Below are 72,089 nucleotides of genomic sequence, written 5' to 3' on the forward strand. Positions count from 1 at the left end.
CAATTCCGTAAACGTCTCCTCAGGTGTGCCCCAGGGGTCTGTCCTTGGACCCCTTCTTTTTCTCATTTAATGATATTTATCTTGACCTCATCTGCCAAGTTCAGCTATATGCTGATGACTGTGTGCTTTACCGTGTTGTGGAAAGTTCTTTTGATGCATTAAAACTTCAGCGAGACCTAAATTTTATCCAGTACTGGTGCTCAAAATGGCAAATGTCTTTGAACATTTAAAAATACAAACTTGCCTCATTCACTCGTAAGCGTTCCCCTCTACAGACCTGTTAATAAATAATGTTCCCCTGCAAAGCTGCAAAAAGTTTCTGAATATAAGTACCTCGGCGTATATTTCACATCTAACCTTACGTGGATGAGACAAGTTGAGCACATTACATCGAAAGCCTGCAGAATGTTTAATTTCTTAAAGCGTAATTTCAACAAAGCGCAGTCAAGCAGCTCCTGTATTTCACTTACATAAGGCCAATCCTTGAATATGCATGCCCTGTATGTGATCCCCAGTTTATTTACTTAACTGACATGCGCGAACGCGTCCAAAATAATGCTGCCAGATTTGTGTCTAACAATTACAATTTTTCATCTAGTGTCACGTCTATAAACACCATCTTGGTTGGGAATCTTTAGCTCACCGCAGAAAACATTTCAGACTGCAGATCACGTATCGCATTTATTTTGGAAAGTTCAGCATTGACACAGACCGGTACCTGCTTCAACCTCACTTTTTATCTAGACGACTTGATCATCAGTGGAAGATCCGCGAAATAAAATGCCGGACAGATGTGTATAAAACCTCGTTTTTTCCACTGACGATCAATGAGTGGAACCGGCTGCCAGCTGGCATCACTGAGTGTTGCGCTGAAAATTTATTTCGGGCTTTTTTATCGGATGTGTGACGTGGCGCCCAGTTCTCTTGCGTGTGTTTCCTTCATTACTTTGTTTTTGAGTGTTTTCATCACTTTGTACGTCGCGCAGTTGCCCCCTTTAGATGCATGTTTCTCATTCAGCATTGTCACTTGTGTCTTGTTATTTTGTTCATTTTTATGTATTTTATTGTACCACTGGCGTTCCCAGCAAGTTTGTTTGTCATCTCCCCCCCTGCAATAATGCCTTCGGGCGCTGCGGGAACCTGTAATAAATAAATAAACACATGTCTACATGGATGGTGCGTACACATCTGTCTCTGCCGGGGCGGCCTACGTCGTTGTCGCCAGCAGGCCGTATAACATCTGTCGGTCGCTTCAGAGTAGAGGGAGCATCTGGCGCATACGGCGTAGAACAAATAGCGTTTGAAGAATCTCTCCGCTGTGTACAGGGTTTGCAGCTGTCGACGCCTGTGCACATATACACAGACTCCCTTTCGACTCTTGCAGCCCTAGCCGCACCAAAAACTACAAACTGTAAAATTCATGCAAATAAGCAGTTATTAAAACAGATAATCATACGAAGGCCGACTAGACTATTTCATGTCCCTGCACATGCAGGAGTGTTAGGTAATGGGCTCGTTGACATAGTTGCGTCGCGAGCTCATACGTCGAGCCGGACCAGATTGGCTTTAGCTTCAAAAGCTGTGGTCCGCGCCGAATTCCGTCGGGTAGTTGCAATGAGATGGGCTGTTTGGTGGCGTGAAAACAACGAGGGCACGGGAATATTTGATTTTGTTCCCGATGCCAATAACATACCCATCTCATTTCCACCCGTGAAGCCAATTATTCATCTCAGAACTGGTCACGGCCGATTCCCCCACTACTTGTACCGTTTCGGCCTTTCACCATCGCCGCAATGCCCCTGTGGAGCATCACAGGGTGACGTCACTCATTACATCACCGCATGTCCATTAACCATTACCCATCGTCGCCATTTAAATCCTCCCCCACCTCCACTACATGACCCAACAATTTGGAGACATTGGCTAGACAATAAATTCAACTGTGCGTGGTTAATTCGACTAGTAAATTTTTTAAGTTCTTTGCTCCCAGATTATAAAAGGCAAAATTACACACGATAAAATTTCATAAACAACTTACATTATCATTTTACATTATTCTGTCATCGGCTGGGGGCTAATCAAGCCAAATGAGGTGGGCACTGCCAGTGCTCGCCCTCATGCCGCTTCCAGATAATGTAAATTCTTTATTTTTATTTTTCTTCTGTTTTAATCATTATTATCAATTTATATTTATCATTTTTAATTGTACAAAGTGTAAATAGTGTACATACTGTAGATAGTGTACATATTGATTCTTGTACAGATATGTACAGATATGTACAATGTACAGATATGAAATGTACAGATATGTACAAAGAAACAAAAAAAAAAAAAATGCGCTGCATATTTCAATACTTGAGAGGGCTGACATAGTGAATGCCCACCTCATTTGGTCAGAATGGCCCTCCCAAGGAAAGAAAAGAATGCAGGATGGTGCATTTTAAATGTGTGTTTGTCTGTAGTCTGGTAGGTGAGAGCTGATTGATGATACCACGCGCAAGAGCAGTGCGCAATGACTTTTATTATCGAGCCAACTGCGCCAGTGTGCAGTTGGCTGGTCAGTATTTCGGGTAGACGGTAATTGTGAGATAATTGAGGATGTGATAGGACAATTTGTTAGGTAATGGGAGACGTCTCCATCTGGTTGTCCGCAAGGATACTATGATGAAGGCGCCAGCCCAAATCGGTGAAAGTAGGCCGGAAAACGGCCATGACCTGTCAGTAAAGTTGTCAATGGTTTTGCCAGAGGAAAATTTTGAGGAATGTTGCAAATATTTGGTATCCAATTACATATTGTAGTTCCCTCATTGTGCTCCCGCCACTAGGATTGCCACTTTGCTTTTACCGTTGCTTTGAATCTGGTGCGCACAGAAAATTTTGATCTTGCTGAATACCGAATTCGTGGCGAATTATACGCACCACATGCAACGGTATCTGCAATTTCATTACCTAATATGCCGGAATGGGCCGGTACGTGAAATAATTTAAATAATCGGTGAGAGGCGATATCCCGCAATAGTTGCTTGATTTCGTGAATTTTGGAATCTGATGTGAAGTAGTTCGAGAGGGCGTTAAGTATTGATAAAGAGTCAGTGTATATGTGGACTGGGATGTGTCCTCTGTTGTGTTTAATGTAAAGTAGTGCCTCCTCAAATGCAACTTTTTCGGCGCAATATGCGTTGTTTGCCAAATCGACCCTAAACCGGCCTACTGATAAAATTCGGTCGGTTTGGTTCAAAGCTACAAATGCGGCACCTGCAGCTGTGGAAGTATACGAAGTGTCCGTGTAGACATGCAGCGCCGGCAAGGACGCCACAATTGCCGCTGCCTGCATGTCTAAACGAACATGCTCGAAAGAACAGACATCCGCCGGATGCTAGAGCGTTTCGTCAAAAGGTTGCACCATTTCTGTAGCAAGAAAAGAATTTAGTCCGAATGTTGTGTCTAATCTCAGAACGAATAAATTGAACTCCGCATTCAGCCTGCCGAGGTCAAACTGAAGCGGAGGTGCATGCATTAAAATTTAAAGCGCCCTCGTGCTCGTCATGGAGTTGGCGCCCGCCATTAGCGGGGCCGCTGCATGGATAACGATCTTACACAAAGTCCTGAGTGGGGACACTCAGTCCACCACACAGGGGACGCATACGTAAGAGTGGGCAGAACGACTTGGTGGTATAGAGCTCTGAGCTGATCCGAAGCCGACGTGCCACCCATGTGGACAAGCGCTCCGAGACGCGCAGCAAGCACTTCAGCGCGTTCAAAGCTTTAGGTAGTCGCCATGGGCTATGAAGGACAAGGTGCGGTCTATGAAGACTCCGAGCACCCGGGTGGCTGGTCTGAATTTAAGACCCACACCATCCAGGCGAACGGTTGGAGGTGTGCGCCCCATGCCCGCCCTGGGAGGGGAGACGAACGCACACAGTCTTCTCCGCACTGATGGTGACCCTTGCCGATCTCACCCACGTCGCTGCTCGGTAAAGTGCTTCCTCTGCCAAAGTCTGCAGAGCCTTCCTGCCACTGCCAGGCACAAGGACGACAACGTCGTCCGCATAGGCCTGCAGCGACACGCCCTCTGGCATGGGCTGCTCGAGCAATCCACGCACCACTACGTTCCAGAGGAGAGACGACAGTGGAGAACCCTGCGGGCTGCCTAAGGTGGGCCGCGCAATCGCGTCTCCCGCTCAAGAGCGGAACACCACCTCTCGGTCTGATAGAAACGACCTGAGCAGCGCGCAGAGATTTCTCGGGCATCCCCATTGTCCGAGCGAAGCAAGAACTAGGGGATTTCAACCGCTGTCGAACGCTCCACTTAAGTCGATAGATATTAGTAGTGCGTGTAGTCCTTCTGCCCTTAATTCTCTAATTTTAGTAATTAATGCATGGAGAGCGTGAACTGCTCCACGCTGTTTGGTAAATCCGAATTGGTTTGTATGCAAAAAACCCTTACTCGCCATGAAATGGTACAACCGGCCATACAAGAGACGCTCCAACACTCTGCCCAGTGTCGAATTCATAACAATGGGTCGATACGAAGATGTCGCCTCTGGTGGTCTACCTGGCTTAGGGAGAAAAATGATTCTACCTTTCCTCCAATGGAGGGGGAAATATCCCAAGCACAAGGCGGAAGAAAATATAAATAAGAGGAAGTCTGGTATTAGCTTCCACAACTCCCGGACAATTCTCGGAGTAATTCCGTCGAGTCCCGATGCTGTTCCCTCCTTCACCTTGGAAACGGCCAAATCAACCTCGCCATAGGTGAAAGAATCCGTTGCAAAAGCTCGTTGCTCTTTATACAATTGCGTATCAATGCTATAGTCGTCCGATGCAACTTGTGTGTCCAATAGTAATTGAGCTGTTTCTAGTGTTGATCCGTCCTAATGGGAGGGAGGACTACGGGAGCCTGTAATTCAGAAAATGCAACTTTAAACGCATGTCTGAAAATATTGGACTTAAGAGAATCTTAAACGATAATTTTCATTTCGGAGTTTCGAGCTCGTGCAACGCTATTTCGGTAAACTCGTAATGAATCGTAATATTCTTTACCGAATTGTTGACGTAAGATGTAATCCTTCATCCTTTGATATCTCCTTCTCATCGCTCTGGTTTTTGATTTCTCTGTTGCCAATTCTTCTGTCCACCAATCGCACGGGGACTTAGGTTTTGAATTTTGAGTAATTGTCCGGGAGGAGTTCTTTCGCCTTAATTGGTCGAATATGCCGTAAAATTTGATTATAATCAATTCCAGTGACTCCGACGAACCCAAATGTGCACCAACCACTGCTTTGAAAAAGTTTAATTTTGGTATTGCTGTGAGAATTCTTTTGATGCCTAGGTTCGTTAGTCGTTTTTGTTTACTGATATGCTCACTTCCATTTTTAAGAACAATGTATTTGTGTTCTGAGAATGTGTGTGTGTCTGTGACGTGCCATGTTGTGTCCATTGATGTGATTGAATGTGATGCTAGTGTAACGTCAATTCAGCTGTCTGTGTACGGTGTTGTGTATGTAAGAGGGGATGCAGGATCGTTCAGTACGATAAGCCCGGAAGCCATTGCGAATTGGAGTTCTCCGCCACGCGCATCGCTTTGTTCCGGGCCCCATACTACATGTTTTGCGATAAAATCACCGGCGAGTACGACCTGCATTCCCTCTGTGAGTGTAAGTACCGCCCCAATCCAAAGCCTCACTCCTAACAATGTTGGAAATTAAATTAAAAAATAAAGCAGAATGAGAAATAGCCTGCACCAGCTGAGCTATATCAGGCTTAAACCAATCAAAAATAAATAAACAGGGCCCATTCGGCCAAAGATTTAATTTGGTGGGAAAAGCCAATTGGAAAAATAAAAAGTGGGCACGGTAACGCATCTTTGTCCGAAGGGCTCAACGAGCACAGAGGGTGGGCTAGCCTCGAAGAGCTGTTTTATTGTTCATTAAGGTGAAAAGCAGTAGAAGTGCCCAAATGGTGGCCTTTATATACACATTCTAAAGGATGTGATAGGAATAAATCACACAGACACAAGCAGAAAAATAAATGAATGAATAATAAATAGTGGAAAATATAAAAATAAATAAATAAAAATTAAAATTATAAAACAAATAATACAGAAATAATAAATGAAATAAAAAATAAAAGAAGTACACAAAATTGAGAAAGAGAAAAAATAAGTATTATACATGAAAGAAAATTGAATAGAATAAAGGATAAAAAAAAACCGACACAAGGTGTTTCTTTATTTGTCATGAAATGGTCATTAATACAGATGTAGAAGAGAAAACTGTACAAAGAGATATGTGTCATGAGACAATAACTAAGAGAAGTAGAGCATGCAATGGCAGTTACAAATATACAATCAAGAAGTTTTAGTGTGTATATACAAATTATATACGTTATATACATTCTAGTTATGTGCAGAGAATTAAAGATCTGATATGTACCGAAAAGGAAAGAAAAGAGAAGAAAGTAGAAAAGATAAATGAATCATAAACTGTTTATAAGAAAGGGACGTTTGCATTTATTGTAATTTAAACTACATTTTCCGTTCTGGAAAGGGCTAACATGATTGTCCGCCTCAATTGGCCTGTGTGGCCCATCCCAGAAAAGGGAAAATGCAGATTAGTCAGGTCCTGTGTGTCCGTCTGTATTCTGGCAAATTTTCACTGATGAGTGCAACCACTTTTAACAAAAGGGCACAGCATTTTTTGTTATCTAGCCAATCTCTCCAATGTAATGTCGTTTGGTCGTCAGCAAGGTTGCGAGGTAGACGTGATGTTACGTCAGGTGTAATGGGACAGTTATTGGTGTAATGATGGACGTTACCATCAGGGTGACCGCACGGACATTGAGGCGATGTTGTTATACCAAAACGATTGAAATAAGCCGGAAAGCGGCTGTGTCCTGTCAAAAGTGTAACGAGTGGTTTCCCCCCAGGAAATGTTTTTGGAATGTTAAAAACTTTCGGAATTCAATCATAAATTACAGTGCCCTGATTGTTCTTCCGCCACCAGGTCTGCCATTGCGCTTTGACGGAATGTTTGAAGGCGTTGCGTACAGAAATTTTGGATGTTGAAGAATGTCTAATTCTTGTGTATTTATACGCCTGAGAAGCAATGGTATCTGCTATTTCATTTCCTAAAATGCCCCTGTGGGCAGGAACATGAAATAGCTTTACGGGACGGTCAGAGGCGACAGTTCTTAAGAGTTTTGATAGTATAGATTTCTGGGTCCGATATGAGATAGTTCGAAAGGGCATTCAGTACCGGGAGAGAATCTGTATAAATATATACAGGTGATATTCCTCTCTGATCTTTTAAATACCGTAATGCCTCCTCGAGCGCTATTTTTTTTTGCGCAATACGCGCTATTAGCCAATTCGACCCGAAACCGGCCTACTGCTAATATTCGGCCGGTTTGTGTAAGAGCAACGAATGCAGCACCTGCAGCCGTGGAGGTATATGCCATCCGTGAAACATGAAGCGCCGCCGCAGCCATGTCCAAACGAACGTGCTCAAATGAAGTGACCTCCGACGGATGCTGAAGAGCCTCATCAAAAGGCGATGCCATTTCAGAAGCGAGGAACGTTTTTTGTCCAAATGGGGTATCTGATCTTAATACGAATAGTCTAAACTTTGCGTTTAACCTGTCTAGGTCGAACTGCAGAGGAGGAGCATGCATTAAAATTTGGAGCGCCCTCGTGCTCGTTACGGAGTAGGCTCCTGTCAACGCCATTAACGGGGCCCGCTGCACAGTTATTAACCTAGCACGAAGTCCTAAGTGGGGACACTCAGTCCACCACACAGGGGACGCATAAGTGAGAGTGGGCAGAATGACTTGTTTATATAATGCTCTGAGCTGCTCCGGTGGCAGAGTGCCGCTCATGTGCAAGAGAGTTGCAAGCATCTTGGAATGCTCTTTGAGGTATTCGCCATGGGCTATGAACGACAAGGTGCAATCAATGAAGACGCCGAGCACCCGGATAGCTGGTCTGAACTTAAGACAGACGCCATCCAGTCGAACGGTTGGTGGAGTACGCCCCATGCCTCCCCTAGGAGGTGTGATTAGGATGCACTCCGTCTTCTGTGCACAGATAGTGACTCTTGCCGTCTTCGCCCATGTCGTCACTCGTCCGAGTGCATCCTCCGCCAAAGTCTGTAAAACTCTCCTGCTATCGCTTCGAGCAGCTCGAAGCGATAGGACTTGAGCTCGAAGTGAGTGTAAGTACCGCCCCAATCCAAAGTCTCACTCCTGACACTGTTGGAGAATAAATGCAAAAATAAAGCGGAGTGAGAAAATGCCTGCACCTGCGGGCTTAAGCCACTCAAAATAAAATGAATTGGGCCCAGTCGGCCAAGAATTTTAATTTGGTGGAAAAAAGCCAGTTGAAAAAATAAACAGCGGGCACGGTAACACATCTGTGTTCGAAGGGTTCAGCTGGCACAGAGGGTGGCCAATCCTCGCAGAGCTGGTTTATTAATTTTCGTTGGGATGATAATTCAAATGTGCCCAGGGACACATACATGCACATGTCAAAATTATACTTAGAAGGCAACACACACAGGCAACACAGCAATTTAGTTTGATATTCCCTTTGAAGTGACCTGATCTTTTTGTAGAATTCGCTTACTACATTTTTCTATATCTTCAACAGAATTTAGTTCATGATGTTGTTCAAACCATTTATCTTCCTTTAATTCCTTGAGTACTCTTTCTTCTCCCTTCATAGTTAAATGAAATGTTACTGGTTGTTCTACTTTTTCTATTACTATTTGAATGTATCTATGGTCACTATCATTGGCATGTTTTAGAACTTCCGAACTTTTAATTGAACTGCTTAATGGTTGATTCACTAGGGTTAAATCTATCCATCCTTTGGCTCTACTTGTTTTAAATGTGGGTGGTGAATGCCTTTTGTTTAAAATTATAAGGTCATTACGTATTACAAATTCACAAGTTTCATTTCCTCTCTGATCATTTACTTTGCTTCCCCATATGACATTTTTTGCGTTGAATTCTCCCATTTCTAAGATCTCCTGTTTTTGAATGGCGCTATATCTAATTCAATTTTGAGTAAAATTGGTATGATATATTCATTTGGGGGACAGTATACACTGGCTACAATAATTTTCTTTCTCCCCTTAATTATTCGAGCTATTACTACTTTTTCTTCTATCTTAATTGGGAAAACTTGTATATTATCTTGGTGTACAATTGTTGCCTTTGGCTTTTTACTGTTTGCTACTATTTTATGTTTTATCGGAAATGGAATTATTTTGTCGTTCAAAATGTACGGTTCCTGAATTACTGAGATATCGTGAGAATGTTCATTGTTAAAATCTTTCAATGATTGATTCGCTTTAAATCATCGTGCCAAGTTGATTTGTATTATTGTTATTGTTTCTTTGCTTCCTTTTTGCGTTAATTGCAATTGCCCTCTTTGATTTTCAAGATCTTGTTCCAGAGTGTTGTCTGCCATGGTGGTTGCAGTGGTTTGTCTTCCTAGTTCAGCCTTGCCAAAATCCTTTCTTTTTCTTCTTCTACCTTCTTCTGGTAGCATGGGCATGAATAAGCCAACAACGGGTGATTGCAATCCTCTGCATCATATCCCGCTTGCCGGCAGGCTAAGCAAAAAGACTCACGTTCGCACTCGTTTGCAATGTGTCCTGGTTTTGAACAGTTTATGCACCTAGCTGGTGCCTTGCAGAACCTGTCTGCGTGTTCCAGACATGGGCATTTTGAACATTTTGTGACAAATATGCTGTCACCTTTCCCATCCGATGTTTACATGCGTGCGACCTTCTAGTGCTTCGTATGCACGTTTGTTGACAGCGATTATGGCTGTTCTTCCTCTTCGTCCATCCCTAATTCCTTTCACTTGCATATCTTCTTTTTTGCACTTGATGTTGTTTTGCGTGATGATAGTTTCCACAAGGTCTTCATCGTCAATGTCACCTTCTATTCCCACGATCTTGATTTCCAGTCGTCGTCCCTTGGGTTCTTTCACTTGCAGATCTTTCGCTGCTTCATTTTCTTTCACCATCTTGGCGATTGTCTCAAGAGACTCCTGATGTGATGAAACCACCAGTACTCCTTCCCTGCTTGTCCTCAGGGAGGTTTCCTTGATGGCCAGCTCCACAGGGTTGATGTTGCGTTTTATGTCTTCGAGAATTCTTTCCTTCCTTTTTGTCGTTGAAGTTATGATTAATGCTCTTGTCTGGCTTTGTTTTTGGTTCCCTTTTTGTTCCTTTTCTTCATTTTCCTTCACGATGTCCGCATAGGATGGCCCTCCTTGGGTTCCTGCTCTACACTCTGCCAAATTCGGGTTAAGCCCAAACGAGTTGTTTGCAGTCCGGCTGAGCCTACACTCCTGATGTTGTTAATTAATCTTCCTCACTTCTTCGGGCATAGCCCAAACTATCTTCTTGTCCTTCAACTTTTTAATTTAAGTGCCCACTGCAGCAATTACCTTATTGTGCGCGCATCCCAAACCCTGTGGCGTCTGCTTGGGTGACGAAGGGTTAACTTCAAATGTTGTGAAATCTTCACTTGCGTTGTGCCACACTGTAACAACTTTTCCTGGATAGTTTCTTCTTCCCAATTCCAAAACTGAATAAAAAAATTTTTCCGCTAATTTTGACGGATTTTTAGTGGTATCTTATAACACTAGTTCAGGCAACCCTGTGCTCCATTGTTTTTCTTCTATATCTAATATCTCGAAAACCAGTAATGATAGACAAAATCTGATTTCACTTTTGGATAGCCCTTTCTCAGCCTTTTAAAATGATATACTATTATACTTTTCTGTGGCTTCACTATTCACGAAGTTATTCAACTTTATGTCGCGCCAGTTATCCTGCCGCGGAAGGGGCCCCCTACTCCCATGGCAAGATGGTATTTTAGCTTATATCTTCTATTTTAGGCTATCGAAGGTCTGTGTTTTTGTTATTTGAGACTCCCTATCACTTTCTGATTCGCTGACCAATTTTAGACCGCGGGCGCGCTTATTTTTCTAGCTTCGAGTACCTGCGGCTTGCATGGAGGAAGGAAAACTTAGAAGAGGCCCTTGCCATTCCCAATGCATTGGAGAAAGTGTGGCGGAAGTGACGTCAAAATTTAGGGTTAGCCAAGTCGGGCCATTAGCAACGGCGACGCGTTGCTATGAAAACTCGGGCCACTAGCAACAGCGTTGCTAAGGGCCCGAGGTACGTGAGCGTCGCGGAGAAAGGGTAAAGGAGGAGGAGAGACGTTGCAGCGTCCGGTCGCGGCGCGGCCGCGCCGGCTTAAAAAAAAAATGACGTCAGGGCCTCTCCTAAGTTTTCTCCCTCCATGGCGGCTTGAGTTCGATTAGGGTTAGTTTGTTTACAACCTGTTCAGGGTGGTTTTTGGTGATATTTTCCGAATTACTGGGGGGATTTTCACGCGGTTTGTTTTTGGATGATCGCCAACACTTTTCGAAAGAGGAATGTGGAAGGAAATTGCCGGACTCACTCGTTTGCAGGTTGAAAATTGCAAAAAACGCCGCAGCTCGGCCGCCAGCAGCCGCACAGCCAGGAGACACCGATGATGATAGTAGACAGATTTAGTTTGAGGTGAAGAGATCGCCTCTCCCGTACCACAGATGTATCGCGGGGAGAAGTGAGTCAATTGAAAATAAAAAAAACGCTATAGAACAAAAAGGATATTTTTGGAAAATAATGAAAGAATATGAAAGGGGGTAAGGGGATAGGGAGGTAAAGTGGGTAGGCTACCATCAGCGATCCCCCGGCCCAGGGAACGGTCGCGGCGCCACCAGCAAATTTTATTGTTTTCCCTTTTTTTTATTACAAAATTATTCTTCTTTACTGTTCTTCTTTCTGCTGTCTTGGACTGTCCTCTTGTACTTCTTTCTTCTGATTTGGTTTATGGCTTGCTGTGGTCCTCCTGACGGTTGTTTTCTTTTTTTTTTTGTGGGTGTGTGTGTGTTGGTCAAGGACTGCACATGTGTGTGGGCTCCATACGGGCTGGCACAGATGTACCCACCATGCTTGGTCTAAGAGGCCCGCATGATTTCCACACTGGAGTTAGTCAGAATTTCCTAGAATGGTTTGTATCATTTCTTTTAATATGGTGGTGGTTCCTGCTTTTTATTTCTGGTTTTCTTCTGGAGATATCCTTTCCTAACATTTGTGTTAATTTTTTCCTTTGTGTCTTTGTGATCTCGCATAGTTTCAGATAATGGTCGAAGTCTTCTCCATCTATTCCACATTTACATTTAATGTTATTTCTGATATTAAATCTGTCTAGATAGAATGGAAAGCGGCCGTGGCCTGTGAGTGCTTGGGATATGTAGTCATCTGTAGTGAAATGTGCTGGAATATGTTTTATATTTTTAATCCAATGATACAGTTGGGAGTTTTTACCTTCATTTTTCCATATATCGTTCCATTTAGCTGTGATTTCTTTTTTCAGTTGAAGTTTGATGAAGTGTTTTGTTATTGGAATTTGCAATATGCTTCCATTTTTTGCGGCAAATTTAGCAAGTTCATCTGCCTTCTCATTTCCAATACATCCCTGATGCCCTCTTGTGAAACATAGTGTGATTTCGTATTCTTTTGTCTGTTGAAGCTTTTGTTTAATCTCATTTATGAAGAAATTATTATTACTGTTTTTCAATCCATTTAATGTACTTAGGCTATCTGTAATTACGAAATGTTTGGTGTCCTTTTCCTGTGTTAAAATGTAGGCTATTGCTTCCTTGATGGCCACTGCTTCTGCTTCAAAATTGCTGCTGTAGTTGGGAAGTTTATATTGTTGTTCAAAGAAAATGGAATTGTTATCGTACATAACGTATGCTGCTCCTGTGTTATTGTCTGTTTTTGAGCCATCAGTATGCTCTTCTGGATTGAATTCCTCTTACACATATTTAACCTTTTGTGTTGGATGATAATACCAATTGTCCACTCTGTCTGCTATCTCTCTTCCTGGACTTTCTTGGAGATTGCCTCCAGCGATTCGGGATGCTGTGAGACCACAACGACCCCATCTCGTCCCGTCCTCATGGTGGTATCTTGCAACTGGAGCTCCACTGGGTCAAGTCGTCTTTTCAGTTCCTCCAGAATTGCTTCCTTCCTTTTGTGTTCCGACGTGATGATGATTGCCTTGTACTCCTTTTCCAGTGGGAATCTCGTTAATCCATTCATGCGCGTCACTAATTAGATGACGAGGCATTTGGCTAAAAAAAAACAGTTTCTCCTGCCAGCGCAAAGCTAACAAAAGTGGGTTGTGGCCGCTACAGGGCTTCGCATCACCGAGACCGGAGCAGCGGGGCCGTAGCCCCACTGCGTTTGGCAAGTGAGCAGCTTCGGCTCCATGAGGTGCGTTTAGCTACCTATTGGAGGGAAAAGATATAAATAAATGTTACAACCACAAAGATGGAAAAAGTAGCGGCCGACTAATACACTAAGGAATAAGGAAAAGAACCCAACGCAAGCCGGAACAAGGAAAAGAGGAGAAAAAAAAAAGAATTAGAGAGCCCCCCCCATGCCCTTGCAGTCGCGCGCGCTGCAGATCGTTTTCTTAGTAAACCATTGAAGGCAGATGAGGCTTCCCAGAAGGACACGGGAGGAAAGCCAGATCAGGTCAAATTTGGCGAGTCCCAGGGCTTTGCCTGCTTCACTTGTAGCAGGGCAAAGCATACCTCTCGCTCCAAACGCCATACCAAATACTTGGAATTTCTTGGCAGTTGTAAATTTAGAACGTAGAGTCGAATATTTCTTTATTTTGTCTCTACATTTGCTGGTAAGGACGCCCTCATTGGCATCCCATTTATTTTGAGGGTTTCATGGGGCATTTCAACAACGAGATCCGGTTTAAGGCGGGTGCCTGAGCTGGTGGTGAAGACTGGCTCTTCTCGGACTTGCATTCGGGAGCTTCTCTTTGGTCAGTCAAGTGATTTGCTTGGCGATGTAGTTGTGGCGTTCTTTATGGGGGAGGTCAATTGACTCGCATTCCTGCAAGATATGGAAGGCTGTTTCTTTGCGAAGGCCACACCTACGGCAGAGTTGAGCAGTGGGATCGGAACTTTGTTTATTGGTTAAAGACCAGGTTGGATACAGATTCGTTCTGAGGCGAAGAGCTCTAATTCTATCTCCATCGCACAAGAGTTTCGAGTTGTACCCAAGCCAGGTGTTTGCCTGGGCTTGCTGCTGGTGGGCGAACAGAACTTTATTTTCATATCGAGTGCTATAATTGTTCCACCATTTATCGCCACCCCGCTTTAGTAGAGCTTCAAATGACTTAGCACTAGTGGTGCCATCTGGAATGTCAAATAACTCATTTAGGTGGCGATAATGGGATTCCAGCTCAAGATCAAACAATCTGAAAACAAAGGGTTCGTTCAGGCGAAGCATTCTATTGAGGGATTTAAGTTGAACGGATTGTGCTGTTTTCTCAAGACAGATGAAACCTAAACCACCACATTTGGTAGGTAACCAGACGGGGGAGTTAGGAAAGCCGAGTGGAAGGTGTAAAGTGCGCTTAACCTTAAGGCAAATAAGCTTGTCAAGGCGACAAGCTTCCTGTTTCACTAGTAAGGTGTTAGAACAACCATATAGAAATGCGGGTAAAACCAGTTGTCTCCAGCAATTAAGCTTCTGAAAAGGTTTCAGTGAGGTTTTGGAAACAAGATCCAGCAATGCACGGGCCTTCTCTGACTCAACTAATGGACACTTATTGACAAAGATAGGCCCAAATACTTTACTGGTTGATTTAATTCTTTAGTATGGGTTACATAGTCGTTAATAGAAATATCCAGAAGATTGTAATTAAATCATTTCTTTTGGTGATCCACTCGCCAACCAAAGTATTGTGTTTTTGTTGGATTGATTTTTAAGTTGACATTGGAAAGATAATCAGAGGTATGGCTGATGAGTGCCTTGAGGCCTTCAAGGCTGTTGGAATTCAAAAGCAGATCATCGGCAAATGCTAGAGCTGGCAAAGAAGTGTCGTCCAGGTGCACTCCGGCCGGAATGGAGTTTAGTTGTTGGAGTAAAGGGTCGATAACAAGATTTAACAAAAAAGGGTAAAGAGGGTCTCCTTGCTGATGCCTCTTTTTAAAGGAACTTTGACATTATCCGTACGGCCTGAACTCCAGAACTTAGTCGTACAATTAGTGTACATTTCAAGTAATAGTAGCTGGATTTTAAAGAAGACTTGCTTGGATGCAAGAGCTGAAAAGATACATCATGGCAAACGGAATCAAAAGCCTTGCGGAGATCTAGGCTTACTGGAAAAAATGGCCGTTTTGACTTTTTAAGGTGTTTCATAAATGCTTGAAGAAGCAAAAGGTTGGTGGAAGTAGAGCGGTCCTCCGAAAAACCTGATTGAAAGGAGTTGAATGTGTTAGGTGATTCGAGACGTGCGAGAAGAAGTTTAGAAAAGATTCGATAGAATGCTGGGGAGATAGAAATAGGGTGTAAGTCTGAAGCACCTCGGGATCGAGGGCATTTAGGGATGAGCACAGTACGACTCAAGTTCCAACGAGAGAACCCCAAAGGAGAACCAGTTATTAAGGATTGCAGTTAAGATCAGGATGGGGATTTTAGAAATTTCTGAAAAAGATGCCATCCGGGCCCGGAGCAGAGCTTTTAGAAATGGATTTAAGAACAGACAATACCTCTTGCTCAGTGAAGAGGTTCTTACCCAGCCAAGATTCAGTGTCCGCCTGTCTCGAAGTTCTTGGTATCCATTCTTATTGACCGCTAGAATGACCGTGGTGCCCTTGCGAACGTGTTACTGTTCTTTCAGTCCGATGTCCTCAGGGTTGCATTTGAGGTCGTTCTGGAAGATGATCTTGTTTACCACTTCTTCCTGCGGTATGCCTTCGTCGATGCCAACTAGTTTCAGCTCAAGGCGACGTCCCTTGGGCTTCTTTATGTCCAAGTTCTTCAGCTTTTCTTTTTCTTCGACGTAGTTTTTCAACCGGTCGAGGGAATCTGCGTCCGTTGACGTGATAACCACTCCTTCTCTGCCCGGCCTCAACGTGGTATCCTTTATCTTCAGTTCAGTTGGGTAGATTTCTTTCTGTAGGACGTCCATGACTTTTTTTCTCGTCAAGGTTTTTGATGTGACGATGACTGCAGTTGTTTCTTGCATTTGCCTTTTCATTCCTGGTTTTTCCACAGGTTTTTGTGTGGCCTCTACATAACTCTGAGGGGGAGTTGGTCTTTGCAGCCCCTCAATCTGCCCGTTTGGAAACTGATTTTCATGCGTTGCTTCAAGTAACATTGACTTTAGTTTTGACACTTCTGTCACGACGGCGTCGAGCAGGTTTGCCGTTGTCTCATCTCCCTCCGAATGACTGAGATCTTACAGAGGGTTCTCATGATGCACTGGTTGCTCTTTGCCATTTTTTTGGTAATGGTCTTTATATCTTCTCTCCATCAGGTACTTTGTCGCTTGTGCCGCTTGCGACGCTTGCATTGCTCTTCCTAGGAGTTTCGGTTCGATTTGGTGGTTTGCTGGGAGGCTCATGGAACTTTTCCTGATTCACTGGCTGATCGTCTTTTACTGAGTGCCATTCCTCTTCTCCAGACCTCCATTGTTGGTTGTTCTGACCCTCACTGTCCTCTTCGTTTGAGGCTTTTGTGTGCTGTTGGTTCTCTCGTTTTTTCTTTTTTTCGTTGTTCATTGTTTGATGTCCTTTCTTGGTCCTTTTCCTCTTGATATTGGTATTATGATGGAAAAACAGAGCTACAGACGTGGACGGCGGTGAAGAACAAACACGATGGGCGCTGAACTCGCAACTGAAGTTTAAGCGTTTTCTTTCAAAATTCAACTTTAGTGGAATCTACTGCTGGTCTGCAACCCCATACATGGAAAACCTTGGGTTTTGCGTCACTGGCTTCGTTTCTCAACCACGAAAAATCCTATGCAGACAAAAACTCTGCAGCAGGGTTCTCCATATTTTCCTTTTCAAAATGAGTGGTTGAACTAGAAAATCGGATGGGTAGATTCCAAGTTATTGCCGTTTTTGCCAGAATTTGCTCTTACAGCAAGATGGCCGTGCCCATGGTCAGGGAAGCCGCTGCCGCCCAAGGTGTTCGAAGGCTTGTAATTTTACAACTGGGCTATTCCGGTGATTTCTTTTTGTTGTTTAGGCTTCGCTAATGTCTTAGGAATCTTCTGGTAGTATTTTTTGTTCACTCGATGGCCCAGTTCTTGGAATATGAGTCAATGCCGAATTGCAAATAGGCTTAAGCCTCCCATGTGAATGTAAATAAAGGACTTTTCTCAGCCAAGACTGGTTCGATTTTGATGCGGTTTGCGTCAAAAAATGCGTGTAGTGTTTATAGACCTGGATTTTTTTGGTTGTAAAACGTTTATTGCAAACAGTCTGAAGGGCATATAGGCCCCTCGCCTAAACGACGGCCAGAAGGTCTTGGCTCCTGGCGGCGTCTTCGGCCAGTTGGACGACTTTTGTTTGAGTCTCCGGATCGGAGCTGAGTAGGAGAGCCTTCCATTGTTCAAGTGACTAAATGCCAGAGAATATGGTTGAGGTCCGCTTTGGCCTTACATTGCTTACACTCGTTTGAATATTGTCCCGGATAATAACGACTACACATAACCGGGTTCGGAAACGTATAAGTTTGGAGACGGCGCCAAGAGGTGGCCTGACTCTGTCAATGATTTATCAGTGGCGGGGTACTTCATTAGATTAAGCCTATAATGTTGTGTGATCTCTCTGCAACACACAAGACGATCCCTGTCTGCGAAGCGCTCGGTATGGCCACTGGCTCGGAAAGCAAGACCTCGAGCCAGTTCGTGAGCTGCTTCATTTCCAGCCAGGGATGTGTGTGCAGGTGTCCAGACTATGCGAATTTTGCGGTCGTCCCTTGCAGTCCGCAGGATTCTGTTCGTCAGAGGGGAGACCCTCCCCTTGGCAAAGTTCATCACTGCTACCTTTGAGTCACTAACTATCGTTGACGCATCCGTGCCCACTATTTATTGCAAGTGCGATGGCGGCTTCTGCAATTTCGGGACTGCCCGTCGTGATCGAGGCGCCGGCTCGGAGATATGTCTCGGCGCTAGCTACCGCTATCATTATTCTCCTCTTCCCGCAATTAGCTGAATTCCACGTAGGCCACGTCTTCTATCAGATAGATTTTAAAACATTTGCCGAGGGCTTCAGCCCGTTTCTCTCTGTTATCTTTGTGGTGGACGGGATGCATGTTTTTCGGTAGTGGTGGGATCATCAGCCTATCGTGCACGTTCTTAAGCATGTCCACTTTCGGACCTCGCTGACTCTCGTAATTTATTCCTAGTTTCGCTAGAATTTTCCTGCCTGTAATGCTTCCCGACAGCCTTTCGTACTGAGAGATTGTCACGCTTTCCACAATTTCATCCAGTGTGTTGTGAAGACCTAGTTCTAAAAGTTTTGCGGTGGGGGTCCGAACTGGTAAACCCAGCGCCTGCTTGACACTTCTGCGAATGATCCCTTCCAGCTTGGACTTCTCCACTGCCTTCAGATTAAGGAAAGGAGCTACGTAAGCAATCTTACTTATTAAAAAGGCTTGAACTAATCTGATTAAATTCGTTTCTTTCATGCCATAGCACCTATTTGCGATTCTGCGGATGAGCCGCATAGTCTGTTGCGCGCATATCTCAAACTTTTTTATTGTTTCTCCATTGAAACCGTTGTTTTGAATGTACAGCCCTAAGACTCTAATCCTGTCCACCGTCGGGATATCAAGTCCCTGAGCCTTAAGAGATATCCGCGGGGGATCCGACCGTGATTTCCTCTTTGGTTGGTAAAAAAGCATTTCCGATTTTTGCGGGGAGCACCTAAGTCCCCTATCATTTACGTACTTTTCAACTTCTCCTATGGCCATTTGGAGAGTCTCCTCTATTTGACCGTCGGTTCCTTTGCCAATCCACATAGTTATGTCATCCGCATACATGCAATGACTGAGACCTTCAATCGTTGCTAGTTTGCTAGGAAGCCTGATCATGGCCACGTTGAATAGAAGCGGGGACAGTACGGATCCCTGCGGGGTCCCCTTGCTACCTAGCTCTATGTAGTCTGATTTACTTTCCCCGAAGTTAATTTGGGCCACTCTGTCGGAAAGGAAACTTTAACATAGTTGTAGGTTTTCGGGCCTACTCCCAGGAGGCTGAGATTATCCAGGATCGCCTTGTGCTTGACGTTATCGAAAGCCTTCACCCGGTCAAGACCCAAGATGACCTTCGTGTCCCGCGTTTGTGAGTCCAGAATTTTATGTTTTAGTTGCAGCATCACGTCCTGCATTGAGGGATGAGACCTGAATCCCACCATGGAGATAGGATAAAGATGGTGGTCTTCCATGTAGCTGTTGAGACGTGTCTGCACTACATGCTCCATCAATTTCCCTGCACAGGAGGTTAGGGATATAGGCCTTAGATTCTCGATGGACAGAGGTTTCCCCGGTTTAGGAATAAGTACCACCTTAGCCGACTTCCACTGCTTAGGAATCTCACGCGCGTCCCAACATTTCTGCATGTAGGCAGTAAGTGCTGTTATAGAGTTGTTGTCGAGATTTCTGAGCAATTTGTTGCTTACCCCATCCGGCCCGGGCGCTGAATTAGTATTTAATCTAGCGAGCTCTGCTCGCACTTCGAAATCAGTAATGGGTTCGTCCAAGCGATCGTTGGGTATCCCACAGTAACCATGTAGAGGTACCTTCTCGGTGTCCCCTATGTACTTAGATCGAATCTCATCGAGCAGCTCTTGCTCTGTGCCCTCATGTTTATGCTGGATCTTTTGGAGGTTTTGCCTCTGGGCCGTTTTACATCCGTCAGGGTCTAGTAGGTATCTGAGTAAACTTCATGTGCGGGCCAGACTTATATTCCCGTCCATTTTGTCGCATAGCGATTCCCAGTTTTGCCTAGAAAGTTTGAGCGCATATTCCTCTATCTCTTTGTTGTGCCTTGCTATCCTTCTGCGAAGGTTACGATTCCACTTTTGACTTTTAAGTCGCTTTTCCATACTGGTTTTGGCTTGCCACATATGGAGGAGGCGGGTGTCCATTGTTTCTAGGCCTGAGTCTTCCGCCACAGTCTTGGTCGCTTTACGAGCGTCCAATTGGAGCTGCCTTATCCACTCCTCAATGTCATCAATTTCTGTGGTGTTAGCACTCTGTTCCCGGATTTTTCGGAAGGCGTCCCACTCGACGAGTGAGTGATGTCGGCCAGGGCGTTTATAGGGCCCAGCAGTAATTACCGTTTCCAAAATAAAGTGATTTCTTGAGTGTTAACCCAGTTTGCGCTGCCGACGTTCTTAACAAGGGTGATGTCCGGAGATGTGTCCGTACTGACGCTATTTTCCGTTCTAGTGGGAGACTGAGGGTCCGTAAGTAGGGTGAAGGCCCCTTGTTGTATATCGAGCCAGAGCTCTCTACCCTTGACACATTCTCTCTGGTACCCCCAAGCAGCATGATGGGCGTTGAAGTCCCCCATTACCACCACCGCTTGTTTGTTAGCAAAGCGTAGAGTTTTTTGAAGAAGCGACCCGAAGCGAGTCTTTCTTTGTTTTGGACTGCTGTATATATTCAGCACAAATAGGCTGGTCTTAATTTTATTATTCGGAATGAGTTCTAGAAGAACGTGCTCTACGTGACTGATCCCCGTGTCATGCGCAATAGCCGTTGTTCCTTTTGACGAGGGTGGTAACTCCCGCCTTCTCGCCAGAGGTATTAAAAGATTGATAGCCTTATAATTTTGCAATCCCCCCAGTTTCCTGAAGAGCGATCACATCCGGGCAGTCTTTACCAATGAGGAGTTGTTGAAGAACTGCTCGCTTCCGGTGGTACCCCCGACAGTTCCACTGCCAGAGCGTATATCTATTGTCCTTATGTTGCCTGGCCATTTTGAAGTTGTTGAAGGGTTATCGTAATAGCGTGTGTCTTATTCTCTACGGCCTGCCGCCACGCATTCATAGCTAACAGCTCGTTTCCTAGCCTTTTGGTTTCTGTAGTGATTTCCTGAACAACGTTAAAAATGGACTGAATTTGTGCCTGAATTTTGTTATCTGAGGCCTGAACCAGGGCGTCAACTTTGTCCTCTAGCCTCCTGCATACCTCTGCGAGCGTGTTATTACACGTCCTCTTTTTTTGTAGGCGGGAGAAGCGATGGTGACGCCACCGAGGCATCACTGACACCGGCCGCCGCCTCCACCAGTGCATGCGTTATCTTTGGTGGTTGAGTAAGCCGTGTTTGCCCCATCTTCCGGAGTTCTGAATTTTCCTTCTCTAATTGTTCTGTTTTTTTTAGTAAGTTGACTTACGGTGTCAGTAAGGGTCTCAACCATCTCTCGATTGGAGGAGCTCATCTGCCCCCTTATCCAAATTATTTTGGGATGATCTACCTACCCAGCTCACCTCATTATGGTCGGCTGCTGTCTTGTTCTTGGCTGAAGACAGACGGTGACCGCCCTCGGGAGCTCAAGCGGCCCCTGGACTGGGACCCGGTCCTGGAACCAGAGTGGGTCTTGGATCCTGAACGGCCCCTAGAGCTGGAGTGGCCCCGTGACCCGAGACGAGGGAAGGAGACCGAGCGGCCGCGATAGCCCTCGTCCTCCTTGGTCCTAGGTCGGCTCCGCCGGTTTGATGTATTCTCTGATGAATTGCCGTCTTGTCTTGGGTCTTCTTCTACCACTGGCGTTTTTTGAGTATGTAAGGAATCCTATACATCTCACGGCACTTTTTGTGTTCCAGTTCATGTCCCTTGTCACAAAGAGCACACTTAAGTTGACACGAGTGGTCTGGCGTTGGGTTGTCCATGCCACATCCTCGACATTTGACCACGCCTGCGTTCGGGTAGACATCGGCGCGATGTCCGAGCTGGCCACACTTGAAACACACTTCGTATTTTTTCGTATATAATAGGCACCACCGAAAGGGGGTGCTCGCGTAATAGATCCAATATGGCACCTTTTCATCTGTGAAGAGCAGCAGAATAGAGCCGGAGTCTTTTCCTCATCTTCTAACCCCGACAATCTCAGGGTTGTACTTGCTGGTCAGGTTCTCACGCACCCGTTCAATCGTGTGAGTCAGCGGAACTCAGTGAATGACTCCTTTGCCGTGTCCATCCGGCGTCACAAGATATGCAAACGTTTCAAGTTTTTCCGTCCCTAAAGTGAGATGCCCAATATTCATATACTTCCGCACCCGTTCAGAGCTGTCTGTGCCTACTAGAATGGTGTTTTGCTTCTGATTCAGAAGGACGATATCATCTCTTGCGTCAGCCACCGCAATACCTGCTGCCGACTTCACGATGTCGGAGACCGTCTCAGTTTTGCATGCTGAGAGCGTTCGAAGTCCTCCTTTCGGTCTAATGACGACTTTATGTAGTCCGGGGGGAGGACGAACGTGCTGCGTTTCCACCGAACGCATTGCCATCTTCCTGCCCTCCGTCTTAGCTGAGTTGGCGGCCCCTTGCCGTCTTGCCGTCTTTCTCCGTTCGGAACGCCATCCTGGCGTCCCCCTGCCTCAGGCTGTCGCTCTTACGAGCGCTGCGTTTCGACTTATCAATCGTGAACCATCCCGCTTGGATGGAAAAGTCCTCCGGAGATAGCGTCTCACCATCAACGGTAACTTCCATGTCGGCCTCCGAGCGCAGTCCTGGGCCACAAGAGGCCGGTGACTTGCCTCGCCGGCCGGCGGCCGGGGTCGACGTTAGGCTTAGCTTGGTCGTCAAGCTGGCGAACTGAAGATCATGATGTGAGCACGAAAAGTCAGTTCACTTGCCATGGATTTGTTATCCCGGTAGTCCTGCAGACTTCCGGCGTCGGTCCCCGCAAATGTTTCTGAAGACGCAGACTTAAATCCGCAGAAAGCATCGAAAAACCGCGGAGGCGATGTGAGACACGTCCGCTTGCCTCAGCCGCTCGTAGTGCCCCCCAGGAAGAAGGAAAAGAAAATGTCTATAGACCTGGAGTATAAAAGGAAATTTGGCCACTCGTTTTGATGCTTGAAAGTTGAAAAAACGACGCAGCTCTGCTCCCTTGCGTCCGAGGCCGAAAAGACGGTGGCGCCACCTAGTAGTAGGGACAGAGTGTAGTTGAGTCTAATTGAAGTAGACTCCCCGCACCACTAATGTATCGCGAGGAGAGAAAGTTCCGCAATTCGAAAAATAAATGAATAGGTCAATGCAACAAAAGTTTTTGTTTGGAAGTTATTACAGAAAAGGGGGAGGCGCTACTAAAGCGACCCACAGACGAGGAAGCTAGGGTGCCTCGATACCAGGAGGAAGCGGGCCCGAGGAGACCCCACGTATCTCCCCTGGGAAGTAGCGGAAGGGATGAGTTGAAGGGCAATCGGAAATAGGAATTAGGATAGGGTTATGGGAAGTTGGAGGGGAATGTTTGGTTTGGTTTGTGGGGTTTAACGACCCAAAGCGACTCAGGCTATGAGATGCCGTAGTGGAGGCCTCCGGAAATTTCGACCACCTGGGGTTCTTTAACGTGCACTGACATCGCACAGCACACGGGCGCCTTGCTTTTCGCCTCCATCGAAAAGCTGCCGCCGAGGCCGGGATTCGATCCCGCGTCCTTGGGAACAGTAGTCGAGCGCCGTAACCACTGCGCCAACCCGGCGTGGGCAGCGTAGGATTTGACTGTCAGACAATTCGAGTCGAGCTCCCATATGGGCCTCTGTAGAGGGCGAGCACTCGCTCTTAGCTGAATATGCGGCCCTCGGCCGCATATTCCACCACCGCAATGAGTTTGCCGGGTCTCCGGCGTCTTTGGAAATTTTCTGCGAGCCAGGGTCTTTGACTCGCTCTCAGCGCAGAAGAAAAAAAAAATTTTTTCTTTCTCGCAGTCCAACTCGCTCTGCCCCATTTTCTTTGCGCCCTTATTCTGCGAACCGGCGTCTTTGGCTCGATGCATGCTTGGAAATTGCCTTAGGGTTTCGTTTAGGCCTTTTTTCTGCCCAGCGGCCATGTAAAGACGCCGCCACGCAGAGGGCCCATTTCTGCTTGCAAACACACCTAACCCGCTCGCGCTGGAAAAACGAGCCTTTTTTGTACCTGCTCGCGCGCTGGGAAAACGAGCGTTTTTGTACCCGTCTTCTGCTGCGATTGTGCAGGAAGGATGAACGTTTAATTTCTTATTCTGTTTGCGGACAAACCTTCTAGTCAGAGGCTAAGCCTCAATAGCTCGCAGTGTGGTGGCTGCTCTACTACTTACAGCACCACGACTGTTACCTAAGTCGTCTTCAGACGATTTGACGCTGCAGCGATTCAGGTCATTACTCTCTCGTTGTTGTTCTCCGTCGCAGCGCTCGTAATTTCCATTCAGGCCAGCCGGAGCCCCGGAGATACCACTGATTTCACAGAGGGCCAACTGGCAACCGTTTGGGAGGTGTTTTTTTAACCAGCCAGGAGAGAGAAGGCATGGTTTTTCACCTTCATTTATCGGGCCAGGGCAACGGTTACGCAAGGAACCCACAAAGGGTGTAACCGGGAGGTGCATTGTGAGGGAGTGGGCGCAGATGTTTTTATGCCCGGGCAATGATACCTCCGCACATGGCGCCCTCTTATCGGGTACAAGGGGCAATGGCAGAACAACGCCCTCCCCTAAGTCCTGTGGGCCAAATGTGCAATGAAGTCGGGTTGACGGAGTTGCCAGCCCCTCGACCTTAAAGCACTTGGCCAGGACAATCAAAAGAATCAGAAAGAAAGCGGCCGCCGAGTGGCGGTCGCACCAAGTCTGGAGAGGGAGGACGCGCAAAACCCCCTGTGGGAGCACTGGGGGGTCCAGCGCCCCCCCTGTGGACGATGGACGGACATGTTCAGTTTGCCAGAAGCGGCTGAAAAACAGTCGAGGCCTAAGGATCCATGTGGCGAGAGTCCACAAAGCAGGTCAACCTGTCCCTGGTGACGGGCCACACCTGAGGGCCTCCCTGAGGCGCCTGAAGGGGTTCTGGAGGCGACTGCCATTGACTCAGAAAGGTCTCCAAAAGAAGGAGCTGGGGCGGGATTGAATAGCTGTGCCCCAGCAATCGAACCCAATCTGTCGACGACGAGGAAAGGGACTTCGTTAGGAGTGAACCCAGGGACTAGCGGGGATGCTGTCCGAGGGAAAATGCAGGTAGCGTGGATGCTGCCTCAGGACAGAGTGGGGGAAAAAGTGACAAAAGGAAGGGCAGGGCCCCAAAAGAGGGGGGCTCGGCCTTACCAATGCAAGGTCCAGATCGATGACAACCAGGAGACTAGCGCGGTCCCTTCCGGCCTTCCAGAAGCGAGAGAGGGTGCCATTTTGCCTGAACAGGTAGATGCACCTCATTCGCAGTCAGCCTGGGAGGGTACGGGAGATAGACCAAGGAGCAGGCCGATGACTCTTAAGCCTGTCTCAGAGACAGTTCACTCCTCTGAAGCTGTGTTCTACAGCGACGGGGTTGAAGTTGGAGAGGTGCGTCCCAGTGACTCAGAGTATTCAGCGAGCAGCTGCGGGGCCCAAAACAGCGGCCACCATATCTGTCCAGAATGCGGGAGAGCCTTTTCAAAGAAAAGCGGCCTCGGCCTACACAGGCGGAGTACAATAGAGCAATCGATATCACGCGGACAAAGCCGCGGTGGAGTACGGAGGAGCAGTACCTGATGGCAAGGAAAGAGGCCGAACTAACAAGAACAGGTCAGAGGCCTAATATCAATAAATTACTGAAGGACCGCCTACCAGTGCGCAGTCCTGATGCTATCAGGTCCCATTGCAAGAGTCCCCGGTACAGGGAACTGGTCGCAAAACTGCGATCGGACGCCGATTCCGGGGACGGTGACTGCGGGGTCCCTGCCTCGACCACTCTAATAGCAGGGACACTGCCTCCTCAACCACAGTCACCACATGAAAGGATTAAGGGCATTGAAGAGGAGCTTAAAGCTCTGGTGGCTAAAACACCGCCGCCTGATTTCGAAGGGCCCAGACTGTGGCAAATCGTGAAGCTCTATTTAGAAGGCCAGATCAATTTGGAAGGTCTATGTGATGCACTTAACAGCTATGTGCGCGAGGCTCTTCAGCAAGATGCCGTCAAAAAACGACGCCCGCGCCCCAGGTCACCGCGGAAACCCGAGAGCAGGCGGTCGTACAAAAGGAGAATGAACGTGGAAACGCAGGAGAGTTTCAAACGCCACCAGGGGCGATGCGCTCGGAAGATTCTGGATGGTGAGGTGACTGCCGCGGTGGAGGACCCCAAAGCGTTGCTGAATGAATGGAAACTGGTAATGGAGTCGATGTCCACAGGAACTGTTTCTTCCAAGGTGGAGCCGGTACTTGATGACCAAATCAATCCATACAGGCCGATCGGCATAGCTGAGATTAAGGCGAGCATGCCGTCACAAGGGAGCTTGGCCAGTCCCGATAACATCACGGGTAAGTTGCTGCGAACGGTGCCCATGGCGATACTCCGTGTGCTTCTTAATGCACTACAGATCCTCAAAAGGCTTCCGACGTGTCTGCAGACCGCGAGAACTGTGTTCATCCCTAAGAAGATGGGCGCCTCGCGGGCTGCAGAGTTCAGACCTATTACGATGTCATCAGTAATAGACTACTCTATCGGATCTATGCCAGCAGGATACTCGGAGATGTGAAACTGGACGTACGTCACAGGGCTTTTATCCCTGTGGATGGGTGCGCCGAAAATGTAATTCTGGCCACAGCGCTGGAGGAGGCCAAAAGCCGAGTCCGGCCGCTTTGTATGGCGTCAGTGGACATAGCTAAGGCGTTTGACAGGGTGAACCTAGCAGCTATCCTGAGAGGGCTCAGGAGGAAAGGGATTGCGGAGGAATTTGTAGGATACATAGAGTCATTCTACACGGCGTCAAGTACAGTGCTCACCTATGGTGACGAAAGTCTGCTAGTTAAGCCTACCGTAGGAGTACGGCAAGGCGATCCGCTGTCCCCGCTACCGTTTAATTTTGTGGTGGACGAATGGTTGGAGACCTTAGACCCAAACATAAAGTTCGTCGGAGCGACGGTAGAGGTAAATGCCATGGCATTTGCCGATGACGTCGTCATAATGGCAACTACGCCTGAAGGGCTGCTGGAGCAGCTGAGCAGCCTCGAAGGTTTCTTGGTAGAGCGTGGGTTGAAGCTGAACGCCGCCAAGTCACTATCCCTCACCCTGTTACCGAGTGGGAGAAGGAAGGTGGTAAAGCTTGATACTGCCAACACCTATTACTTGCATGGTGAATCCATACCGAAGGCCGACACAGCCAGTAGCAGGCGTTACCTGGGAGTACGTTACACGGCGTCGGGACTGGAGAAAGCCCGCATCGACACGGAGGTGAAGGACCTGCTGACCAGGGTGTCTAAGAGACCCCTGAAGCCTCAGCAGCGTCTGGTTATCCTTAAATTCTATCTCCTGCCGCGGCTTTATCACCTGCTAGTACTAGGTCCTATCTCGGCAAAGCTACTCCTTAAAATCGACAGATTAGTGCGATCCTCGGTCCGCCGGTGGCTAATGCTTTCGCATGACGTCCCGGTGGGGTTCTTCCACGCGGAGGTGATGCATGGTGGACTAGGTATCCCCAGCCTGTGAACCTCAATTCCAGGCTTACGCATCCAGCGGCTTGAACGTCTGAAAGACTCCGATAGCCTGTTGTGTCGGCAAGCAGCCGCAGGAGCGTATGTGGGGCTCTGCCTGGACCTGCCATACGGCTCTCAACGTACCGGGGGAAGGAGATCCGCATGAAAAAGGAATACCAAGCGACTTGGCGAGACAGTCTCCATAACAGTGCCGACGGGAACGCATTGAAGGGATGCAAACATGCAAAGGGGAGCACCCGATGGCTGTGCGAGGGGACGAGCTTCCTTCGAGGGAGGGAGTTCATTAACCTCGTAAAGATTTGGATCAATGCTCTCCCAACCCTTACAAGGCTCCGGAGAGGCCGTGAGGCCAGTATCAGATGCAGAGCCGACTGTCTCGCCGACGAAAGCTTGGGGCATGTCCTGCAGAAGTGCCACCGCACGCATCAGGAAAGAATCCGTCATCATGACGTAATTGTGCGGTACTTGGCAAAGCGATTGCATGATAAAGGAATGAAAGTCATGGTGGAACCGCTATACACGACCGATGTAGGCGATCGGAAGCCAGACATTGTCGTTCAAAACGAGGGGCAGTGCTGGATTCTGGATGTGCAGGTAGTCGGGACGAGGGCACCGCTGGAAGTATGTTACACCAAAAAGGTGCAGAAGTACTGTGAGCCCTCGATCTTGGCCCTGGTACAGGGGAAGAGTCCTAACAAACCGATAGTGAGAAGTGTCACGGTGTCTTATCAGGGCGTTTGGTGTAAGAAATCAGTTGACACACTGAGGGCGGGCTTAGGGCTTTCTGGGTGCATCAGCAGAAGACCACGGTTCGGAGCGGCAGAATCCAGCTGCAAGCCAACGGGGACGAAAATGAGTTCGTCAACGGGGGTGAGCGGCGGTCAGCTGTGGTCGGGTAAGCTTGGGATGGTGTGACGCTGAGCATCTGGATCGCTAATTCTGATCCATCGCTGCAGTGCAGCAAAGAGGGTACCTCTGCCCGGATCATCATACAAGAGAGTAAGACTGTTTGGGCATCGTCGAACCAAACTACGAAAGAGTAGCCAAATGCCTCATCATCTAATTAGTGACGCGCATGAATGGATTAACGAGATTCCCACTGTATCTAAAACCATCATTATCCAGGCTAAATCCCCCAGTGGCACAAAACCAACCGCCATCGCCACATTCCTCCAAAAAAACTTCGATCCGGCAGAATATGGACTAACGGATGTGGAGATGCGAGTCACTGGGGACAGGGTGTCTGTCAGCTCCACCAGCCAGGAGGGGCTAAAGAAGCTTAAGACCGCTCTGGAAAGTAACCCAAGAGCTCACGAGCTCACAACATACCAACCAACACTGAGGGGGCCGACGTTTAAGATAGTTGGCCTCCCTAGGGACTTGGAGAGTGGGGACATAGTCCCCAAACTAAAAAGACATAACTCCCTCCTCACAAACGAGGAGGGACTCCAGATCACTACGGAGTATGTCAACCCAAGCGGCAGGAGGGTTGTTATCCTAGCCACCAGTACAAACACTTTCCAACGCCTGAGGGAGACTCACCTTGTTCGGATGGGATGGACCTCATATCCCATCTACATCAACTACAACACGCCACTCTGCACGCAGTGTGCCACCTACGGGCACGTGGCAAAGCATTGCCGCAACAGAGAACGCGCATGCACCATATGTGCGCAGTGCCATCACAAAGATGAATGCCGCAGTGACACGCCTAGGTGCAGGGCATGCGCTGTCTCTGGCTGCCACAATGCCGAACACCCCATGGGCAGCAGAGCCTGCCCCTCCCTCCGACAAATTCAGGCAAAGCAAGAAGCTCTCTGGCAATAAGACAAAAGCAATCCTCTGAAACATGGCTACTAATCTGGACTCGTCCCCCCAACCCAACGCACACACACAACACCCCACCGCAAACATAGACCAAAACACACACTCTCAACACAAAACACAACCCCTTAAAATAATACAAGCAAATCTGGCACACGCATCAAAAGCCAACGAACTTCTACACGTATATCAAAAGCAACACTTTCATGACATCTCACTCATCCAGGAGCCATATCACTAACACAACAAGATTACCTTATTTCCTTTGAAAGACAAAATTATTGCATTCGACCAATCACCAAAAACTGCAATCATAGTACATAACAAAAGTATTCAGGTCTTCCCAATTAAAATCACAAAAACACTAATAGCTGCAAGAATCACATGGCACAAACAACAACTCCTACCTATAAACATCTACGCTCCACCAAAAGATGATATTGAAACACACATCTCACTAATTGAACAACTCATCACACACAACGAACACACAATCATAGCAGGCGACTTTAACTCAAAAAATCCAGCATGGGGAGGCCCAATCAGCGATGCAAGAGGCAATGCTCTGATTGAATTTTTTAACAAATTAACTACACAATCCTTAATCATCCCAACAGCCCCCCCACATTTGAAACAACCAATGGACGCAGCTGGATTGACATAACTGTAACAACACCAAGCACACTAACCCACATAAACAACTGGGAAGTCCTGAATTACGAAAACTCTAGTGATCACAAATACATACTATTCGAACTATTTAAGGGCAAGCAATCACCTCAAAAAAGACTCACACAAAACGGCACACACAAAATACTCCAAACCCTCAAAGACGACACATGGCTTAGGGAGACCGCCAACACCCCAATCACGTCAATTACACGACTCGAACACATTATCAATCACCTATACAGAAAAATAGAAAAATTTACCAAAAAATTCGAAAAAACAGTGAACAACGAACATACCCGAAATCCCTGGTGGACAACCGAACTTGAAATTGAAAGGAAAAAAGTAAGGGCTATGCGAAGACGACATCAAAAGGCTCCAGAAACACTTAGAGAAGAATTCAAAACAAAATACACAACAGCGCTTAAAACATACCAGCAAAACATCGCCAACACCAGAAACAAATCCTGGAAAGAATACTGCAGTAAAGTGGCAAAAAACCCATTCACACTCCCCTACAAAATAGCGGCCAATAAAATTAAAAAACAAGTCATCATTCCATCAATTAGGAAAACCGGCGGCACCGAAACAAAAACACTAGAAGAATCAGTAAACCTTATTCTCGAATCACTCTTCTCAACACCACAGACAACAATAACAGGTACAACAAAACAATCACTGGTACCTCCCGAACACACAACAAACATTCACGCTACCACTCAAAATGACATACCATTCACAGAACTAGAAGTAGACACAACCATTAAGGCAGTTACGAAACATATAGCACCAGGTCCAGACAATTTAACAACACCATTTATCCAATCGCTATATGACAACCACAAACTACTCTTCATGTCTTGCATTAGGACACTTCCCATCTCACTGGAAAGAATCCAAGATCATACTCATTGCCAAAAAAGAATTCTCACATAAAAACCCAACACCAAACCAATTTAGACCAATAGCACTTAACTCCATATTCGGAAAAATTCTTGAAACCCTTCTTAAAAACCGCATCTACCACTTCCTTTACACAAAAAACCTCTTCCCGTCCAACCAATTTGGTTTTACACACAACATTTCCGCAACACTTGCACTCCAATCTCTCCTTAACAACGTCAAAGAAAACAAAGCCAAAAATCACACCACTCTCATTATCTTCTTGGACATTAAAAACGCCTTCAATCTCATTCACAAATCGCATGATAACTAAATTCCTTCAATAAAATAACTGCCCACCTAATCTCAACAAAATTGTAGCTCAAACCCTCACAGATAAATCAATTTCCTTTTCCATAGGCAGCACAAGCATCACACACAAAATCCCACAAGGTTCCCCACAAGGATCCCCCCTCAGCCCACTACTATGGAACATAACAATCACCGACCTACTCAATACCACTACACCACAACACACACAAATACAAGCGTTTGCAGATGGCATAACAATCACAATACACGGACACACAAGAACAGTACTAGAACAATGAGCCGCACACGTTCTCGACATTATTCAACGCTGGGCAGAAGCAAAACAGATCCAGTTCAGCCCTCATAAAAGCAAATTCCTAATAACTGGCAATAAATAACAAACCAGACCACCAAAAATTAAATTCGACGGGCAAGCACTAGCACACAAAACAACTCTTAAAATACTAGGCGTTACATTCGACTCCAAACTCTCATTTCTACCACACCTTAACGACATCCAACAAAAAGTCTCCACAATCACTACAAACATCGCTAGATTCACAGGACACACATGGGGCATGACATCATCACACGTCCGAGACATCTACATCCACGCCCCAATTTGGTACACACCTAGCTCAACAATTCTCAGGAAACTACAAACAATTCAAAGAATTCCACTTACCAAAATAACTAAAGCATTCAGAACAGTACCAAATTTGGCCCTCCCAATCCTCTCAAACATACCCCCCAATACACCTCACCACTGAACGGGAGAACACACTCTACAGCATTCTACACAACAACAAGCCATACCAACATGAAGATCTCCTCATCACCTCTGACAACATAGCACACAAAGCAGACATCTGGCTCACACATCCTGCGAAATTAACCACAATTAACTACACCACACAAATTCCAACTTCCGCCGATCTTTACATATACACTGACGGCTCACAGTCTGAAAACGGAACCCGATCAGCAATAGCAATTCTAAATTCTAAACACCAATTAATAGAAACGAAACAATTCAAGCTACCAAATTACTCTTCTAACTTTGAAGCCGGAGCCAACGCCATCATACAAGCAATACACTATGCAAACAACACCCATCACATAACAATAGCCATCCTGACAGACAGCTTATCAACACTCAAAGGCCTTAAAAATTCAACAAACACCAACCCACTCATCCACAACATCAAATCAACACTCCAACAAACATCTCAAAAGCACAATATCACACTACACTACGTCAAAGCACACACCGGAATAATTGGTAACGAAATAGCAGATGAAGCAGCAAAGGAGGCAACCAAACACGGCACACATCTCCACACCCCAATCACAAAGCAATATGTTAAAACAATCCTCCGTACACAAATGCACAAAAAATGGGTAACTCACTGGCATACAACAGGCAGACACACAAGCACATACAACTGGATCAAAAATCCAAAACACATCCCACCACACTTCCCCACCAACTACTACACCACCCAAGCACTAACAGAACACGGACACTTACCACATTACCTACAACGATTCAAAATCACCAATAACAACAACTGTAAATGTGGGGCACCTGCAAACAGCATAGACCACTACCTCCTAGACTGCCCCATCACAGCAACAGAAAGACAACCAATCATACATAAATACCCAAACCCACTTCAACACAAACCAGAAATCCTAAAACACAAAGAAACTTACATAGCTGGAACAAATAATGGAAAAAATTAATCAAGAAATTTCACAGACATAAATTCACTTACAGGAGGATGAAACCAATTAGCAAGCTCACTACCCAAACAAAGTCAAACTGAACCATCCCAATCCTGACCAATTAGCGCCGAGTGGGGCCCAGGAGGCCAGTAATGCCAGATTTACTCATGAATCATCCCATCTCCATCCTCTCCCCTTTCTATTTATATACATCTATCTATATAGATAAATTTATTTTTTTTTCTTTTTCTTTTTTTTTTATCCTCCCCCCCCCCCCCCCGATACTCTTTTTTTCTCTTCCTCTGCTCTCCTTTTTCTACCTTCCTTAGTATAGGGAGGGAAGGGAAAGAACTCGTATATATTTTTTTTAGTTTGTTTTTTTTATATACATTTTATGTATATATTTATATATATAACTTTTTTTTCCGTATTACTAATAATCTCCTCTCTCCCCGGCCTTCTCCATCTAATCAATCAACCAAATTTACTCAAAAAAAAAGAGAAAGGAAAAGGAAAAAAAAAAAGAAAAAGGAAAGGGAAAACAACTCACGCAATTCCTCCTCCCCCTTCTCCTGAAGGGTAAACGAAGAAGAGGGGAAGGGAAAAAGAAAAAGGAACCTCCCCTAGCTGGGAGAGAAGAACCACCCCCAGGCACAACAAAACCATAAGGCACGACAAGGCTAAGGCCAAAGTCATGCACTCAATGAGGCTCCGGCCGAACATAATCAGGCACAATGCCTCCTCCACCACCCAACCACCAGAGCGGGTTACCCTTGATGGGCCCCGCAAGTGGCACAGAGTCACTGACATCTGTGCTGCGCACTCACTTAGCACCTACAACCAGCGCGAGTGGCAGGGGCTAACCCATCCTGCTGCGCAGTGCTGCTATCTCCCGGCCTTTAATATAACATCAGGCTCGGCAAGGGCAATGGCCATTTCACTGTACGCTGTACACTGGCTATCCCACTACAGGATAGCAGACGGGTGAGCTCGCACAAGCAACATCCGGTAAGACGAGAGTGGTCAGTCGCTCACTGAAGCGGCTCCCGGGCGGAGGCCGTAACCACGCCCGGGACCTACGAGAACTTCAAACCAACCAGAACATCAAGGCTGGGGCTCCATCAAACCACCCACCTGCAAAATGGAAATATAATAGGGGGAGGGGGAAGCACAATTGGCAACAATACTAACGGGACATTGAGGCGGAGATCAGCTTCCGCACTCGACTCATTTCACTTGGACGAAATATCCTCCCTACTAATTCAAAAAGAAAAAAAACAAACGAAAACGGAAAAACCAAAATTAGAGGGGACGAGAGAGTGGGGGATGGCATTGACTTTCATAACCTTGGGGGACTATTAAACTAACTACCTACCTAAACTGCAAACTCCCTACTCGCATAAAAATTCCAACAACTCAACCGCCCCTTTCAAAAACAACATAACAGGTATATATGTCTGTATATATTTGTGTATGTGTATATACATATACATATATATATATATATATATATAATTTTTTATGTTTTTTATTCTTAAACACACTTTTAATTATACTATATTACCTTTTTTTTCTCCCTCTCTCTCTTTCCTTCCCTTTTCCTCCTTCCCTCATATCGCCCTCCAACTCTATTCCCCACCTCCCTACACCTCCATCATACCCAACAGGAAGCCCAACCAAAGGGCCTTCCCTCATCCCGCCTCGCCCTAATTTCTGCAACAAAAGTTTCCTCTATACTACAAAACGGGTGGGGGTCCTTTGACGAGGGCGGGGGGAGGGGAAAACACCTAGGAACAAAAGGGTGGGGGGCCTCTAATGTAATCTTTTTTAAGATCTTACAGTGTCCTACCCGTCCACCAAACATCTTCGCAAGAAACATCCAGGCAACACAAGCTTGGCTCCACCTGCTCCCTCCACACAGCAAAACCTTGGCCTCCACGACGATCCTGAGACGACCCCGAAGGCTACAGTAACTAACAATTGTTAGCAGCCAGAAGCATGTAAAACGCGATACAATTCCACTGAAGCATCTAATCCAGTAACTACAAATGTTATCAACAAGAACCATGTAAAACTCATATAACTGCACTCAAACATTTAATCAAATAAATCCGCTATGACTTGCCCGTTCCCGTGGCGGCGGCTGGGCTGGATAGTAGATAATTTTTTTTTCTTCTTTTTTTTTTCTCTTTCTATTTTAAATTTTTTATTGGAGCAATCCCTATTCATTTTTCTTACTATTGGTTTAAGCCCGTTATACCTAGTGGCACGGGCAGAGGCAAAATATTTTGTTTTTTTTTTGGGAAGCCTCACCATATTATATGTCCCTATCTACTAAAATAAATAAATAAAAAGTTATATTAATAACAATATCTAAAAAACAACACACAAAAAAAGGGGGGGAGAATAAGTATAATACTAAGCTGCATTAGACGGCTAATTTCCAACAGCTGGTTGATAAAGTAACAATTTTAGGCTACATCTCGATTGTCCCATTTCCCTCTTTTCTCTTCCCTTCTTTCCCTTTACTCTGTTCTAAATTACTGTTCCCTTTTTCCCCATATTGAAAATGCTGGGAAGAATATTCTGAAGTGTTCAACTTTGTAAACCTAACCGTTTTTCTTCTTTTGCTTTTTGACCTACATGTTCCTCAATTTCTTCTTTTTTTTTTTACGTACCCTTTTTTCTTTTTTTTTTTGAAAGGCTGCGTGAATACGTTCCGATCTGTTTATTTTCTCGGTGGAGTGGCCTTCATTTATGACCCTATCTCTCCAGCTGTATTAACTTTCTTTTATTGTTTCTTTTTTTTTTCCATTCTTAAGTCTATGTTCAGAAAAACTGTTATTTTTAGCCTCCATGGCTTGATATATTCTAACAGCATATCAGCGTAACAGCGTAGGAATTTTATTCCAATGGGAAACTATTATGTAGCTAACTGCGGAACGTGCCGCCTCGGGGTTTGGCGAAGGTGACCCTCTGGGAAGTCCAGAAGAGTGATTGCTGGCTTGCCGTTTCATAAAGAATGGCCTAAATACTATATGGTTGACCCCAAATGAGTCTAACATGCTCCTCCCGAAGGGAGCTGACTCAAAGTGTCCTCAAGATGGGACTAGACCTCTGTTTCGATTAGTTGACCCTTGGTTGGGTAAGCTTGGCTTATGCTCTACCCGGAGGGAGCAGTTATCTTCAATCTCCACTTAGTGGAGGTGCTCAACCCGAAGGGAGCTTGTTCCTTTGATGGTCCCGTATCAGGGGCCGCTCAACCCGAAGGGAGCCATGTCATATGAGGTCGAAGGATGGGTATGATAGCCACCTCAATTGATACTATGAGTAACATTTTAGGGCAGTTTACACAAGTGAAGTCTGCTCAACCCAGAGGGAGCCGGTTGGAATTCCTTGACAGCCTGTCCTTTCCCCTTTGCCTCCGTCCGGCGACGAAATCGTAGGTTAGCGTTTTTTTTTTTTTTTAAGCTGAGAGCGTTTTCTCATTTATCAATTTGGTCATTTCTTCTGTGATTATTAAAGCTTTTTGTTAGCTGCTATTTCCGCTTTGTTTCCAGTGCTGTTACGTGGGAGTGCTTCTTTAAGTTTTTTAGCTAATGCTCTCGTAATCCCACATTCTTTTATATAGTGATCGAATGCATCTGCTTCTTTGCCACAGGGGCAGTTTAGATTTCCAAAATTAAATCGTTTTAAGTAGTATGGAAATCTACCATGTCCGCTAATTGCCTGCGATATAAAATGATTAGCTGAGAAATTGCTTGGTATATGTTTAAGAGTCGGGATCCATTGATATACATATGTTTCTTTGCCTGAGCTCTGCCATTCTCTTTCCCATTTTCTTTGTGCCTCTTTATAGAATTCAGTTCTGACAAAATGTTTTGTTACTGGAACTGTTACTTCTCTTCCCTACGTTCGTGCTTTATTTGCGAGTTCATCTGCGATTTCGTTCCCTATAACACCTATAAGTTCCCTATAAGTTATTTTGTGCCGAGTTTGTTGATTAACTAAGTTCCTTATTTCGTCCACAAAGAAATTATCATTATAAGGGTTTTTAAGACCCTCCAATATTGAAAGGCTGTCTGTGATGATCTGGTAATGCTTGCACCCTGGTTTTCCTTCTATGTAAAGAAGTGCTTCTTTAATTCCTACTGCCTCGGCAATAAAATTATTCGAATATTTTGGCAGGGCAAATTGCTCAGAATCTATCACTTCGCCTTTCATCCCAAACACAATGAAGGCCGCTCCTACCGATGTTTCTGTTGCTGATCCATCTGTAAAAATTTGATAATCTGACATTTTAATTTGTTTGCTATATGAAACTCCCTTCCGTTTCGCCGGATGCACTGTCCATTTATCTATTCTTTGCACAATGGCCTCCCCTTCGAATCTTTGACCTTGCCATACAAATTCTTGCTTATTATTGATGACAGCTGGTTTTCTTTCTCAATTGTTAGGTGGACTGGAGTAATACCAGCCAGTATGTTTAATGCTACATTTGGGGTCGTTCTATAAGCTTTACAAATTTTCAGTAGTGGTATCCTTTGAATTGCCTTCAGTTTCCTACTTGTGTGTTCCCTATACCACACTGGAGGTCCATAAACTATGATTCTTTCAATTGCTCTTTTATATATCTGTCTTAGCTGTGTTGCTGACATTCCCCAATCAGGCCCAGTGAATTTTGCTATCCTTAACGTCAATTCTGTAACTTTCTCTTGAACTCGTTTCAGGTGCGGAAGGAATGATAAATTTTCATCAACAATTATTCCCAGGATTCTCAATTCTTTTACTCTCTGGATAGTCACATTATTTAGCCTTATTCGCGGTGGTCGCTTTTGATAATTTTGCTTTCCAATTAATATAAACTTGCATTTACCATAATTGAATTGTAAATGATTCAGTTCTGCCCACTTTGAGATTTCTCTTAGCGCTTCTTCACTTTTTTGTTCTAGTTTGAGCCTCAAACAACCACTTACTGTCACTGTAATATCATCCGAAAATGCTTGGATATTAAACTTCTCTGACCTTTCTAGTGTTAACAATTCTGCAATGATTAGATTCCAAAGGAGCAGGCTTAGAGGGGACCCTTGAGGGGATCCCTTCTGTAAGGCATACTGTACTTTAACGTTGTCTGCTTCATACTTTATTATTCTATTCCTTAACGTATCTAGAATTAGGTTTTTTATATTACTAGGGAACTTTACCTTGTCGAGTATAGGTTCTATGTTTTCTTCTTAAGTCTTTACATTTCTTGGTGTATATTCTCTCTGAGGTAACTCAATGCCATTGTTGCCGAAGTTTTGTGTTTAAACCCGAACTGTCTACTTGGAAGAAGATTGTTACTTGCTAGGTAGAAATATGCCCGATCATTTAATAATTTTTCCAGTATCTTTCCAAAGATGGAGTTAATAGCTATCGGTCGGAAGGAATTGCAACCGTCTGCTTTTTCATTGTTCTTTGGAATAAGTATTACTTTAGTTATTTTCCACATATCTGGGATAACCCCTAACCTAAATGCCGAATTAAATATGTTAATAAAAAATTGCTTTTGTTTTTTATACAATTCTTGAATGAAGTGTGTTCCTAGGTTGTCAGGGCCTGGTGCTATAAATTTCTTTAGTGTTGCCACTACGTGTCTGACCTCTTCTTCAGAGAACTCTATGTCCCATTGTGTTGCTGTTACCCTAATTCGACTACTACTCTCATTCCCACAATCGGGAAATGTCTGCCTGATGTCTGCCTCGTTATTAGTTTCTGCCTGTATTTCTTGACTGTTGTTGTCGACCACATCTTACAAATTTATCAGAATCCAGTCTACTGCCTCATATTCCGTTTTTGTGACATTCCCTGTTGGAGTTGTGATGCTAGGTATTATTATTGCTTTTTTAATCTTGTTGGCTGCTAGCTTGTATGGAAGCGTGAATGGATTCTTACTCGTTTGAGCACAGAGATCTTTCCATGATTTATTTTTTGCTTCATTTAAGTTTTGCTCATGTTTCTTAACGGCCTCTTTATAAATCTTCTTATAAACATCTCTTATGTCTCCTTGAGCATGCTGATATCTTCTTCTGTGCGCATTTACTTTTTTCCTCTCCATCTCAAGTTCTGGCTTCCACCATACCTTTGCTTTTTCAGTTTTATTATTTATCTTCTTTGAGAATTTTTTGACTAAGTCTCCTACTTTGTTATAGAAGGTTTTAATTACCTCATTTAATTGATGTTTTGATTGTATGGGCTGGTGTCCCATTTCATTCGTCTTTGCTTAGTGCCTCCAAAAGCTTAAATTCTCCCATTTTTGTCAGTCTGATTTCATCCTTATGTCGTTCTGTGAAAAATTCCAGTTTTATGTACCTGTGATCACTTGCTGAGTGATCATCAAGAACTTCCCAAGTTTTGGTATTCGAATGGAGTTCGTTCGAAACAATTGATAGATCTATCCAACTCTTTCCATTAGTAGTCTCGAATGTTGGCAGAGACTTATTTTGATTTAGTAACTTTAAGTTATTTGTGATAATAAATTCAGCCATCTGTATACCTTTATCATCAGTTTGTTTTCCTCCCCAAATATGATTTTTTGCATTGAAGTCTCCTGCAATGATAATGTTATGTGATGAATACTTTTCGATTACTTCTTCTATTTCTATTAAAGTTGGATTTAGTTTCTGAGTTGGTGGAATATAGCAATTAATACATAGAAGCTCCCTGTTGTACCAATTAATTTTCACCGCTACAATGTTTTGACTTAACTTTATAGGAAAAATTCCTATCTTTTCGTTATGCACTACCATTGCTGTTTTAGGGTTATTTAAACCTGCCAAGACTTTGTTTTATAGGAAAGCCAATTATTTTATTCTGTAGAGCATATGGTTCCTGAATAAAAGTTATGTCCTGTTTAAATTGACACTCCACATTACTTAAGTGCTGGGTTGCTTTAAACGATCTTGCTAAGTTGATTTGAATTACCTTCAGTGATCTCACCATTCTAGAACCTTGTTATTTTCTTTTTCCTAGTATTCGGCCTCGACTGACCGAACTAAAGGACCTGTTTCTCTGCTTCTTTCAATTGTGTACTTGCAATTTCTAGTTGCCTTCGTCCACAGGTGCGAATCCCATTATACGTCGCCGTTGTTCGAAGCGTTCTTGAAATGTGGGGCATGCGCCATCCCACATCGAGTGATCCTTTTCTTTTATGCCCATTTCGAAGCATAGAGGGCACTTCAGGTGTTCGGCCGTGCATTCCTTGTAGAAGTGTGGTCCACTGCATTCTGTGCATCTAGGGCTCTCCACCTTACAAAACTTCATTGTGTGCCCCAGCGATGCACATTTCGTGCATTTCTTAAGGAACACATTTTCATAGACTGCGCAGCAGTTCCATCCAATATATGCTCTTCTTTTCTCCACTAAGTGTCTTGCGACACAGCGGTCACTAATGCGGATGGTCACGTTCTTGTGAGAGTCCTTCTCTCTTACGTATACTATTTTCATAGCCGCTTTCTCGCACTGCAGTTTGTTTTGCATGATTAGTTTGTCGATGATGTCCTCGTTAGGCACATCAGAACTAATCCCCACTACCTTTATTTCTGGCTGAACTCCTTCAGTGATCTTCAGGTTCCATTGCCGGCAGACAGTTTCACTTTCCATTTGATGTGTAGTGGTTATTTATTGTATGTACATCATCATCATCATCATCATCAGCCTGATTATACCCACTGCAGGGCGAAGGCCTCTCCCATATTTCTCCACTTAACCCGGTTCTGTGCTAGCTGCATCCACTTGACCCCTGCGAACTTCTTAATCTCATCCGCCCACCTAACTTTCTGCCGCCCCCTGCTACGCTTTCCTTCCCTTGGAATCCAGTTTGTTACCCTCAGCGACCATCGGTTATCCTCTCTTCGCACTACATGTCCTGCGCATCTCCATTTCTTCTTCTTAATTTCTATTAGAATGTCGGTAACTTGAGTTATTTCTCTGACCCACTCTGCACGCTTTCTATCTCTTAATGTTACCCCTACCATTTTTCGTTCCATAGCCCTCTGGGTTGTCCTCAACTTAAGTAGAACTCTCTTGGTTAGCCTCCACGTTTCAGCCCCATAGGTGAGTACAGGCAAGATGCAACTGTTGTATACTTTCCTCTTGAGCGATACCGGTAAGCTGCTAGTCATAATCTGCGAGTGCTTGCCAAATGCGCTCCATCCCAATCATATTCTTCTTGTTATTTCCTTTTCGTGGTCCGGATCTGCAGTTACTACCTGTCCTAAGTAGACATATTCGCCTACTACTTCCAGCATTTCGCTAGCTAATGTAAACTGCTGTTCCTTCCCGAGGCTGTTGTACATTACCTTAGTCTTCTGCATATTGATTTTCAAGCCTACCTTTCTACTTTTCCTGTCTAGGTCATCAATCATTATTTGCAGTTCATCCCCCGAGTTGCTTAGCAAGGCAATGTCATCAGCAAATCGCAGATTACTGAGGTATTCTCCATCTACCCTTATCCCTAACTGCTCCCATTCCAAGTCTCTGAATACTTCCTCTAAACAAGCTGTGAATAGTACTGGGAGATTGTGTCTCCTTGCCTAACACCTTTCTTTATGGGAATTTTGTTACTTTCTTTATGCAGAACTATGGTTGCTGTGCAGCCACTATATATATCTTCCAGCACTTTCACGTACGGCTCGTCTACCCCCTGATTTCGCAATGCCTGCATCACCGCCGAGGTTTCAACTGAGTCAAATGCTTTTTCGTAATCGATGAATGCTATGTATAAAGGCTGGTTATATTCCGCGCATTTTTCTATCACCTGATTGATGGTATGGATATGATCGATAGTAGAGTACCGTTTCCGAAACCCTGCTTGATTCTTTGCTTGATTGCAGTCTAAGGTTGTCCTGATTCTATTAGCGATTACCTTAGTAAATACCTTATACGTAACAGACAGTAAGCTGATTGGTCTGTAATTTTTAAGGTCCTTAGAGTCCCCTTTCTTGTGAATGAGGATAATGTTTGCATTCTTCCATGGTTCTGGTACCGTCGATGACACCAGGCACTGCGTATACAGGGTGGCCAGTTTTTCTAGCACGATATCCCCCCCGTCCTTCAGCAAGTAGTTATCTGATCCTCTCCAGCTGATTTCCCCCTTTTCATAGTTTCTAGTGCTTTCTTGACCTCGTCCTTCGTCACTGGTGGAACGTCTGACTGTTTTTCCCTACCGCCAATCTCATTACGGTCCTGACTACTTTGGCTACTGTAGAGATCTGTATAGAACTCCTCGGCTACTTTGACTATATTTTCCATATTAGTGATGACGTTGCCCGCCTTGTCCCTTATCGCATACATCTGGTTTTTGCCTATGCCCAATTTCTTCGCCTGTACAACCTTCAATAAATTGAAGGTTGTACAGGCCTATGCACCTACATGTAGTTATGATGACCAGGCAGTTGAAAGCTTCTATGAAGATGTAGAATCGGCAATGCGAAAAGTAAAGACGCAGTATACTGTACTAATGGGCGATTTCAATGCCAAGGTAGGGAAAAAACAGGCAGGAGACAAGGCAGTAGGTGACTATGGCATTGGTTCTAGGAATAGCAGGGGGGAGTTACTAGTTGAGTTTGCAGAGCGCAATAACTTACGAATCATGAATACCTTCTTCAGCAAACGGAAGAACCGGAAATCGACATGGAAAAGTCCTAACGGAGAGACTAAAAATGAAATCGACTTCATAATGTGTTCAGCCCCCGCCATTGTGCAGGATGTAGAGGTAATCGGGAAAGTGCGATGCAGTGACCACAGGATGGTGAGGTCCCGAATTGGCCTAAATCTGAAGAAGGAACGCAACAGATTAGTAAGAAAGAAACCCATCAACGAATTAGCGGTGAGGGGGAGGGCAGAAGAGTTCAGGATCTCGCTACAGAATAGGTTTTCAGCTCTAACTAAGGATGACGACATTACCCTAGAGGGAAGGAACAATAATTTCAGAGATATCATTACTGAGTGCGCAGTAGAAGTAGGCGGTAGGATAGTTAGAGAGGATACCGGCAAGCTGTCTAAGGAGACGAAAGATTTGATTAAGAAACGCCAGAGTATGAAAGCTTCCAATCCAACAGACCAGATCAAATTGGCAGAGATATCAAAGCTAATCAATAAGCGCAAGGTGGCCGATATAAGGAAGTATAACATGGAGAAAATTGAGCATGCTGTAAAGAACGGGGGAAGCCTTAAAGGGGTCGTGAAACGTTTTCCGGAAATTTTGCGCGGCTTGGTTAAATGTAATCCTTGTCCTGCATCATATAATATACCTCGATTCGTTTCACCGCCCGCGTTGATTTAATAGCGACAAAAACAGAATTTCGGTTTCCTAGCGCGCGTCCTCCTCAACTCAACAGAGACGTCATAACGCTAAGCCAATGAGAAGCTCCCGTTTCCGGAGCCTGCTGAGCCAAAGTTGACTGAGCTCGGTGTATTTTAGAGGTTCTATTGTGCCCTACTCTACGCTCACACAGGGTTTTTTAATATGGCCGACGCCTAGGTTCCTCCGTGGATTCCAGCTTCGCTGCTATAGTTAACATAGTCGCTACTGTTAGAACGTGGTTACATCGTGGCCTTTGAGCCTTATGCCGACGCAACTTTTCGGGTGCCACGTCGGCGAAGATGGAGCCTGCGACCGGTACAGTAACACTTGTGTCGAGAGGCCGCGGTAACCGCTGCACAACTCCGGCTTGTAGAAGCCCCGACTGTCAGCCTCCCGATCCCAGCCGTTTCGGAACTACGGATTGGTATGTATGTCCGAGTCTTGCAGCCTAGCCTAGGTTTGACCGTTGCGAGAGTGCGCAATCGCTAACCGAAGCTTTCGAACAGGTGCAGCTGCGGGCGGTGCGTGCCGATGCCTACTGCTATTGAGAGCATCTGGCGAGATCCCGGCGGCGACTACGTAGTTGAAGCAGCCGTCTGGGTGTTACAGATCATCCGCATTTACTCCAAATGCTTCTTGATCATGGACTGCTAGTCGAGAACACAAGGTAAGAACCTTGAGCGAAAGGCGACATAACTTGAACAAGCGGCCACCTGTTTTTCATTTTCTCGAGCAAGAAATACTGTAAAGAAATCTATTGCGGAAGGTAGTGTTAATAAAAGAAAGCTTCCCCTTCAACGTTACTTACTTGCGGTCATCTACACTGTCTACAGTGTCGATATTGCGCCACGTTAGCGCGAACACAACATCGCTGGTTTTCATATTTTTCTTGTTTTTCGTAGAAGGTGCGCATGGGGGAGCATGAAGTTTCACCATGCGAATTACTGGTTTGCTTAATTCCATGCACGAGTAAATGAGAAAACACGCATCATCTGATAGTGTGAACTTGCTAAATGGAAAGGGCATGCACATTGATGTGAAGTAACGGCAAAAAAAAAAAAAAAAAACACTGTCCGGACACATTTGCTTGTTTTATTAGCCAGGTATGACCCTCAGCAAGTGCAGCACTTCAGTACATGAATACGTAAGGAATGCCACAAGAAATGCAGTAAATAAGTACAAAAGCATTCTCATTTCGGAGGACTCTGTGCTAAGTGAAATTGCATGCAATGAAGTAGCCTGTCTCCTGCAGAAGTCGTGGAAAAATGCACTAAAAAACGACACAGAAGAGAAAAACACACAGAGCAGGACTGGCTTCTGCAGACGATCACTAACTAGCCCGACAACTCTTGTTATAGCCTGTCCCCACTTGTTGCCAGAACAATCACCATACCAGCACTCAAAGTTTTATTTGCTAGTTTTTTTGTTTTTTTTACCCACTTGCATTAGGTGAGTGTTGCATAGTGTGAAAATTTAATTTAAAAAATTGTCTGACTTCACTGACACCTCCACACAGTAAACCTCTCCAAAATGCTTTGACACTGACATCTTACATGCGCTGATATGTGAGAACCAAAAAAAAAAACGACATTCTTCCAAAGGCCAGTACACCGAAACTTCCACAGCTTGAGTAAGTGTTGGAAATTTTGCAGTTAGCAAATGAAGTTATAGAGCAGTTTTGCGACACTTGCAGAAAGTTTGGTACGTGGCGTGTTGTGGGAAAACAACTGAGAGCCGTTGACAGAAGTGGACTTGTCGTTTATGGCTCTTTCGAATAGAATGACTCTATGCACAGAGCTGCTTAACGCATAAGTCGCATACTTAACATCTTCGTGCTATGCGGATGATATCAGCGTGGACCCCGCCTCAACTCTAGTTTAGAGGGTGTAAGACGACTACCAGGTTTTGTCAGGCAAAAGCTGCATTGCCTTCAGGCATTATTTTGCTGCAGTAGCAAATTATGATTGCACTGGAGTTCTAATATTGGGTGGGTCTCATTCTCTCTCAATCACCTGCAGCAGAATTCAAAGTTTGCCATACTTCCAGGGAGAATAAATTGACAGTGAAAGTTACACTGTACAGCTTCTGTTAGACGGGAATTAATTGTACAGATGCATGCATAACTTTCAAGTTTGTAAAATACCTAAACCACATTTTCATTTTGCTATGCTGAAAAGTAAATATTGTTTTTTTCTCTTGTCAACAGGAGGCACCGCTACACCTGCTACAGCCAGCTTGCGCACTGGCTTTGGGGATGCCTCGGCAGACATTACAGTAAAGTCCTCCCTATTTGTGATGCAAGCCATATAAGGGAAAGGTTTCCATCTGACAGTTACACTGGTTTCCAGTTTGCACAAGGTTTGTAGAGTCATCACCTTATTCATTCTGAAACAAGCCAGTAAACATGAGAAGAGAGAACTGCAGGACAGCTGGACTAATAACTGGAATTTTTTTAAAGGATAGAGGGAAAAGAAGACTTGCACAGAAATGCACATGTAAAAAAGGCCCCAAAAGACTGTTGACCGACTTCTTAACCACACACACGTCCTTAGCCTTTGCAGTATAGTGTGCCTTTGGATCTGTGGCTTCCCTTTTGTAACGAGTGGTCCTTGACCATAAGGAATTTGCTTTTTTGAGATGATTTTTTAGACCCTTTCTGCTTTCCACGCTTTCACTGCTTTGGGGTTTTTCGTGCGCGTGCATTTCTGTGCGAATCTTCTTTTGCCTCTTTCCTTCAGTAACATTTCAGTTGTTAGTCAAACTTTGTCTTGTGCTCCCTTCTCACATGTTTCGTCTTCTGGCTGGTTTTAAGATGAATCAGTGCCAACTCTTCCAGTTGTTAGTCTTGTTGATATCACTAGCCTGACTGCACCCACTGCTGGGCAAATGCCTCTCCCATATCCATCCGAATAACCCGATCCTGTGCCAGGTGCATGATTCTCGCAAACTTCCTAATTTCATCTGCTTGCCCGAGTTTCTGCCGCCCCCTGCTACACTTGCCTTTCCTTGGAATCTACAAGACATATATAGAACATTTAGCCTGTTCAACGCAGTTCTGCTAAAACGTTATCATACTTATCGCATAAATAGTGACGCTTTCCTTGAAACACTTGTAACGCTGACTCCAGTTGAAAAAACGTATGGCACACGAAGCAGTGAGGTCTGGAAGATTCCCCATACCCGTACCAACTATGGCCGCCAAATGTTGATGTACATGCTACCACAAGCTCTTAATTCCTCTGTTAACAAGTCCAGCTAATCTATACTACAACAGTATATGTCCTCAAATCAATATACTGTTAACACATGCAGTTCTGTACCACCCAATAATAGTCCTATCCTCTAAATGTACTTTGTAATATATAAAGCCGTCGTTATGTTTATAATGGCTTTTTCTTGTTTTGTTGTGTTTTGTCCGCTGCTGTATTGCACTGTAAGCGGGGTGCTAGCCTTTGTCAAGCCATCGCAGGCTTTTTGCTAGCACCCTGCAGCATCACGAGTACTGTATAATCAGTGTTGATGCTAAATAAAATTATTTGTATTTTTATATATAGGCTCACCTAGAATGAATTTTGTCTACTCACTCCCCACCTATACCTTTGACGGGTAGAATTTTTCTTTTTATGGAACTGACCGCAAATACATCATAATGGGGGAGGCATCATAATAGATGCCTCTCCCATATCCATTCAAATAACCCGATCCTCTGTCAGCTGCATCCATATGATCCCCACAGACTTCCTAATCTCATCTGTCTGCCCGAGTTTCTGCCGCCCCCTGCTACGCTTGCCTTCCCTTGGAATCTACAAGACATATATAGGCTCACTTAGAATGAATTTTGTGTACTCAATCTCTGACTATACCTTTGTCAGATGCATTTTTTTTTATTTAGCACTGACCTCAACGCATCATGATTGTGAAGCTGTATATACAGATTTGTATATTTAGGAGAGAGGAAGACAGTGAAGAAGCATGAATAAAAGATGTCTTGCTCTAGGTCAACTGCCTTTAGCCTGAAAATTTTGAATGCACTGATGAACATGCGGCCAACCAATAAATTATTTTGAAAGCAACATGTCTCTCTTTAACACTCATTTGATAACATTAGAGCATGCCCAAATGTACTACAAAGTGGTGGTCCTTGTGGCATTGACAAACCTAGATTTTTGAGTTGCCGCATTCACCTTTACATGGCCTCGAAAAATAGTGGCTCATGGGGAGTAGAAAAATCGAACAGTTTTTTGCAAAAGCTGCTTTGAAAGGTGGCCACTATTTGCAGCATTTCGCAGTCTCATTCAGAAGCAAGCCAACATAATCTGCAATCTGTAGACATGCATACAATAATATGTGCCTTATACTTTGAAATGTACCAGACTTTAACCAGCCATAAAACAGCGTGCTGAAAAGGTATGTACAGTAAAGGTTCCTTCGTTTATGATCATACTCATAGTTTGCATGGAAACATCTGCACTAAAACCTGCATGACGAGTTAATTGGCCTGCTGGTTGAATATACCACCAACATGCTGGTAATACAATGAACTTCGTCGGTGCTGGGGTCAAGTCTGGAAATATAAAGTTGGGATGATTTAATTGTGAAATCTTGTGCTGCTGAATTCAGTGCAGGCTAGAATGTAACAGGATTAAAGGGCAGCTGTAGACGTAAGGGCAGCCCACATTGTCACTGCATCTTATGCGTCCTAGTGCACATATCTACATACCGTGCATGTTTTGCTAGTAAACAATGTAACCACAGATTTGCGAAGCTCCAAGAATGCTACGCTGATGCTGTCTGAGTAGCTGCTTGTCGCTGAATATTGTGAAAGCCTTTTGATGGAACGAAAACTGCTTGGTGAATACTTATGCAGAGTGAGTTTGGTCAGGAGAGCAGGTGATATGTACGCCTTCGCAATTTAATCATACAAGCACAGACTGTATGATACTCATACAAATTGAAAAATATAAGGGAAGGAATTGAACTAAAGACTGCGGTTCGACAGTCCAAACTTCTGCTACATGTGCTTTGGGCTGTGTGTGCTAGCCCGCTTGCAATCTGATCGCCCGAGCCAGGAAAATGGTGCACACCCATATGAGCACTACTCCCAGTACTCTTTAACATGTACACAGAAGTGCAGGTGCTTGGGATAAACCTTGGCGGCCGCAATGCACCTCAAACAATGGCATGTTATCCAGAATAGCAGGTTGGGTTTGTTGGTTTTCCATCCTTAGGTAACAGCGCAAAATGTGGACGGGAGCACAAGCCGAGAAGACGAGACATTATGTCGTCTTCTCGTCTGGTGCTCCCATCCACGTTTTGCGCTGTTACTTCAGAATGTGACATGCCTGCCCAATATCTACATAATTGTCACACGAACCACTTTGTGTGTATTTACGACTACTTGCACAACACCGTTGCCACCCAATGATGACGAGCAGCTGAACAGCAGTTTTTCACGTGCACTCCGCTGCCATTAATCACAAATGCTATCACTCTACGACTTCCCATACCACCCCACCCAACCTTTGTGTGTAATGACCCAACCTTTGGTGCATTTGCATGTTCTCGGGATACTGAAGAAATCCATGGTACCAATTAGTAGATTCAAGCAACTTAATCTGACATACATCTGGTGAGAATATTAGAACTATATTCATGTATACACAGATAGATCTGTATCATCACAAGTGTCACCTACAACTGTGGTGATGCCGCTCAGAACATGACATTTTTTTTTTTAGGGCATAATTCTCCACAAACCGCTGCTGAGCTTGTGGCCCCTTGGTAAGAGGCCTTCCACATCTGTGGGAAACCACTTCAGAAGTGGTGTTCATTCGCAGTTTCAAAGCCTGCATTACAAATTTTTGGAAGTTTTCAACACCACACCCTTACCAGCCTTTGGCCTTTGGCACTACATATCACTGAGTTCCTTATATCTACTTGTGCTCAAGGCCACAAGGTAGTGCTTTAGTGGATCCATACCCACTTGCCAATTATATGCCATTATGCATGTTTTCTCCATAGACTGCATCTAAATGTGGTTTCACACACAAATATTTATACTTAATTGGACAGGCGAACTGCCCAGGCGGACTGCCCAGAATGTTCCACATGTGACATTACGGAGACTGTGGAGCGTGTACTAGTGGTGTGTCCCAGTATATGCGTGCAAAACAATAACTCGAGTTACTTCTTTGAAGTGTTTTGGCAACAGGCCTCTCTCAGAGGACTTATTGGCCGGTTGGCCAGAAATGGAAAGCTCTACAGGCAGTGCAGGCTTTCTGCTGCTTCTTGCATGACACAGGACTTGACTCGTGACTGTGGTGCAAGTTACTATTCCTGTATATATTTTAATCAAGTCACGACCCTCTTTGTTCTTCTCTTTCTCTTTTCCTGCACAGAGTAGCAGGTCAGATATTAAACTTTTAAGCCCATCTATCCGCCTTTCCAATCGATAACACTTGCGTGAATGCATTTCTCCTGGATGGTTGATTTGGTAATCACACCATCGTAATGCAAGGACATGAGGCATATGAGCTTTTGAGGTGAACCATTTTTACCCTAGAAATGTCATTTAAATGATGTGAAGGATTCTGAGCCCTGCTCAACATGATCCTCCTCTTCATCAGATTCTATGGGACTAGATGAGTGCTGTGGAAAGAATGTGATCAAAGTGGAACCAAGGGGCCTGTTCTGGGTGGTACGATATGCTGGTAGGGGCACCTGTTGTACTGTCCTCACGGTATCGTTCAAAATTAAAAAAATCCAAAATGTGCATATTACTGCTATGAGCGCAGTCTGGCAGGAAACAATCAAATAGAACTGGTGGCTTCTGCGAGTCAAGTAGTACGAACACATCAACCCAATCGGTGTGCCAAAACTTGTGAAAGCGAACGTTACTTCCACTCGGAGAAGCCGTGCTGCAATCTCGCGACGCACACGGTTGGCTTAGCGAGCACTCAAACCCGCACAACACGCCTAAACCCAGAACCTAACGTTGTCAGGAAAAAGAGGCGAAGTCTGAGCACTGTAGACGTTGTAGGAAGTATGCTTCCTCTTTTTTTTTTTTTTTTTCAGAAAGGTTACGAAAGAGGCGTCGGGAAGGTGGGGGAGCAAAGCTGCGACAACGCGCTAGGTGAAGGAGCCACCCGAGTACATTATACCAACCTTTTTTTTTTTTCTGTTTCCGGCTTTCCGTGTAGTGCCATAGTTCAGGTCATCCAGCCGAAATAAAGGAAGCGAAGCTCGACACGCTATTCTCAACGATGCAGCGCGGAGGCGAGCAATATACGAGTACGCGCCGCGGCGTCCGCTCCTGAAACACTCCAGCCACCACTCGGATTGAACACACTTGTCGATTTCTTTGACCGAAACCGTATTTACATCGTATCTATAATGACGCCAAGAATAAAAAAAATTTACAGCAGCGGTCGCACAACCAAGTTGTACCGGTGGTATGAAACTGCTCAAGACGTTCTGCTCCATCACGAATGTTCACAAAAAAAAAAAAAAAAACAAGATTGAAACCATTGTCATTTGGAGTACACGGCGGAGCGAGGTTAGTCGTCGTTACCAAAAAACAACTTGAGCCTCGCCTCTCGCTCTGTTCCAGAGCGCAGCGAGAAGCAGACACCACCCGTCCTCCTCCGCCGCCGCCGCCGACCGCGCGTCACGTGACGGGATTGCCCTGGTACAGATTGAAGAAATGCGTTTGCGTGAGCGAATAATTGATACACTATTTTTTTATCTGCTAACTTTAACAGGAACCTATTATTTTATGGGAAATAATGATTATATCTGAGTTTCTAAACGGCTAAATATGACGTAGGCGAGTACTTCTAATTCCGGCCTACAGGGTCGCATGGTCGCTTCAGGAACGCAAAAATGCTGTGCTTTCAGAATGGTATTATTAAATGCAGAAGCAATATTTCGACGAGATATTTTGGAATCGGCATGCCTAATGTTTACTGAAGCAAGGAAAATTGCAACTGGGCAGCTACATTTTCGTTTCACGACCCCTTTAAAGCGGTAAAGAAGAAATTGTATGTACAAAAGGAAAGAAAACATGTTTGCCAGCCCCGGTATCTGCTATCTTATATCTGAAGCACCTGAACTGGGGCGGCGGAAATAAAGGGATAGCGAGGAGAAGGTAGAGGAAATCAAAGAGGTGAGTGATAGGGAGAAAGAAAAGAGTAGGTAAAAATAAAAATATACACTATGGCACAATATACAGTAGTTTGCTTGAGGCCCACCCGCAAATGTCTTAGGTCACTGAGTACTCGGCACGTCGGGCGGGCCTCCGCAATAGCTCCACGTCCAGGCAACTGTTCACTACGCACGCACTTGCACACTGTACAAAACACTGACGGCTGTCGTGGGCGATCAGCCGTTATTGTGGGAAATAGCACACGTGGAGCGTTCAGTCCCAGCGCGCACTATCTGGCGAGGTGAAATAGGCGGGTCATCAAGCCCGCCTGTTCGATGTACTCACACAAGCTCACGTGAGCTCGCTCGCGGGCGCGCACACAGCCCGGCGGCCACAGGAGCACAGCTACGCTGTCCGGGATTACCCCCTGCGCTCTGTAAGCCGCCAGCAACTCACGTCGTGGTTCAGCTAGCGCGGTGCAGCGCAGTAGAAGATGTTCGAGAGTTTCTACCTCGCCACAGCCGTCACACACGTCACTATTGGCAAGTCCGTGGCGCATCCGTCGTTCCCCAGGCCACACACATCCAGCGTGCACGGAGGATCATTGCGCGTTGCAGCCGAGTCAGCGAGCGGCCGCTGACACTGTGAATGCGCTCACCTCTTGCAGTTTCAGTTTTTGCAGCCCCGTGATATTTCGGGCCGACACGACGACTCCATTTCTGATTGGTCGTAAAGAGACCTCCTTCAGTTCGAAGTCTTGAGATTTGAAAGACGTCTCCAGAGTCTGTCTGATCGTCGCTGGAGACTCCTCACTCCCCTGTTGTTCAGTAATGATCAATGCTGCTTGCCCGCCTGGCTTAACCACATCTTGGCTCATTGCCTTAGCACTCCACTACTTTCCTCCTCTTTTCTAATGGATCTCTCTGTGAGGCAACCTTCCAAAAAACCTTTGCTTCGAATGCTTTCAGAGCCATTCTTTTCATTTTCTGGGTCATTTAGCAGTTTCCTGCTCGCTCGTGCTATATCTGCTCCTTCCTTTTGCAGCTCCAGAAGGTTGTTCATGAAGCTTGAATCGATGTCGACAACATCCGTCATATCCACGGCTTCGACATCCAGTTTAGAATGCTCCCAACCACCCCCTTGTGTCCTGGGACGGCTTCATTTGCCCCTCCATACTTGGCTCTGTGAAATGTTTTGCTCCTGCTCTCTTTCTTTTACTCTTGCGCTTTGCCATTAGATATTTACATATCCTATTTATTGGTTTATTTCTTTATTTTTCCTTTGTCGACAAGTGAATAACTAGATAGCATAGATGTCAGACCAAGCAATTTCACTATAAAAGGAATATTATTATTCAAAAACTTGAAATTTCTAGGCAATTATGCACAAACAAATGTCCCAAATGTGCTAGAACACCGACAAAGTCTAAAAAGCACACCAGAACCACTCTAGAGCCTTAAACAGCGATTCGGGGCAATTCCGCCAAATTTGGCGAATTTCGGCAGGGCAGTATAGTAACAATCAACTTCCTAAGGTGTCAAACAGAACAAGTTCAATAACTTCGGGACTATTAGTGCTAGAAAGTTGAAATTAACGGCGTCTTTTTGCTCTTATGTTTCTCGTTCAAATGATATATCACAATACTTATTTGCTGCAATGAGAAATTATTTACGAATAGTTTTTCCCGAAAAGTCAATTCAAAGGTAACACGTGCACAGTTTTCCGACGATAACTTTCCAAAAAATGAAATAATCGCTATCAGATAAGCACACACGTATTCCTCGCACTTCAAGGAATCTGAAAATATATAGCTTTATGACTCCGAAATAGATATTCAGATTATGAGGGCACTTTACTCTCCCGTACTGGTCAAAAAGGCCTAGCAAGGTGGCGGTTTGTTTACATGATAAAATTGTCCCTAACTTTAGAACAAATTGCTTAAAATGGATAAATAAGGTATCAAAATGATCGGAAAGACGACGCGATTAAGCTACGTGTACTTTAAGATGGTTAGAAAGAATTACCTAGTCGCTAACACCTAATGTGCATTCAGTACATACCTGGGTGCTTTGTTTACATCTGACTCGGATAGAAAAACTGTTCTAATTTGAGAACTACTGGACGGATTTAGCTCAAATTTGAAACAGAGATGCGCTAGCACTTTATAAAAGAGGAGTACAAAGTCTTTTTACTCACTCCGGAGATTTTCCAGATGAAAAAGTCAAAAAAGTCTCCCGCAAGCTCCAGGCTGCCCCCACGGCCAGGAAACGCTTTCTTTTTTTTCTTTTTTGTCTTTTTTTTTTTTGAGTGAAAATAAATGCTTTCATAAGTTCCCAGTTTTTGAGCTTTTTCAGAAGGGAATTCAATACTCGGAAGGCGGAGCGATTAAATACAACTTCAAGCGCCCCAACAGGACCAACAGAGATGCAAGATACATGGTAGAAGAACAAATGGTAGCGTAACTCTTATAGAAGCCTGCGTGTCGACTCTGAGCGAGGCTTTAGTTTCCCAGCGCCCCCTGCGAACTGTGAGGCACAACAAACACGTGACGTTGCGTGTGACGTCACAGGGACGTGATTTTGGCGGGGAATTTGATCGTCTTTTTACTTGTAAACGAAAAACAAGGCCAACGACGACGGAGGCAGAACGATGCTCAGATAAGGCAGAAAATGGACACCGTAACTGTTCAGCCAACTTGACATGGATTTGTACAGTCAAGTTTTACGTTAACTGAAATGTTACGGCATCTTTCACCACCTTATCATAGCATCGTTCTGCCTCCGTCGTCGTTAGCCTAGTCTTTCGTCGCGCGTCATGTAAACGCATTCTGGGGCTTCGGCAAGCACATGGATAGAATCACATGGCTTGAGGCATTTCACTAAGGCATAAATGAGTGAAGCTGTGCTGCATAGAAAGCCAGGCTTTATTAATTCACGATTACTTACATGGACGATTCACGACAATGAAATCTGTAAGTGTAGGAAAGCGACCACCGCTCATTCGTCACGGTCTTCATGAAATCCTCGTGATAACAAAATGACCTCAGCGTAGGTCTCCTAACGAGACGCGGTGAGATTATAAAAGGGTAAAAAATCTTGCTAACAAAGTACATATCTGTGTCAAAGAACGACAAAAACAAACGAACGGAATAACTAACGCTAGCGCTAGAACGCCAACCTGTAAGAGCTCAGGTAAGCAATTCAAATTGGGATTACTAGTATTTAGAAGTTAATGCGGCTGAGAAGTCAAAATATCTACGTATAGCTTTTCTCCAATAAATCTCGCCCTGTTCATGATTCCATTATTTTACTCGCGCTTCATTTGCCACTGAGAGGAGTCAGTGTGAGGTTACAAATTTACAACTTAAGCATTTAACATGTTCATGAGAAAGATCCCATTGACAATAGGAACATCACTGTAATAACAGCTAAAGCACGTTCAGCGAACGTTGGTGCGGTAATACGACGCAGTAAGCAAAACACGCAGCAAAGGGAGCGGAACGGAAGGCTTTGAGCAATGCGACACGCATCTTGGGGGCAATAAAATCTCACCTTCACCGTTCAATTAAAACATGCAGCGATACGCCGCTCATGCAGACGTGTATCCGTAAAACAATTAAGCCACCACTTTTGCCACATGCCTGGGAGGCCGAGCCGAACCGCCGAGCTGTGACGCAGCATTGTCCCATCGTCCGGAAATGCGCACATGCAGCGGCAATCAGTTTCTCATCGAGCACACACAGTCTTCGCCTTGCTGTAAAGCTCTACCACAACCAGCATAATAAAATACTGACTGTTTGTTACAGATATCCCACTCTGTACGCAGCGCGCAGCGATGAACGTTGAACCGGGGCCGAGGAGGAGGAGGAGGTAAACTTTATTAAAGAAGAGGTCGTAGGCGCGGGGTGGGTTGGCGTTCCCGTCCCCGCGGTGGGCTCCTCTTCTAGGCCGGACGCCAGGTGGCCGACCGACGATGTCGTTCGGCGACCTCTTCGGCTCGCTCCGTGACTCGGAGTTGAATCTCCGGGTCGGAGCTGAGCAGCGCGGCCCCCCACTGAGATTGGGTAGAGAGCTGCAGACTCTGTGATGGCTTGTCTTGATTACATGAGTATAGGATGTGTGGTGTGTCTGCCTTTTGATGTCCACAGAGAGAACAGACAGGGCTGAACTGCTCTGGGAACCATATGGAGTACATGTACGGATTAAAAAAAAGTGTCTGTTTGAAGCTGGCGCCAGGTGACTTGTTGTGTTTTACTTAGAGATCGATGTGGTTCTGGGAAGATTTGTCTTTCTTTCTTGAAGTGGGTAGTAATTTCTTTGTAGGTTGTCATCCGCTCCCTAGCCGACCTGAGCTCAGGGCAGCACACCTCCCGGTTAACTACGAATCCTCGGGCAAATTGGTGCGCTGCCTCGTTCCCAGGATGGTCCGAATGGGCAGGGACCCAGATCAATGTGATAAGGCGGGTATGGGAGATTTTTTGTAAGATTTTGATGGCTGCGGAGTGGGCCCTTCCTTTTGCAAAATTTCGAATTGCGGTTTTAGAGTCGCTAAGGATGTATTTGGCAGTGGTGGAGGTAATGGCTAAAGCTATGGCAGCCTCTTCGGCCTCCTCCGGAAATTTTGTTTTATTGATTGTCGCCGATGCGAGGGGAGAACCTCGATGATCGACAACTGCCAGGGAAAACGCATTTCTGTCCGCATGTTCTGCCACGTCCACGTGCGCCGTGTCTTTCTGTACTGAAAATCTTTCGTGTAATTTTTGCGCTCTAGCCCTTCTTCTGTCCGTATCATATTCTGGATGCATGTTTTTAGGCAGAGGACGGACTATTAATTGCTCGTGCACGTGTCTTGGGATCGGCAAAGTGTGGGCCCGGGTCCCTTCATATTGTATTCCTGCTTTTTTTAGGATGAAACGTCCCGTTTCAGTACTTGACAGTCGTTCGTACTGTGCGGTGAGGTGTGCTTCCACCATTTCCGCTAAGGTGTTATGAATTCCTAACTTTAGTAGTCTTTCATTTGGGGTATGACGAGGGAGGTTTAGCGCAATTTTATAGGACTGCCTAATTAGTGAATCCAGGTCGTCTCTTTCTCTAACTGTGAGGGTGACGTATGGTGTAGAGTAGATAACTCTGCTAAGAACGAAGGCTTCTACTAGTTTCCTGGTCTCAGCTTCTTTAACTCCTCCACGCCTATTCGCGATTCGTCTGAGGAGGAGGGAAATTTGGTTGACGGTGTTTTTCAGTTTCTTAATTAGTGTGTCGTTTTTTTGGTTTGACTGTATGAGCATTCCCAAGATTCTTAGTGTTTCCACTTCTTGGATGGCTGCACCTTCCGCGTAGATTTTTATCGCAGGCGCTTTATTCTTTCTTTGACGCTTTGGGTGTAGAATGAGTAACTCAGATTTCTGGGGGGAACACGCGAGTCCCGCGGCTTGCGCCTCCTCTACGACTACGTCTACCGCTTGTTGTAGCGTATCTTGTATCGTGCCAATACTCCCCTTGGTGGTCCAAAGGGTGATATCGTCCGCGTACAAAGAGTGTTCTAGGTCTGGGATTCTTGCGAGTTCGTGTGCCATTTTGATTAGGGTTATGTTGAATAAAAAGGGGGAGAGGACCGATCCTTGCGGAGTTCCTCTATCTCCTAAAGTGAAGGTGTCGGATTTGATAGTGCCAATTTGAATTTTAGCCGTCCTATCGGAGAGAAAGTCTTTGATGTAGTTAAACGTTCTTGCGCCTACATTCAGCAGTGAAAGAGATTCTAGGACAGCTTTGTGTTTAACGTTATCAAAGGCTTTGGTTAAATCTAGGGCTAGGATTGCCCTGGTACTCCTTTCTTGCTCATGAGATAGGACTTCGTTTGCTAGTCTTAGCATCGTATCCTGTGTTGATAAATGTGGTCTAAAGCCGACCATAGTGTTTGGATATAAATTCTCTTTTTGCATGTGGGACTGGAGTCTGTCTAGTATGACGTGCTCTATCAGTTTTCCTATGCAAGAAGTAAGCGAAATAGGTCTGAGGTTTTCGAGCGCGAGTTTTTTGCCAGGTTTTGGGATGAATTTAACGATGGCATGTTTCCAAGACGCTGGGAGTTTTCCCTCCCTCCAACACTCGTTCGCAAAGTCCGCGAGGGCTGTGATAGAAGCGTCGTCGAGATTTCTGAGTGTCTTATTGTTAATGCCGTCCTCTCCTGGAGCGGATGTTGTACGTACCTTAAAGAGGGCTGCTCTTATTTCCGCCATTGTTATGTCAGCATCCAGGATGGAGTTAGGCTCTCCTTTATAATTGGGCAGGGACTTCGTCTCACGGGTTGTGCAGAAGTATTTCTGCTGTAGCGTGTCTATAATATCTTGATCCGTGCCTGGGTCTATGTTTAAAATTTTGGTGATTTCCTTTTGAGTGGTAGCTTTGTTGGATTCCGGATCAAGGAGATGCCGCAGAAGATTCCACGTCTGCCTCGTGCCTAGATTGCCATTCACATTTTCACAAATATGGCTCCACTGCTGTCTCGCAAGTTCTGCGGTGTGGTGTTGAATTTCTTTCGTGAGTGTGACGATCCTGTTTCTAAGCTTTTTGTTATATTTTTGCTTAAGCCATCTTTTTTCTAGGCTCTGCCTTGCCTCCCACATGTGCGTAAGTCGGCTGTCAACCGTATTTACGCCTAAGTCATGTACTAGTTCCTTAGTGGCCTTTCCCACATCCGATAGGAGGGTCTGTGTCCAGTGTTCTAAGTCTATGATTGGTTCGTTGTTTTGGTCGCGGATAGTCCTAAGTTTGTCCCAGTCGGTGATTTTGTTTTTTCTGGGTTGGGGTTTGAGATTGGCAATGGTGATTTTAGACATTATGATATAATGGTCACTTCCCAGATTTTGTCTGGTGTTGCTCCAGCTTAAGTCTGGGAGATTTTTGCCTATCGTTAGGTCCGGGCACGTGTCCCTGGTCACGCTGTTTCCTATCCTAGTAGGTTGCATGGGGTCCGTGTATTGGGTGAGCCCTCTTTGCTGGATAAAATCCATTAGGGCCGTTCCTTTCCTGGACATGGTTGCGTGTCCCCATTGCACGTGTTGAGCGTTGAAGTCGCCCACAATTAGGGTTGGGTTTTGGCCTGCGATTTGGAGGGTTTTGAGTATAGCGGCTTTCGCTGGTCCAGCCGGTGCCCTGGGGTGGCTGTATGCGTTTAGTACGAACAGAGAAGAGGAGTTTCTTCTGCTAGGCAGAATTTCAATTAATATACAATCGAGCTCTACGTTTTCAATCTCGTGGTTAACCACGGTAAGATTTCTATGTACCAACGTAGTGGTTAAAGGCTTTTCTTTGATGTGACATGGCAGAACCGCCCGGTACTCTGGCAGTTTTAGTCGAGACATTCTGGGTTCTTGAATCGCTATAACGTCAGGTTTTTCGGATTGCGATTGAATGTGTAACTGCAGATCTGTTTTTTTGTTGCGCATAGACCTGCAGTTCCACTGCCAAATTGTTACGGTTTTAGGATTGGCCATTTTGCTGGGATAGATCAATTGGCGCCCCTTGAGCTAAAGGGGGAAGCCGGTGTAAAATTTCCTGTAAAACGGTGTCAATTACTCCGAATTTGTGATTTACATCCTGTATGTGTTGTTCGAGTCTTTGTGTTAAATTATCAACTCTTTGGGTTAGACTATCGAGTTTCTGGCTGTGCTCCTCCACTTTTTGTTCGAGTTTTGGGACTCTATCCTCCACTGAGGTATTTCTTACGTCAGCTGCTACTGCTCGTTTTTTGCGAGGTGTTTCTTCCTTGCTAACTACGCTTACTGGGGTTTCGACTGAGGCGGTCACAGTAGTTTCCATTTCTGTGACTTCCGGCAATGGGAGGGGTTTCGGAGGTGGGTCCTTAGATATGGCGGGTGCTTTTAGTTTACTATTTTCCTCCTCCAAGTGTTTGATTCTATCCGTGAGAATTTGAATGTGATGGAGTGCCTGATCTAGTTTAGACTGTAATGTCTGCAGCTCCATCCCCTTCCCATGAGAGGCCACTCCTGCCCAGCTCACCTGTTTCGGCCCGGGGCTCTGAGTCCGGCTGCTAGTGCTGGCGCCTCCTCCATTGCTGCTGCTTCCGTTTCGTCCGCCGCTGCTGCTCCGTCCGCTACGGCTGCTGCTGCGTCCGCTGTCCAAGGACGGGAAGGAGCTCGAGCGGTCCTTCCTTTCGGTAGATGTTGGGTCGTCACATGTCCGTGATTTGGGTCTTGATTGGTGCTCCGACATTTTCTTTTGGGGTCGTTGAAATCGCTTCTTGCAGCTGTTATCGCCTGTGCGGTGCCCTCCTCCGCAGATAATGCAGACCGGGTCGCAGACTTCTTTCAGGTGTTGGTTTCCGCAGTACGGGCACCGTTGTTGTGGTGGCTCCGGACATACGTCTCTTCTGTGACCGACTCTTCTGCAGTTTGTGCACGCCTCTATTTTAGGAATGAAGGGGTAAACTGGGTACAGGACTCCGAAGTAGACGATGCTATCTGGGAGTTCGTCCGCGTCGAAGTGAAGCAGGAGGGACTTTGATGTTCTTCCCATGGTGCGTGCTTGAACGATGTCCGGGTTTCTTTTTCGGAATTCGGTCATCATTTCTTGGTGCGTTTCGCCATCGTAAGCCCTATAGATAATGCCTTGCAGGGCCCTGTCCGGAGGGGCGATGTACGACGTCATAACAATGTCTTTGCCTTCTATTTGGATTTGCTTGACTGCGACGTAGCGTAGTGCGTTTGCCTGCACCGGCGTCGATATGGTGATCACATTTTTTGCAGAGTTGGTTCTAGATTGGTCGTTTTCGGCCGCGGACGCGGTGACGCCGCTCGCTGTTGCGATCGCTTGTCTGATAGATTTCTCGGTGTAGCGCGTGATGTCTACGCCACCCGTTGGTCTGTAGATGATTTTATAGTCCTTCTCCGGGAGTCGGGGTAGCGGTTTCTTCGGATGTAGCGGAGGGAGAGGTTTCGCCTTCGGTTTCTCGGACTGCTCATTTTTCTTCTGAGGTGTTAATGACTCAGCTTTGGGGTTCTTGGTACGGTAAGAAACAATTGTCTTCCAGTCTGGCGTTTCGAATTCGGCTGGAGAAGCGTTCGTCCCAACTACGGCGTATTCCATGACTGCCGCCGTGGCGTTCGCGCCGCACTAGGCCTGGCGTTCGGGTAAGCAAGGGCGCCGGAGCGACGCTGGATTTAGACAGTCGGAGCTCGGTCTCCCGAGCTCCGATTTGCGTAAAAAAGGTCTTGAAATGTGCCTTGTACACTCACGGTTCTTGTCCGTGTGTCGCAGTCGACGTATCCGGGTGTTGTCTCTTGTAGCAGGGGCTCGAAACGCGGAGCCCACACGAAGCACATGCGCCTCCGTTGGCCCCCTAGCGGAAAAATCCTAATTCAACCGGGGCCGATGACGCACCCATCCCGCGCAAGAAAAACGCCGCCATGTCTGAGCTTTGGGCAACTACGCAGCGCATAATAAGTGGCCGAGAGAGGCCGTTAGAAACAAGTTAAAATATTATTAAAAATGTGACACGTTTTTTCTTACGCAAGAAACAAAAACTGCATTCATTCCTGAGTGAGAATATTATGTTTACTTTCTAGTTCTTTGGAGTTCTGCAAGATCTTATTTTCTGTGCGCTAGTAATTTGCCTCACAGTTCGCAGGAGCCCTCATCATCGAGTTGATGCCGCTGGCAGTAGGCAGCTGCACGCGTTTTCTTCCAAGTTGCGCGACCAGTTTTACATTGACCTTGCAAGATATTTGTACGTCAAGATAACAAGAATAGTTGTGTAATAAGGTAGAAAATAAATACCGCTGAGCCGGGGCCCCCTCGGCTGTGGTTTCGCTGACGGTGGTAGATCCCCCCCCCCCCCCTTTTTTTTTTTGTTTCTGCAATGCAAAATTATTTTCTTTACACTTTTATTTATATTTTATTGGTTTAAGCCCGTTGTGCTTTATGCGGTGCGGGCCGGGCACAATTATTTTTTCCTTCTTTTTATTCGCCCACCCTAATTCTTGTCCCTATCTTACTCACTCTCCTTCCGGCCGCCGCCACGGACGGACGCACGCTCCCAAGCCCGCCAGCCTGAGTGAGTCTTGGTCTTACGGCCACACATTTTCCTCTATATCTTTTAAAATTTTTGTCGTAGCTCAGTTAAAGTTACACCATTGTGTAGATATTTTCATACCGCAGAGTGTCATACAATTTTTATTTTGATCCGATCATTAATAATTAATTTACAGCCTAAAAACTGAAAATCCCGCCAAATTTTCTTTAAAATTTTCCAACTTAATTTTAACCTCCCGCTCGTTACACCTAACACTTAGAGCTCAGGTAAACACTCCTACATAACCGCTAAGGTCCCTCCTTCAACTCTTCCGCGAGTCTAAACCAGACAAACAAGCCTAACATATTTAAATACTTCATTAATTGAAGCACCTAATTAGAAAAAGAGATTCAAATAATCACCTTTTAAATAACTACACCAGGCAAATAATAACTTCAATAGATTCCCCTCGTCACCCCCATTCCAACGACACCCCCATTAACCTTCTCACCTTAATATTTAACAAGATATCAATTAAAACCTCAAATTCCTTTTTTCCCCCACGTGCATATCTAACTTTTAAACCAAGAAATATACAGCGTCCATAATCACATATCCTTAAAGCTCAGCTTCTTCTGAACGAAACAACACTAAACTCGCACAAATCCACCCACACAATCTAAACTTACACTATTTTTTCCAAAATTTTCAATTTCGGACCTAGTCACACAACACGTGTTTACCTAACTTCCAAACCAACAACTACACGACGTCAATAATTGCATATTCTTAAAGTTCAACTTCTTTCGAACAAAACAACACTTAACTCGCACAAATCGCCCCACACAATACAAATCTACACTATTTTTCCCAAAATTTTCAGATTCGGACTTAGCCATAAAACAACATTCAATCTTACTCTACCACGAGGTTAGTAAAATCATCCCCAACTCTTCAAAACTTTAAAACCTGCTTTAATCTCTTCGCGACGATATAAACAACACCCAGGAACAACATATTCCGTCCACTTTAACAGTATTTCCAACAATTTACCCCAAAAATTGCAACTTTGACTTAGCCAAAATCGACAATTTTTTTTCTTCCATAGCACTCAACTTAGTCCCCTAAGTTTATTTCACCACGTTTAGTCAATTTTTTATATCCCATCTCAATTCTCTCACAAATTTTTTCTTTTTTTTTCTCATAACTAGTATTTTGCCTTGTTTTTTCTCACTGTTTGGGATTCCTTATTTCCCCGAATCTCGCCGTTTCCGGCCATCATTCAGCCTATCCACCATCAACAATGCCTCCACCACCAAAACCAATCCCAAATTGCATTGTACTAACCAAGAAAGGGGAGAGGACAAAGAAGCCCCTATTGGACACACCAAGGGGCAAGAACGAGACACCAGACTTCCCACGACTACAGGACACTCAGCCTTCTCAATCCTCATCACACAACGCCCAAAAGAAAACACCCAAACCATCACACACAACATTTCAAAATCACGAAAGCTCAGACGAATCGGATGAGGAACACACGACATTAACAATACAATCAGGCACAAATGCACCCAAACAAACGGAACAGACAGAGGACAGAACTGCCTCCCTAACCACACACGAGGACATCGCAAACCTCCTCATTGACAATGATGCCGAATTCACCAAGGCACTGGCCTCGAGCAGAGCCCACGGGCTGGAAAAGAAACACGCCTCCAAGCTGCTGCAGGCCTTTAATAACCTCAAGGCGGTGCTAATAACTGCATGTCTTAGGAATGCAGAGCTAGCATGGGAACTAAAGGCCCGCGTTGAACAAAAATCAGCTGCCACTCCCCTTCAGAACAGCGCTAGAACTCCTAACAATCAGGAAGGGCCTTCTCCTACCCGCACGCAAACCCTAATCATCAAATCGAAAACCCCATTTGGAACCAACGCAAATGCAATAGCCACATTTATTCAGAGGACATTTGACCCTGCAGAATTTGGACTCACTGAGGTGGAAATGAAGATTACATCAGACAAGGTGGTGGTTCAGTCCAACAGCTCACAGGGTCTCTCCAAGCTCCAGAAGGCTATAGAGGAGAACCCGAGAGCACATGAACTGACCACCATCACCCCAAATCCAAAAAAGCCCATGTTCAAAGTGGTGGGACTTCCCAAAGAAATGAAGGGGGAGGATATCATGCCCCTAATCAAGCAAAACAATCAAAACATCAAACCTGAAGCTGAGATTGCCATCTCAGGCAATCCTTCCAACAGAAGGGTTGTAACGATCGCAACTGACATCCAAACCTATCATGTTCTCAAGGAAAAAAAGTCTAAGGATGGGTTGGATGACTTATCCAGCCTATCTTTACATAAACATACCTCACTGCAAGCGCTGCGCCACATATGGACATGTGGCGAAACACTGCCAAACCAGGACACGTAAGTGCACTAATTGCACAGAATCACATCATCCAGACGAGTGCAGGTCAGACACAGCTAAATGCAATGTCTGCTATCTGGCAGGGCATCACACAGTCGACCACCCTGTAGGGTCCAGATTCTGCCCTTCACTCCCAGACGGCCACTGACGTCCGACGGACAACCGAACTCGGCCGCAACTCGGCGGCCGATTTCGGACGTCCGCCGGAATTCCGGCGTACGTACGAAAGCGGATGGTCGAATCCGTTCGCCCAGCGGACAGCCGCCGTACGTCCGCCACTGGATTTGCTTTTACACAGCTATGATATAGTTTGTAGTCGTCGTGCTCGTCTGAACTGCGTATAAATCAGTAATGCCGTCAAGTCTGCATTATATGATGCCAGAGCGAATCGATGCGATAGAAAGCGTTTCCATTAAACAGTTTTTTTTATTTTCCGCATGTTTCATCGTTGAATTCTTCCATCAAAAATTTTTGATTAAAAGTTACATGACCATTAAACATTTTTCTATCATGATGCTTCGGTGAAATTTTAATCAGTGGCTGAATAGACGCAGCAAGCAGCAAGCTCAAAAAGAACGAAACCGAACCTATCCTCAAAAAAATCTGAAATGAGCCAATCCAATCCACCTGACAAGTTGAAGTTTAGTCATGGAAGATGGCTTCACGTTTTCGTGTTCTGCATTTTCTGCGCAGTTACAAATACCTACGGCTGTAATGCACTGCTAGCATTGTTTTTGCTGTGGCTTGGTGCGGCTGGCACACTTTGTTCACCCGCCGATTCCAAAGTAAGTATTTCACCGAACTTTTGTTTCTTTAGTGGAACTTTTCTATGCACCGATAGTGGTGAGCTTTTGGGTAAGGAGCAGCTCTGTACAGCAGCCGAACGGTCGAGTGTTTTAGGCGAGACTGACAGGATGGCTCCGCGCCGACTAACTAAAGTGCAGCCTCAAGTCTGAGGGCCATCTTTCTCGGCATTACTGGACGCTGCGCCAGTAAGCCGCGCAACTTCTCTGTCTCTGATAAAGGAGTGCCTGCCCGAGCTTTAAAGGAGTTAATTTGTTAACCATGCGCAACGTGCTGAGTTGTAAAAACTATACGAGAAAACTTTTGCACTCCTCGAGCCTATCGTGCGGCATGCCTACACTTGTGAAAACGTCGCGAGCCCTTTTTTTTTCTTTTTTTTTTCTTTTCTTTTTTTTTTTTTTTAATGGACAGCCGCTGATCTTTCTCTCTCGAGCTTTACGGCAACTACAGTTTCTAGAAGGAACGGCTGTAGCTACTAAATAACTTAAGGTTTAGTACTCTCCTTCAGCTTTGACAAACCAGGACAGCACCTTGCGCACGTTGGTCATGCATGTGAGACCGAACCGCGCAGAACAACCGGACAAGGAGATGAGAGAAAAAAAAAAGTCAGCACTTGTCTTTTTCTTGACCCGTTGTTCTGCGCTGTTCTGGCACGAATTTGACATACCGCCGCCGCTATACAGTTGGGCTGTGAGCTCTGGTGCCTGCAACGCCTTCTTTTATGCAAAACAGGCATACTGGGAGGCCATGCAAGCCGCGGGCTCAAAAAAAAAAAAAAAAAAAAAAAAAAGAAAAAAAGAAAAAAAAAAAACACGAGCTGAGCAAAAGTGAGATGAAAACAAAATTGTTGTTGCTTTGTCCTTACAGATATTGAAAGGCTCCTAAGAACTTCACTGCATTATTGACAGCGAGATAATGCCAAAGCTACACTAGAGCCATGCAGCACCTTATAGTGCATGATACTGAGCTTATGTCTTGCACTGAAAGCTCTTACCATGTTCTTAGATTATCATATTAAAGTAGCTTTAAACCCATGCTTGTTAATGCAGTGATAGCCATAAATTGAATCTAGGGCATCATGCTCACATACAAGGCTTCTGATAACCGCCGGTCACATGATGTGGGCTATAGCAGAAACCTGTACCTGGTCATCTTACAAACATTTGTGCAATTGATGCTTTTAATGTGTTGTAAAAGCTCTTGTGTTCTGTTTCTGTATGGGAATGCTTTCCTTATTTAAGGCTAACATTTGGCTTGCTACAGCAAAACCTGTACCTAGTCATCCTAAAAACAGCACCGCAGTTGTTGCTTTTAGTGTGTTGTAAAAATATTTGTGTTCTGCTTCTGTATGGCAATGCTCTTCTCGTTGAAGACTAGCATAAGGCTTCCAAAAATTTTTCAGATGCCATTTGCTGTAACCGATTTCATAGGCCAACAGGAAGCAGCACTTTGAGCATGGAAAACTGTCATCCACGGGGGAAAAACAGCAACATCCCTTTGCATTCTCATTTCTTTGGTATGGCTAAAAGTGAGTATTGTATCATTATCTATATTAATAATATTGAATCATGATTGTCAGTGTTGAAGTTGTTTGAGCGTGATGATTTTAAACACACATCCCTTCGACAGGTTTTAGCTTGTTTACATGTAGGATGTAGAACTGGTTTCAACAGACTTTATGCAGCAAATTCTTTTTACATTGTCCACCATGTTACTTTTTGTCATTGTCCATTGAAGTAAATAACCAGTATTTTACGTTTACACAGTCGTCCACTCTTAGCTTGAATGGGAATGTGTGGCATGCAGTTTGCAAAATAGCAATGCATCCGTCACAGCCATGCATCAAGGCTAAGTGGCGTGTGCGTAGAGGGACCAGCCGCTCCAGCTTCACGTCATCTGCCTCTTTGCTCCGGTGTGCAGACGTGCATTGAGGCAAAGTGGTTTATGTGTAGAGAAACCAGGAGCTTCTTTGTCACATCTGGTGTGCAGATCCGCATCGAGGCAAAATGGCTGATGTGTAGAGGGACCAGGAGCTGCTGCTTAACGTCCTTCGCCTCTTTACTACAGTGCACAGCCGTGCATTGATGCTAAGTGGCATGTGCATGGAGGGCCCAGGAGCTGCAGCTTCACGTCTGCCTCTTCACTGAGGTACGCAGGTGCGTATTGAGGCAAAATGGCTTATGCATAGAGGGACCAGGAGCTGCTGTGTGGCGTAGTCTGTATATTTGCTATGGTGCGTATCGAAGTACAATGGGAGTTGGCTCATGTGTAAAGGTACCATGAGCTGCTGCGTCGTGTCGTCTGCCTCTTTACTATGGTGCGCAGGCATGCATCAAGGCAAAGTGGCTTATGCGTAGAAGCACCAGGAGCTGTTGCTTCACATCTGCTATGATGCGCAGCTGCGTATTGTGGGTGGTGGTGGAAAACATTGCCATCAGATACAAATACAGGAGGTTACTCACTAGCTGACCCTGAGGGGGCCTGTCCTGACAAAAACAAGGGGTCCCTAGTTTGGGACCCCAGTGGTGGTAGAGGGACTAGAGGCTGGTACTTCACGCTGTCTGCCTCTTCGCTACGGTGTGCAGCTGCGATGGATGCAGTGGCATCTCAAAAAGTGCATGCCACGCACTCGCATGATCTGCCTGAGTGGACGACTGTGTACCTGCTATAGCTTTGTTATTCATAGAATAAACCTAGGCCAAGTTGGATAAATTATAGCTCACCTCATATGTGGTCAGCAAAGAAAAGCCACTCCAGAAAATCTGATGCATTTACTGTCATAGGATTCTTATTCATATACATGCTACTGACAAGTCAGATTCTTCACCCTGAGAAATGCCAGAAAAATAACCAAGGGTGCGTCTGTAATAGTCTAGCTTGCTCTTTCTTTGCAGACTTGAGTCAGATGTGTGTTCCATTGCTGTGGGTGGGACAGGTGTGAATCTTTGATTTTAAGCTTGCAACAAGTATTTATTTATTTATTTATTTATGGCGCTGGGTTTGCCACACGGCATAAAAGGTGGTGGTATAGCGTCACAGGAATGTGTGGAGTGCAGCCATGTGCAAGAAGTCACACAAACTGCGTGCATAAATGTTGTTTGTTGTCCATAAGTGGAAATGAGAGTCATTACTTGATGAAAGTCCAGCTTTTTGTAGAATGGTGTTGCGCATATGCGAAGTTCCTGGGCATGTCCATATTAGATGCCGTACAGGGGTGTCGCAAGCCGGTTCTTCGCAGTGTGGGCATTTGTCGGGAACTGGAATAGTAGTACTTTGCCACTGGTGTCGAACGGCGGGCGTAAGAGCCACTCCGACCCTCAGCCGTCTCAGAGATACCTCCTCCACCCTTGTTAGATTGGGGGGAAGGGGGTACGTACACGGGGGAATTAGAGCACGTGTACGCCGCCTGAGGGATGCTGATGATGTCAAATGGGTCAGGAGTGGATCCGGTGGCAAGGAATCATGAATAGGTTGTGACACATCATCTGCATGACGAAGCACGTCTGCTGTTATGGTATTCAAATTTTTGTTGTCTTGAACCCAGTGAATGGTTATAGTCACTGGGTAACGGTGACAAGCAGCATGTATAGTCTGTGCGACCCTAAGAGTGCCATGGACTTTCTTTAAATGTTTTAAGGCTTCTTTAGAGTGAGTCATTATTTGTACTTTTTTAAACGTAGGGTCGGCAGGTAACGCTTCTATGGCGTTTAAGATAGCTTGCAGTTCGAATGCAAGAGTTGATTTGGCGTCGGTAAGGTAACTTCGATTGGTGTTCAGGTGAGGGTGGGTTGGGCTTATAAAAGCAACTGAACCACCTGTTTGCAACAAGTATGTTATTGTAGTTTAAAGGCAAAACGGTACTAATAATAATCGTAGCCCCCCATGGCCTTTATCTCCTTTTAATAGTGTTGTTAGACACTGAATTATTAGTTTACTCTGCACTGTTTCTGTCTAGTTAATGTGCGGAGATGTACATATATTTATATGACTTGGAGTTGTCGACTTTGCACTTAGAAACATTGTAGCGTTATATGATGTGTTGCTTTCATTTCTTTAATGATTTCTGTAAGGGACCGGTGGGTATGCTAGGCACCATTATTAGTCTGCTCTTTTTGGGTCACCTGTTCAATGCCCAGCTGCGGCCGTCTCCCACTTGCCCTCGGACAGGAGGCGGAGAGACGCGCACAGAGAGGCAGCTATAGCAGCTACAGTGCTTAACGGAAACGTAGGCAGAGAGGGAAAGAAGTCCCCTCTTCCGAGGACTTTGCTGTCGCACTCGAAGACGCGGGGACAGGCAGTTTGTTCTCGTTGCTGTGTCATGTAGGGGGCTCATTTTTATTTAAGGAGCTTTACAAACAGTATACAACTAAGGGGTCCTTAGTACTCCCATCACCCGAAGGCAGCACAGCTTTGAAACGAGCACCTCGTTTGGAAGAACTGCTTATCGTTCAAAGAAAAATCACTGTCAGGTTGAAGGGTGTAAGGCCCTCTTCCTTGTTGGGGAGCCCATAAAAGTGACAATTATTCAGTGCAGGCGCGCTGAGTGGGGTCTCGTTGAGGATTCCAACCCTGGATGTCAACAATGGTGGGAGATGGCGGCATTGAAAAAGGGCAAGTGTGTAACAGTGACGGTATGATGCGGAGCTGGAGGATGTGGGTTGGCTCTTCTGATGTGGTCCGCAATGGTGCTGACTCGGACGCCCATAATTGCAATAATTGCCCTGTAAAAGGAGCCGCCAAGGATGCAAGCTTTGGGCAATGGTTGCGCACGTGGGACACCGTTTTGATGGGTTCTAATTTTGTTTTTCTTTTTTTTTTCCTAGGGGAGAGAGTTTGGCATGTGACCTAGTGAGCCAATCATTTCGAGGTCCATTCTCTAAATTCCGTTTGTTGTAAAACGAATTTGTTGTCCCTTTTGCATTGCTTGTATTATGGAGAGGGTGAAGAACTTGTGAAAGTGGAAAGACATGCCAAAATGTTTGTTAGCCAATCATGTGTGAGTTCATTGTCATTGGGGATGAGAAATGTGGGCAGAGTCCCGAAGTTAATGAAACGGCCTCGCGGCCTGGAGAACTCGTTCTGAGCTAGATTTTGTTCTCTTTCCTCTTCGACATAGATCATGGTCATTGTTTCACCTCTTGTAAATACGTACATTCATGTATAAAATTTTCAGTTCATCTTCCTCTCCGTGTGCAAGTTGTTGTGGCCAGATGCAGTAAATTCACTATTTTCATTTCTATATAACGTGCCTTTCTGAAGATGGTGAGCTCTTTTGTCCAATCCTGTAAGAAAGCAGCAAAGCGCTCCCAAATCTTCCACAAAATTGTGTGATATCTTTAATACTAACTGCGGCTTGGTGTCACTCAAAACATGTAGTTGAGGTAGATTTCTTTCCCCCCCTCTTTTTGTTCGTTCAAATGAGGACCAGCGGACACTAACTCTTGCTTTTGTAATGCCCGAGGCCCCGCCTTAAGGCAGTACTCCAATGTCAATACCATTTTTATAGCTATGGCTGTCCAACAGCGCTAATGTCTTTTATACACTTGTTTTACTAATCTCTTACCCAAGTGGTGGCTTATACTGCGGAGGCGAAAGTCTCTGGACAATATGTCTGGAGATTTTGGACTAGAATCGTGATGTAAACGAATTGTGACCTTATTTCTCTTGCACACATGAAAGAACTAACGCTCAACTTTCACATCGACAAGTATGGTCCGAGTTTCCTGGTCGATGTGAAAGTTATGTGCTTTGATTGCAGTTTGTGTAGTCCACACACTTGTCCCCGATATTACATAGGGGCAAATTAGGCGCCTTTACAAGGGCAGTTTCTTTGGCGCCCACTACCTTCCCCATAAAAAAACTACAGTGTTTCTTGTGAACAGCTGGCTGCATTTATAAATACCATTATTTGTAATTTGTTGTGCGTAGTTGAGAAATCCATGACATACATGCACAGCTGGTTGCCAGAATTATGCAACCATATTTCAGTAACTAACATCCATGCTGCATGCTGCCGGTAATACATCAGGAGCTCGTGGTTGTCAGCTTTTTGGGTTTTGTGTAACTATAAGCCTTGCTATTGTAATGTCACATATAGCGCTGTGGGTAAACAAATAACTTTACTTTTAACTCTTCTAGAAGCATGAACACTGCGCAATCACTGCGGCGGGCTATGCTTCCACATTGGGCTTTAGCCACATGTCAAATGTCTATCTTTATTCTGCTGCAGCAGCTTGCATGTTATCAGATAAGTTACTTCGTCGCAGCTGCTCTAAGGAGACGCTTTCTAGACGCTTGTAGCCTAGATGTTGATGTCGATATACCCCCGACACACCCAGGGAATGACTTCGGTAGAGGGTACATGGAAACCAGCGAAATGTGCAATTTACAGAACAAAAAGGTAACAATTTTAAATGATGTTATTATTGATCACTTCTTTTCAGAGCAGGAACAATGACTTTAGAAATCTGCCTGTTAAACCGCTCAAAATGCAGGTTTCTGCCGCCAATGCGTACCTGTGTAATACTGCAATGCTCTGGCTGTGCTTTATGTTCATATACAGCATCCTTTATGCTTAGTTTCTCTGCATGTGCACTCCATGTCTTGGGCATTGCTGAGGGCGCATAGCAGCAAGCATAACATGCCATGTTTGGTCAGAGTGGCATGTTCAAAGAGACGACATAAAAACATTAAAATACTGAATGCCAGGTTCTGGTCAAACTACGTTTGTATCTTTTGTTATTCTGCATGGGTTTTGCTGCAGTTATATGACCTTTCTATATAGTATGTGACAGTTCTGAATGGAGATGCATGCGTACAGTGCCATCTGGAAAAAGCAATTGAGAGAAACTGGCAGTTGCCCTTGGAGATGTGTAATCAAAGTTCAGCATAGATAACTTTAATTTCATTTTCCCTTCTATTGCAGGGGGAGCCCAGCCTGCACTTTCCATCTTAGGCCTGAAAGACCAGCAACAGCTGATCGAGCAAATGCACAGGATAGTAACTGCTCCTGGAATCCTGGCCTGCGGAGGCCGCCCACAGAGAACTCGATCATCTTCTCGCTAATTCCGAAATATTAGGTTTCAATAAATACCTTTTCTTCCACCACCTCCCCAAGGGAAGAGCTGTCACGGCCAAGGATAATTAAAAAAAATTATTCAAGTAGATTCTTAATACTCCAGTTGGCCTGCATTTTACCATGCCATTCCTTAACATCGATATTTTTTTAGTGTAGACAGTTTATGCATGCAGCTTTTGCAATAAAGCCAAAAAAAAAAGCTTTTTTTACAACCTCGCATGCTGGTATGCCTATGCACTTAGCATGTTTTCAGGAATGGTGCATTTGTGTAAAGCTCAGCTAGCATATGTGCCT

At 45.1% G+C, this 72,089-nt stretch overlaps 1 protein-coding gene and 2 long non-coding RNA genes across 3 annotated transcripts; 2 read left to right on the top strand and 1 right to left on the bottom strand.

Annotated features, from left to right (window-relative positions):
- Positions 1-40,042: 40,042 nt before the first annotated feature.
- On the bottom strand, positions 40,043-53,925 carry LOC146210276 (uncharacterized). The gene is made up of 2 exons (XM_084582211.1): positions 52,091-53,925; positions 40,043-40,606 (listed from the first exon to the last, which is right to left on the bottom strand). Exons 1-2 carry the CDS (start codon positions 52,325-52,327, stop codon positions 40,043-40,045), a joined length of 801 nt encoding a protein of 266 aa, XP_084438337.1. The 5' UTR covers positions 52,328-53,925.
- On the top strand, positions 43,406-45,752 carry LOC146210277 (uncharacterized). Its single transcript, XR_014708591.1, has 3 exons — positions 43,406-43,731; positions 43,814-43,974; positions 45,514-45,752. It is a non-coding gene; the product is annotated as an uncharacterized LOC146210277 (long non-coding RNA).
- Positions 53,926-64,543: 10,618 nt separating the features above from the next.
- Positions 64,544-71,824, top strand: LOC146210278 (uncharacterized). The gene is made up of 3 exons (XR_014708594.1): positions 64,544-64,698; positions 66,120-66,245; positions 71,643-71,824. It is a non-coding gene; the product is annotated as an uncharacterized LOC146210278 (long non-coding RNA).
- Positions 71,825-72,089: the final 265 nt, after the last annotated feature.

Source organism: Amblyomma maculatum, chromosome 1 (genome assembly GCF_055883805.1).
Source record: "Amblyomma maculatum isolate TAMU_Amacu chromosome 1, ASM5588380v1, whole genome shotgun sequence".
NCBI lineage: Eukaryota > Metazoa > Arthropoda > Arachnida > Ixodida > Ixodidae > Amblyomma > Amblyomma maculatum.

Bases quoted from the DNA above. Each gene is read 5' to 3' on its own strand.
- LOC146210276 (XM_084582211.1), bottom strand. From the start codon at position 52,327: ATGAGCCAAGATGTGGTTAAGCCAGGCGGGCAAGCAGCATTGATCATT. The intron at 40,607-52,090 runs TCAGCGGCCGCT...ACCACTACACAT, and splicing joins AGGTGAGCGCATTCACAGTG to CAAATGGAAAGTGAAACTGT.